We start from the raw sequence: 72,089 nt of genomic DNA, 5'->3' as shown, positions 1-72,089 counted from the left end.
ACCAAATCAGCCCCTTAGAGAGAAAGAACTAAGAGATGGGTAGGGTAAAATAAGACTATACCCCCAACTTGAAGTTTGAGTCTGTTGTGATAAATGTCATGTTTTGTTGTCTTATAACATTGTCTCTGTATACATGTGTTGGGTTGGGTTTTTTGGTTTTTTTTTTTGAAAAATTATTTGTGTCCTTTATGAGAGGAAACAGGGAGTAATAAATGGCTAGAGAGCCAGCCTGTGTGAATCAAGAAGACAGGGCCTTCAGTTCCACCTCTGACACATATAAGCTGTGTGATTCTGGGAAAATCACTGAACCCCAGGGAACTCTGACAGTAAGGTGCAGAGCAGGTGCATAGCTGTGTTAGGAACTATCTTTCAAAGTTTTTTTGCAATTTTTTAAATTTACGAAACAAAATTAGCATTTCCATAACAATTTTTAAAAAATGATTCCCCATGAAACTACAAATCTCTTATGTACAATTTGCTACTCTTTTAAAATATAAGATAAATTTATGTAAACTTTTTTCTCTTTTTTCTTACTCCCTGCCCTAGAGATAGCTGTCATTACACACAAATATGTATTTATATGCAAAATTAATCTGTGCCTATCAGTTCTTTTCTCTGAATGCAGATAGCATTTTCCTCATAAGTCCTTTGTAGTTAACTTGGGCATTTATAATTGTCAAAATAACATTCACCCAAAGCCATTCTTAAAACATTGCTCTTACTCTCAGTTCTGCTCATTTTGCTCTTCATTATTTCATTCAATTCTTTCCATGTTTTTCTAAAATCATTGAGTTCATCATTTCTTATAGCACACAGCAATATTTCTTCATGATCATAAAACAACTTACTCAGCCATTCCCCAATTAATGGATATCCTTATAATTTCCAGTTCTTTGCCACCACAAAGAGAGGTGCTATAAACATTTTATAACATATGGGTCTTTTCCTTTTCCCCTATATGTCTTTGGAAATAAATTGAGTAGTGGTGTTGTTGTCAAAGGGTATAGGTAGTTTAATAATTCTTTAGGCATCATTCCAGATTGCTCCACTGGATCAGTTCATAATTCTACCAACAGTGAATGTGTCCCAATTTGTCCCAACATTTCTTCCAACATCTGTCACTTTCCCCTTCTATCATTTTAGCCAGTTTAGTAGGTGTAAAATGATATCTCATCATTGTTTTAATTTGCATTTCTCTAATCTATAATTATTTAGAGCATTTTTTCATATGACTATAAATTGTTTTGATTTCTTCATTGTAAAACTGCTTGTTCATACCCTTTGACCATTTATCAAATGGAGAATTACTTATTCTTATAGATTTGATGAAGTTCTTTATACTTTTGAGGTATGAAACCTTTATCTGAGAAACCCTCTACAAAATTCTTCCTCCTCTAATTTTCTGCTTTCATTCTGAGCTTGGCTACATTTGTTTGATTTGTACAACCTTTTTTAGATTTAATGTAATTGCCATTATCTATTTCATACCTGACTTTGCTATCTCTTAATTATAAATTCTTCCCCTATCTACAAGTATGATAGATAATATGCTCCATGGTCTAATTTTCTTGTGAAATCTCTCTTTATATTTAGGTGATGCATCTATTTTGACCTTATCTTGGTAAATAGTGTGAGATATTGGTCTATGTCCAGTTTCTGCCATACTACTTTCCAGTTTTCCCAACAATTTTCCCCAAATAATGAGTTCTTGTCCCAAAATCTTAAGTCTTAATGCTTGTCAAATACATGGTTCTTACATTTATTTTTTTGCTGTAAATTTTATGCCTACTCTATTCCATTGATCTACCTTTCTATTTAGCCAATACCAGATTTTTTTTGATAATTACTGCCTTATAATATTGGTACTCCCAAACTTCCTTCCTTTACATTCTTCCTTTGTATTCTTTTCTATTTCCATTCAATTATCTCTAGATAGCTATCATATCTGGAGCATTTAAAATTCTATTCACTTCCTTGATTTTTCAATTATTTATTTTTCGTTTGATTTAGCTAATTCTAAGAGGTGAAGATTAAAGACCCCCCCCATTATTATAGTACTGCTATCTATCTCCCCTTGTAATATATTTAGCTTTTAAAAAAACATTTAGATGCTATAGTATTGGGTGACTATAGATTCAGTATCAATATTGCTTCATTTTCTATGGTACCTTTTGTTGAAATGTAGTCTCTTTTTTTTAAAAATAAATTTTTATTAATAATTTTTGTTTTTATATCACCTATACATTTCTTGTTTTTAATTATAAAAATTATTTTATTATTTTTCAGTTACATGTAGAGATAGATTTCAACATTTGTTTTTATAAGATTTCTAATTTCAAATTTTTTCTCCCTCCTTCCCCCCTTCCCCATATTCCACAGTTCGGTTCTTTTTTTTTTCTGGATTTGGAGAGCCTTTTCCATCATGAGTCCTTTGGTACTTTCTTGTACCATTGTATTGGTGAGAAGAATCAAGTCTATCACAGTTGATCAACACATAGTGTTGATGATATAATGTTCTTCTGGTTCTGCTGATCTCACTCATCATCAGTTCATGCAAGACCTTCCAGGTTTCTCTGAACTCCCCCTGCTCATTGTTTCTTTTTCTTTTTGCTTTGTTTTGTGGGGCAATGAGGGTTAAATGACTTGCCCAGGGTCACACAGCTAGTAAGCATCAAGTATCTGAGGCCAGATTTGAACTCAGGTACTCCTGAATCCAGGGTTGATGCTTTATCCACTGTGCCATAGCATTTCTATGATGTTATAAGACTTGTGAAGCCCTTTACAAACATTATCAAGGTATGATAGCAGAAGGGAGAGACGATAAACACCATGGCACTAACTGAGTCATGAAGAAATCAGTGAGGGTCTTGGAGAGGAAAAAATGGAGAATAATCTTCTAAAGGAAGAGAGATTTGGGACCATGAGGAGAGAAGATTGTTAGATAAGATTTTCATGTTAGAGTTCTTTGCCATGAAAGAAGGTTGAATCTGGAGAATGTTTTGTACATTGTTGTTTGTATATTGTCTCCCACATTAGACTGTGAGCTCTTTGAGGACAGTCTTTGATTCAACAAGCATTTGTTAAACACCTACAATGTACCAGGAACCGTGCTAAGCACTATGGAATACAAAAAGAGTCTTTGCTCTCAAGGAGTTCCCACTCTAATAAGGGAGACAGCATAAAAATAATTACTCACAAGGAACATATGCATATATATGTATGTATATGCATATGTACACATACATATCTAATTGCCTGTATGTGTGTATGTATATACATATTTACATGCCTAAACATATGCATATACAGGAAATCGGCAAGAATCAGCAGAACGAAGGCACTAAGAATGAGAAAGGGAGTATTTTTATACTCCTAGCATTTAGCATGATGTCTGACATTTAGTAGGTACTCTATAACTGTTTGACTTCATTTACTTTCACTTGGAAGATGACTGTTGTAAGGACAAAAAGGCATCAATACAAAAGGTTGGAATGTGTAGGCTAAATTGGACTTCAAGGTCAAGGAGTCCAAAGAGAGATAGATAGGGAAGAAAAAAGTCATGTAGGATACAACCTCCATTTCCTACCATAAGAGGGAGCAAAATAATGGAGTGTGAGGTAGAAGAGCATGAGGGTGGAATGATGAAAAGGCAGTCCTTGGGGCAGGGTGGTTCGCATGTTCTTCTTCTTCTCCTCCTCCTTCTCCTACTCCTCCTTCTCACCACCCCCCTCCTCCTCAACTAATTAGTGTGGGTAAGCAAAAAAAAATGCATAAAGGGCTATATCTGAAAAAGAATTTCTCTTTCCATCCCTTGTGTCCATTGCCTGTCAGGAGATTTTGTTTCCTTCTCCATTATTTCCCCTCAGCAGTTATGTACAATCCTTGAAAGGAGGAAAGGCCTCATTTTTTGTGTGTCTTTGAATTCTCAGGGGAGAGTGCCATGCCTTGGTCTCATTGGGTCTTAAATATGTGTTGAACTGGCTTTAAGCTGTTGGCATGATGTCCAGGGAGAGATGGCAGAATCTAATTGTGAAGGAGACTAGAAACACAAGAGAATATTTGGTGGCAGAAGTATGGATTGTGTGGTAACCTCAATTGTGATGATGGATGCCCAGACATGAACACAAATCCACCCTTATCAAAGGCCAGAGGGCATTAGGTCAACCACAGAGATGAGGCAGGATGGGGCACCATGTCAGAGGAGAAGCCAGACACATAGGGAGGCTGCAGATAGGCAAGTGTGAATCAATTATAAAAATGAACCCAGGGAGCTGAGAAGTAGCTTTCAATGAAACATTCATCATTGAAGTCATTATCTAGAATTGTTGACCCTTTTAGCCTGAGGACTCCCTGAAGGCAACCATTATTTTGCCCTGTCTAGGTTAAAATCTAAATTGTGGGTTCTAATCTGCCCCCCCTCCCTGCCTCCAGTCTTGGGGGAAAGCTGGCTAAAATCACTGATAAATTCAGCAAGAGTATAGACTTTTAAAGATTTATTAAAATATATATTATGAGTTAGTGAAGAGAGAGAGGTTGAGAACCAATTCCTTATAGTATGGAAATCCTAGCTCAGATCTAATATGGTATAGCCAGAGAGAAAGAAAGCAATTCTTTCCTAGAAGCCCATGTGAAATCTCTCACCATGGTGTCCAAACTACTAAGAGGGTGCCCCTCCCCTCCATCTGCTACCACTCTCATTCCTCCTTACCAAAACACAAATTTTTTTCTGAGCAGCAGTTCACTTCCTCCTTACACTCTCCTTCCCCAAAAAGGGAGGTCTTTCAAGACTGTTGGTTGAGAGTGGCCTCTTGCTGATGTCAGTAGTACACGAACAGGTCACTCAGGACCAGCCAGGTATGGCTTCCATCCAATTCAAACAATACTAAATCAGTCAGGTGGGGCGCCTGGGCATTTGTCAAATTCCATTATTTTATCACAGCCCTTCAGATTGGGGGGTCCACTAAGGCAGATTCTTTGCTCTCCTCTTATACCCAAGAACTACTGAGGTTAGTTTCCCCAATAGAACAGGGACTCTCTGAGACTTGAATATCTTTCTCACTTGACTAGGGGACTAACTCCATGAGGGTGGATCTCTGTGATGAGAAATAAAAATAGAGTTGAAATAGCACTTTAAGGTTTTTAAAGAACTTAATGTAGGTTAAGTCACTTGAACAACACAACCATGTGAGACAGCTGCAATTATTCCAATTTTACAGGTGAGGAAACAGACAGATGTTAAGGGACTTGCCAGGGAGTGTCTAAGGCAGGAATTGAACTCTGGTCTTTCAGACTTCAGACCCAGAATTCTTTTTTCTTTTGTTTCTTTCTTTTTTTTTTTTTTTGCAGGGCAATGGGGGTTAAGTGACTTGCCCAGGGTCACACAGCTAGTAAGTGTCAAGTGTCTGAAGCCAGATTTGAATTCAGGTCCTCCTGAATCCAGGGCCAGTGCTTTAATCCACTGTGCCACCTAGCTGCCCCAGCATTCTTTTTTCTATACCACTCAGCATGTCTCAATTCTACTAACAGTTACAGTTGTCAGCTGCATCCATGGTGCTGTGAGAGTCCCCACTCTGCAGATCCCCAATACCTCCTGAGGGTAGTGACAGTCAAGGGTTTGTTTCCTGCTCTCACCACAGGCTCCAGCCAGCCAGGGGCATCTTCTGCTTGGTGACAAGTGTCCCATCTACCAGTGATAGGAGACCAGGGACTTAGCAGAGCCAGTACCAAAGCAAGAAAGGTCTTGGGCATAAAGGGGCTTCTTTTCCTACAAAGCAACTGTTAGGCAGAGGGGGCTTATGAACTTGTAGTCCTCCTAAGTGGTGTGATTTCGAGGACTCTGATAGGCTTGTTCACACAGAGCAGGATGATGAACTGGAGAAGTGGGAGAGGGTCATTCTTATCCTGGATACTTATTTTGGTGCTGTTTGCTCTGAGGGAGATCCAGGGACATGGGTCCGGATAAGTTGGGGGAAGGGGATGTAGAGCTTTGGGTTTGGCATGAAAGATTGGCATGATGTGAGAGATACAAACCATGAACACATGCCCTGGTCTGGTGTGGGGGAGACGCTGTCATCAACCCTTTGGGAACTTCCAGTCTGATAGAGGAGACCTTAATCATGACCTCAAGGAACTCCTAGTCTTATGAGGAGACTGGGTATAGACAGGAAATATACAGGAGCAGAGAAGCAAGGGTTTAAATTGGAACATCTGAGCAGAAGTATTGCCTTGTTTCCTGGGGATAAAGCTCAAGTGATAACAACCAATCTGAGTCAATCAGAGAAAAGGCTTCAGAGAAAGGTGTTAACATGAATGTATGGATCTCCTGGATTGGCTAGAGCTGCCTTATTATCCAAATGGATTTTATGAGACCCTGGAAAATGGCTTGTGACTAAAACTTCAGGCTGAACCCAGAGAGCTAGCAGAGAAGTCCCTAATGAAAATGCCCCTTTTGACTAAAATTCAACTAATGAGTCCCCTTTAAGTATCTTCTTTCCCCCAAAGAGCAAATAACTCTTATCTTTCTCCCTAGAAAATATCTAGGCATCCTTGTCTTTGGTAAATCCTTCCTGTGTCTTTAAGCTGCCTGTGTATATTTACTTTAGGTTAATTTCTATCATGCTAATAAAACTGACATCAACCAGTAACCAGTAAGCAAAGAAACCTTAAATACCCTTAGAAAGAGGGAGTCTTTGAGCTCCCTTGGAAGGAGTATCCAGCATGATCATGTGTAATTCTTGGGACAAAATAAATTGATATTATGGTGTTTTTCTTTTCCTGGCAGTTTCTGATCTGATTTTTAGACATGTTCTCTGATCTGGTTTTTGTTGTGTGTTTTTTGTTTTGTTTTGTTTTGTTTTTTGGTAGGAGGATAGGTCTGGAAACAAATGATAGGAGATATAAGATTAACTTCTCAGATCTGTTTATTTTTTTTTGTAGGAAACAGGCAATTGAAACATATTTAATTTTTGACAAAGGAAAATTTTACCTAAGACAAAGGTTGTCCCTTTCAAGGCAATTTCTTGATTTTTGTCTATTTCTCACCATGAATCAATAGGAATCAATGAAAAACAGGAGCTGCTGCAGTCAAGGCAGCATAAATAATGGAGAAATGGAAGTTCTACATCTTTCTTTAATGTACTGAAATTTCAAAGATCTCCTGAGATGTCCTTGCTTGACACCTAGGGGAGACTGGTAGGATGGGGACTATCATACCTGAAGAGGGGAGGAGGAAGGACCAAATCAGCCCCTTAGAGAGAATGAACAAAGAGATGGGTAGGGTAAAATAAGACTATACTACCAACTTGAAGGTTGGGTCTATAATGATAAATGTCATGTTTTGTTGTCTTCCAGGCTGCAGTATCCCAAGCTTCAGAAGTTGCAGGTGGTATGATTTAAAGAGGTTCAGGTTCTTCACTGGCCTGGCCTGTTCCCTGGTCCATGGATGATCCCAGACCAACTTGCTAATCAACCAGCTTTGTGTGTTGTAGTTGACAGCTCTGATGAGCCTGTGTCCCTCCCCCACCTGGGCTACTGCTAATCAAGCCCACCTCCTGGTCCCCAGCAGGGGTGAAAAGCCCTAGTTCTGCCTTAGCACGAGCATAGACCCCTGTAGTCTCCCCCATGCCAATGGCTCAGCCCTCTCACTGGACTGTGAGCTTAGTTCTAGATGACACTGGTCCTTCAGCTGATGCAGAGGCTCTAGGGGTCTCCTACTCTGGAGGCCTTCCTGGGACTAGATCTGTGTCATGGTGACTGAGGGGTTGGGCTCCACTCCTGCCTCAGCACAGCAGGTCCCTCCTTCAGACCCTCCAAGCCATTCTTAGTTAGAAGGTGATTTCAGCACATTCTTCTCTGGATTTTGCTGCTCCAGGCATCGTCTTGTGGCATTATTTGACGTTTTTGGAGTGATTGTGTCATGAGTTAGAGAGCTCACTGCCTTTCCTCCATCATCTGAAACCATGTTTTTTATAGAAGCACAGGGGGTTTGTGAGAAAATAATGGGTTTTTGGATGCCCAGAGGCCCCCACTTGAGGGGATAATATTAAGGTTGATGGGATCGACTTTGCTGATTAACTCACTTAAAGTAGACTCAATAAAAAGCACACCTACTTGAAACCCTTGCCCTCAGAAGGTATGTTCTCGGAACTCTGACCTCAGCACTTTCTGCTCATGGACCACCCTCAAGTCCAATAAACCAATAGATTTCCAAGAATGCTAGCCTATTGGCTTGGAGCTGGGTGGCAGAGCCATCTCTCCCTGAGAGTGGGAGGTAGGTAGTGAGGCTCTCATACTTGCTCATGGTAGAAGACTTGGAGGAAGAAGGAGGCCAGGCTGAGCTCTCTCTCTCCTCTTTGCTAAGTAGGCCATCTTAACTTTCTGAGCCAAGTGTTCTTTCCTGACTAATATTTGGTATGCTTTAATAAATGCTTAATGCCCCAAACTGGTGCTAAAGCTTCTAATTTATAAGTAGCAATATATTAGAAACCCCACCTAATTATCCCTAAACTTGGGCCAGAAATAAGGTGACCACATATAATTTTAAGTTCCACAGGTCACAGTTGCCTGGGCTACATATCTCACCCCTACTATCAGATGGAGGTAGAGCTCTATGTCTGGGGTCAATGCGCCACTGCCAGGTCTCTTCCCATCTGGGATCCCAAGCCCCTTCTGCCTCTTGGGTGTCTGCAGGAGGATGGGGGAGGGGCATGAGGGCAAAAGGAAGGAATTAGAGAGGATGGCAAGTCCCCTTCCTGTTCAGACCACGTTCACTTCCAAGCCTTACCCACTCTGCTGCCCTTCCATTCTGGTTAGAGTCTGTCCTTGGAGGGCAGGGCCTTTGTAAGTGCTCAGAGACTTCAAGCTCTATAATTTCTGGGTTGGCCTGTATCTATCCTAGGAAGAAAAGGACAAAACAATGTCTCCCTCACTCTGAGATCCTTCTCCCTCCCCAGGTCAGCTTGCAGACAACCAAAGCCTATTCCAAGGAGAGAGCCTGGAGCCAGAGGGAATGGCCCCTGGCACCCAGAGACCCTCATCCCAGGTGAGTGCTGCCTATTCACAGAGCTGACCAGCATCAGCAAAGGTGGAATCCAACAGAGCCAAGGAAGCTCTATCCTGTGAAACACAGATTGTCCTCTGCAGTGCTGTCAGTAGAGCTGACATTGTCTGCCTGGATCTACTCATTTCCTTCTGCCTCAGACCACCCCAGTCTTCTCCTATCTCTTTGAATCATCCCTCTCTTTTCTTATTCTTAGGTCAAGTAAATGAGCATTTAGACAGTGGCTCCTGTGTCAACTACTGGGGATGCAAAGGAAGGTTTAAGCAATATCAGGCAGTGCTTTCAAGGGGCTCACTGTCTAGTTGGGAGATAACATGGCAGCAGCTGGGTGCATCCAGTGTGTCTCTACCATAGAGATGGCCGGCACCCTCAGAGAGAAGGCTCTAGCAGTGTCAGGGACCAAGACAAGCTTGTTTTCAGAAAGTGAGGTTTTTGCTGAGATGGGAAGGAAGCCTGTGTTGGGGGGCTTGTGACTTGGATCTGTGGACTAGCTCAACCAAAGAATTGCAAGCTCATCATGGATGTTGTGTTAAAATAGAAAATCATTAATTTCTTTTCACCTAAGTCCAGTTTTGTCCATCTTTTTTGAGGATACATACAAGGGGAGAGAAGATCAAAGAGAATGCTTTCTCCTTGTTCCTTGTGGATTGGGCTAGACCTCAGGGAGTGATGACTACACCTTTCTCCAATTGGATGCCAACAAAAACCTTAGAGTTTCTAAAGTCAGGCAGTCATCTGACTGTAGAGAAAAGAGAATCCAGAAGAAGCCTGGCTATGCCGACCTCAGATAGTGAGAGCTCCTAACAGGAGAAAAGATGGAGTACACCCCAGCTGGGGAATTGAAAAGCCAAATGGACAGCCCTCCTTTTTATCTATCTGATGATAACTTTTCCTGGGTTTTGGCACCTTTAGTATTGGTACTTGTGACCTAGATTGGGAGAGTGGGCTAGTTCACCCAAATAAATGGACACTCATTGTTTTTCTTTATACTTTTGGGTTCCAATATTTATCCCTCCTTCCTTCCCCTCTGTGAAGTGGTAGGCAATTACATATAGGTTATACATGTATAATTATGTAAAAGATTACCATATTACTCATTGCATAAGAAAATTTAAATAAAATTTTTTAAAATGAAAAAAAGTGAAAAATAGTATGCTTTGTTCTGTGTTTCATTATAATCAGTTCTTTCTCTGGAGGAGGATAGTATGCTTCATCATGAGTCCTTCGGGATTGTCTTGGATAATTGCACTGTTGAGAATAGTTAAGTCATTCACAGTTCTTCATCCCACAATATTTCTGTCTCTGTGCACAATGTTCTCTTGCTTCTGTTCACTTCACTATACATCAGTTCATACAAGTCTTTCCAGGCCTTTCTGAAACCATCGTGCTTATCATTTCTTATAGTACCATAATATTCCATCACCATCATATACAACATCATGTTTAACCATTGCCCAATTGACAGGCACCCCTTTGATTTCCAATTTTTAGGCACCACAAAAAGCTACTATAAATATTTTTGTACAAATAGGTAGTGTACCCAGGCAAGAAATGGGGAGATATATGAGCTGACCCTCTCCTTCTGTGGAGATTTGGAGTACATGATCTCCCCATGGTGGTGCAGTCAGCATGAGGGAAGAGGGAGAATGAAAAAGATGTAGAAGAGCTACTGATAAGAACAATTTAGGGATTTAATAGATTTAAAGAAGGGTTGGATGGATTAATGGTTTTAATAGGTTGTTTATCAGTCATTAAAATGGTGGCCTTAATTGTGTGGGCAAGCTGGAAAAAAAACGTGGTTAAAGACTTCCTTAATTGCTCCAATTTTCAATAATAGAAATAAAGGAAACAATGAGAAACATAGGTTACAAATAGACCATAAATTACATATTTTTGGTGGGCTTTTTTTGTGGGTCAAGGAGGGTTAAATGACTTCCTTAGGGTCATACAATTAGCGTCAATTTTCTAAGGATGGATTTGGACTCGGGTCCTCCTGAATCCAGGGCTGGTGCTTTATGCACTGTGCCACAATCACATATTTTGAGGAAAAAATATAAATGGCAAAAACGTGTAGATATGTTTATCTGTATGGAAAAAGAATTGCTGCACAGTGATCCAGAACAATCCCAAAGGACTAAGGAGAAAGCATACTCTCCACCTCCAAAGAAACTGTTTGAATCCTATTGATTGAACACAGACTGAAGCATGCTATTTTTCACTTCCATTTTTTTAAATCATGTTTTCTTATACAAAATGATTAATAGAGTAGTGGTTTTACATGATTGCTCATGGATATCCTATATCTGATGACTTGCTGCCTCAGGGAGGAAGGGAGGAAAGGAGGGGAAGAATTTGGAACTTAGAACTTTAAATAAAGACGCTAACCATGACATAACAAGTAAATAACTAAACAAATAGAGATTGAAAAATTAGGTTGAATAAATAAATAAATATATTATTTTAGTAAAGATTATTTAACAAGAGAAAAAAAGTATTACTCCAAAATAAGTGAACCTCAAAGAGTAGATCATAACATTCTGATTGAAATGGAAGACCATCAAAAACCAGGTGCATTGGCCAAACTCATGTTTTGCATGTAGCCAATGGGAAAAATAAATGACCCTTCCCAAGCATCAAAAGATTTGCAGATGGAGCTGCTCTCTTTTATATTATCCATTAGTCTGCTTCTCAACTGTTTCTCTTCCTTGACTCTTAGTCCCAAATATTCTAAAGCTTATGGGGCATGTTGAGATAATTTGTTTTTCCTAAATAAATTGTCAGTGTCTTATGGATTAGTTCCATGTCCCAACCTCCTTTCCCCATCATAGTTATTCTTATTTCTATATAAATAAATATTAACATGAAAGAATATATTCCATTACCTATTGAAAGCAATCATAAAGCAGAGATGTAAGATGTCTTTGGCTATGACACATCATCCTCCATGTTACCCCAAACCCTCAATATTACAATATATAACTTTTCCTCACTATTCTGGAAACAGTCCCACAACTCTCTCTTCAGCACAGATTGCAAGATATATGTATGTGATTGTGTGTGTGTGTGTATATATATGTGTATGTGTGTATATGTATACGTGTGTGTATGTATATATGTATATACATGCAACGTATGTATTATATATACACATACACAATATATGTATAATATATATTATAGAGGCAATGAAGGTTAAGTGACTTACTCAGGGTCATACAGCTAACAAGTGTCAAGTTATGAGGCCAGATTTGTAACAAGGTCCTACTGAATCCTGGGCCAGTGCTCTATCCATTGTGCCACCTAGCTGTCTTGTAAACAATATTTCTTAAGAATCCCCTTCATAAGGACCTGATTTTAAATCTGGCCTCAGACACTTGACACTTACTAGCTGTGTCACCTGGGGTAAATCCTCATTGACCTGCATAAAAAGGGGGTAAAACATCCCCCTCATAGTTAGGTATGAATTTATTTTAACCTTTTATGAAATTAACTTGGGTCTTTTTCTTTGTTCTCTTCTCAGTGATTACTAGTAATTTTTTTTCACCCCAGAGTACACAATATTTGAAAATTTCTCACAAACTTTTTATAAAATTTCATATCATTCCCCTTATGACATGTAACATCCCTTCTGGTGAGGAGAAATTTCACACCCTTTGCTTTCTTCTTCATAGACTCTCATACTTCACTCATCTAGTACATACCTTCTCTCTCAGTCTGTGGGAAAAATCATCTCATACTAAGACATTTCTTCAACATTTATTATTCCAAAACAATTCTCACTTCACATAAAGAATGTTTTTTCTCAATATTCCATTGGGTTCTTATAGGATATAGTCACAAGTGCTGTCTCTGACACTCATCAAGATTATAGGAGTTTGGGGCAAATTCCTTCTGTGCTTCAGTTTCTCTCTCTAAGTTGATGAGGGTTGGACTAGATGAATTCTGCAGTCTTTTTCAGCTCTAAATTGTGTGAGTTTTCACGGTTTAGGAGTTGGTGACATTCCAGGATGTGGTTGTGGATTTCACCAGGGAGGAGTGGTGCCTCTTGGACCATTGTCAGAAAGAGCTCTACAAGGAGGTCATGCTGGAGAATGTCCAGAACCTGCTTTCTGTGGGTAAGGACCTTTTCCCTCTGGTTACTCTGTGCTTCTAACATGGTAGCTCATTGCTCCTCATCCTGCCAGGCATAGTGAGTTTATCCTGATTCTAACTTCTTTGTTCCCTCAAATTGCAGTGCAGATGTTGGTAAAGGAAGAGAATGGAATAAGAATTCATAAGGGAATGAGCAGTCTTGCTGCACATCAAAGAATTGACCCTGGAGAGAAACCTTATGGTTGTAATAAATGTGGAAAAGCTTTCACAGTACGATCCAGTCTTGCAGCACATCAGAGAATCCATACTGGAGAGAAACCTTATGGCTGTAATCAATGTGGAAAGACTTTCACATTCAGTTTCAGTCTTGTTGCACATCAGAGAATCCACACTGGAGAGAAACCTTATGAATGTAATCATTGTGGAAAGGGTTTCACACAGAAATCACATCTTGCTGTACATCAGAGAATCCACACTGGAGAGAAACCTTATAAATGTAATCAGTGTGGAAAGGCTTTCATTGAGAGCTCCCGTCTTGCTGCACATCAGAGAATCCACACTGGAGAGAAACCTTATGAATGTAATCAGTGCGGAAAGGCTTTCACACAGAAATCCACTCTTGTTGCACATCAGAAAATCCACACTGGAGAGAAACCTTATGAATGTAACCATTGTGGAAAGGCCTTCACACAGAAATCAAATCTTGCTGAACATCAGAGAATCCACACTGGAGAGAAACCTTATGAATGTAACAAGTGTGGAAAGACTTTCACATTCACTTGCAGTCTTTCTATGCATAGGAGAATCCACACTACAAAGAAACCTTATGAATGTAATCAGTGTGGAAAAGCTTTCACACAGAACTCATATCTTGCAGTACATCAGAGAATCCACACTGGAGAGAAACCTTATGAATGTAACCAGTGTGGAAAGACTTTCACATTCAGTTACAGTCTTGCTATGCATAGGAGAACCCACAATGGAGAGAAACCTTATGAATGTAATCAGTGTGGAAAGGCTTTTACAGAGAGTTACACTCTTGCTAAGCATAGGAGAATCCACACTGGAGAGAAACCTTATGAATGTAATCAGTGTGGAAAGGCCTTCACAGAGAAATCACATCTCGCTGCACATCAGAGAATCCACACAGGAGAGAAACCTTATGAATGTAGTCATTGTGGAAAGTCCTTCACGCAGAAATCAAATCTTGCTGCACATCAGAGAATCCACACAGGAGAGAAACCTTATGAATGTAGTCATTGTGGAAAGTCTTTCACACAGAAATCAGCTCTTGCTGCACATCAGAGAATGCGCACTGGAAAGAAACATCTTTATGAATGTAGCCAGTGTGGAAAGACTTTCACATTCAGTTGCAGTCTTTCTATGCATAGGAGAATCCACACTGCAGAGAAACCCTATAAATGTAATCAGTGTGGAAAAGCTTTTACACAGAAGTCATATCTTGCAGCACATCAGAGAATCCACACTGGAGAGAAACCTTTTGGATGTAATCAATGTGGAAAGACTTTCACTGAGAACTCCAGTCTTGCTAAGCATAGGAGAATCCACACTGGAGAGAAACCTTATGAATGTAATCAGTGTGGAAAGGCTTTTACAGAGAGTTCCAGTCTTGCTAAGCATAGGAGAATCCACACTGGAGAGAAACCTTATGAATGCAATCATTGTGGAAAGGCCTTCACAGAGAAATCACATCTTGCAGCACATCAGAGAATACACACTGGAGAAAAACCTTATGAATGTAATCAGTGTGGAAAAGCTTTCACACATATTTCAAATCTTGCAGCACATCAGAGAATCCACACTGGAGAGAAACCTTATGAATGTAATCAGTGTGGAAAAGCTTTCACACAGAACTCATATCTTGCAGCACATCAGAGAATCCACACTGGAGAGAAACCTTATGAATGCAATCAGTGTGAAAAGACTTTCACAGAGAGTTCCAGTCTTGCTAAGCATAGGAGAATCCACACTGGAGAGAAACCTTATGAATGTAATCAGTGTGGAAAGGCTTTTACACAGAACTCTCAACTTGTTGCACATCAACGAATCCACACTGGAGAGAAACCTTATGATTTTGATCAGTGTGGAAAGATTTTCCTGAAGAGTGCTAGTCTTGCTGCACATCAGAGAATTCACACTGGAGAGAAACCTTATGGATGTAATCAGTGTGGAAAGACTTTCACAGAGAACTCACATCTTGCAGCACATCAGAGAATCCACACTGGAAAGAACCCTTAAGGATATAATCAGTGTGGAAAGGCTTTCATATAGAGTTCCCATCTTGCTAAGCATAGGAGAATCCACAATTGGAGAGAAACATTATGAATGTAATCAGTGTGGAAAGGCTTTTACACGGAACTCACAAGTTGCTGCACATCAGAGAATCCACACTAGAGAGAAACCTTATGAGTGTAATCAGTGTGGAAAGACTTTTACACAGAACTAACAACTTGTTAAACATCATTCAATCCACATTGGGAAGAAACCTTATGGATGTAACCATTCTGAAAGGCTTTCACATTGAGTTTCTGTCTTGCTGCACATCAGAGAATCTACCCTGGATAGAAACCTTATGAATATAATCAGTGTGGAGGTTTTCATACAGAACTCACATCTTTCCGCACATCAGGGAATCCATACTGCAAAGCAACACTGGGAATATAATCAATGTGACAAGACTTTGAGGCCATAATCTCTTATTTCCCATCTGAGAATTCCTATTGAGTAGAAATCTTTTCCCTGTGACAAATAAGGAAGTGCATTCAGTAGTTGTTTAGAGCTTGTTCAAAATTAGATAATTCTTTTTTTTTGGGGGCAGGTCAGTAAGGGTTAAGTCACTTGCCCTGGGTCACACAGCTAGTGTGATGTGTCTGAGGCTGGATTTGAACTCAGGTCCTCCTGAATCCAAGGCCAGTGCTTTATCCACTGTGTCACCTACCTAACCCCCGATAATTCATTTTTATGAGCAGCTGTATATGAACTCAATGTGGGAATGCTTTCAGGCAGACATCATATCCTTATTATCACTGTGGAGAAAAGACTTAACAAATGTGCCCCAAGGCTATTTGTCTGGAGGCTAGTGGTGAGTAGACAAAATTGATACTGGAGTGAAAGGGCTTAAAAGCAGTGTTTGTGGAAAGAGCTTCACCTAGAGCTCATACTTGACTGTACTTTGGAACAGTCATCCTGGAGATAAGGCTTCCCCTGTTAATTAAATCTAAATTTCAACCTTTTTATAAAATCCTATAAATGTAATGAATTTTCTGAAATCCTGCTTTTTGTCATTACTCCTCAATATTTTATGGCATTCAAACACTTATTATTTCTTTGTTTTTGTTTTTTGTGTTTTTTTTTTTGTTTTTGTGGGGCAATGAGGGTTAAGTGACTTGCCCAGGGTCACACAGCTAGTAAGTGTCAAGTGTCTGAGGCTGGATTTGAACTCAGGTCCTCCTGAATCCAGGGCCAGTGCTTTATCCACTGTGCCACCTAGCTGCCCCCTATTTCTTTAGCCATTATCCAATTGATCAGTAATCACTTTGTTTCTTGGTTTTTCCTACTATAAAAAGTCCTGGTAAGAGAGTGGGATGATAGAGGGGCCAATCTGTTGAGGAAGACAGTCTAGAATAGGGTCAGGAAATTGACTTACTGTTGTGAGAATATTATTACCAGCCCTCTTCCCCCCTCTGTTGAGAGAGCATGGGTTGACCTTTCTAAGGGCAAGCCAGCTTCTGGAAGTTACCTCACAAAACCTTGTTCCTGCCAGAGGATCTGAACTCTGACCTCAGCACATTCTGTTCATGGACTGCCTTTAAGTCATGTCAATCAATGGAGTCAAATACTACCAGCCAATTACCTTGGAGCAGTGTGTTGGAATGGCCTCTTCTTCTTGAACCACAGGGAGCTTCCACTTGGAAAGACACAGGATCTTCCTCTTGGTAGCCTGGATCTGCTAGGTGGAGGCAGCTTTTTCTTCTCTCTCTCTCTCCTTTAGACCTTAGCTGGGGTTTCCTATTCTTTCAGAGACACATGTTCTCTCCTTGCTAGCCTCTACTATACTTTAATAAATGCTTAGTGCCTAAAGTGTTGCTGAAGCTTCTAATTTATAAGTAAATCCTAGCTAGCTTTCCCCACACTGGGGGACAGGTAAGGTGACCACACATTTAGTTTTAACTGTCACAGTATGGTTGACCATGAAGGGGTGCTGAACCCTTCAATCTTCTGATATTCACTGCAAAACAAGTTGGGTAAAAAAAATTTACATTTCTCCTATGTCCCTGTCCCTTTTTATTTCAAAGTACCTGCTAAGTACCTGGTTTTTTTTTTCCTTTTAAATTTTCAAATGGATGTCTTTAAGCTCCTAAGTACCCCTTTTCTAACTTTAACCAGGTAAATCAGAGAAGGAATGGAAAAGATCATGCTAACACTTGGTCACTTTTCTTTTTTTGTTTGTTTGTTTGTTTTGTTTTTTAGGCAATTGGGGTTAAGTGACTTGCCCACAGTCACACAGCTAGTAAGTATTAAGTGTCTGAGGCCGGATTTGAACTCAGGTACTCCCGACTCCAGGGCCGGTGCTCTATCCACTGCGCCACCTAGCTGCCCCCACTTGGTCACTTTTCATTTAATGAATATTTTTTTGTCCTTATTCTTATTTTTACCTGGCTTTGTGTTGTGGTAAGGAAAGTTTTGAATGACAAGGAGAGGAATAGAAATAGTACACCCAGTGAAATTCCCTAGGACTCTCCATTAGGAAAGCTACTCATGTTTTGGGATGAGGGAAAACTAACCATGAAATGAAACATGACTAAGGGAAAGCTTATCTAACTGTGTTTTATGTGGTATAGCATATTAGAGAAAGAATGGCCATAACATGGGTCCTTTAATTCTCAAACATTGAGGCATTTGCAATGCATCCTATGCTACTGGCTACATAAATATTTACTTTGTTGGAAAGTCTGGAGCAAAGCGAGCAGGCAACTGATACAAGGGGATTCAAGAGAAGGGGGATCCAACCCTGAGTTTGAATCTGAGTCTGTTTCTCAGGCTGTAATGCCAAATGGCCCAAATTCTATCTCCTCTCCCTCTATTTCCTCTATGCCAACCACAGAAAATTCATGTTTAGAGGAGACAGAAAAGCCCCAAATTCTTCCCCTTCAAGATATCCTCACCCATGGGCTAAGTGGTACTATACTAAAGCTCAGACAATACTTACCCTTTGGGCCCTAAGATTTCAGTTCATGGAAATGAGACATTCATAAATTTGATGAGGATCCCACAACAGTTATCAACAAGTTTGGAGCAATTTTCAGAGGATATCAGCCCACTTGGGCTGATGTTACTGATCTCATGGAAATGATATTATCTCCAGGGGAAAGAGCTGATATATTAGCTGCAGTAAACTCCTTAGAAACCTCAAGAAAAGCTGCTATTCGATGGCCTTTAGAAGACCCTAACTGGGACCACAATATCCCTGAGCATTTTGATAAGTTGTAGGAAGCAAGGGAAACATTGTTGAAGCCAATGGAATCTCTTGCTAGCAAGACTGATAACTGGCAAAAATTTGTACATACCTAAAGAAAGAGCTAATCGATTCTATAATGGATTGTGTAAGAGTGCCACACAATTTACTAGATTGGACCCATTAGATTCTAGAGATGCACAGTTTATTTCTCTCCGTTTTGTGCACCAATCCTTGCCAGAAATACTGAAATATTTTGAAAGGCAGTTTCCAGGCTGGGGTGCCCTGAGGGCTGACAGCATTAAAGAAATAGCAACATATATTTATGAAGTAAATGAGAGGGAAGAAAGGAACAGACAAAGCACTTTAGCTCCACTAGACAGCAGGGTCAGGCAGTTGACAATGTCAATCAACCTCCTAGATTTTGCTATTTCTGCAATATATGGGGACACACAATGCAGTACTGTAGGATTACGTAAAGAGAAAGTTATAGACCCTCTCAGAGAAGTGCAGAGTGGCAGAATCAAAACACTTATAGATTCTCTCAGAGAGATACAGAGGACTGATGGTGTAGGGGATGGGAAATCTTGGTGTGGAATCTGATGATTTTACCTTTTCAGACCCTGAGATCTTTCTTTAGCCCTTTGGTGCCAGTCCATTCACCTCCCCAGAATAATGAACCCTTTGCAACCCTCAAGGCTGGGGACACTTACTATTTAATTGTTTATTAGATACAGGATCCTCAAGATCAGTCCTAGTGAGCAAACCTGACCCTGAATATATTGGATCTCTCAATGTAGTTGGAGTCTCAAGGAAAACTCAAACAGTTGCAAAATTAACCCCTCTCGTGGTATCTATGAGTCCATTAACAGTAGGAAATTCATTTCTCCTTATGCTAGACTCTCCTGCAAATCTATTAGGTCATGACCTCCTTTATAAACTTAGAGTAACCACATCTTGTTCTCCAGATAGTGGCATCTCCCTGGAAGTGCCAGAGGATACTGTCCACTTACTGCCAATTTTGATCTCAGACAGTCAGGAAACAGTGGGCAAGATATTTCCAGTTTGTTAGGGCCAAAATTTGATATACAGAATGTTATTTGAGTGACTCACCTTAATATTGGGGTCCCGGAAATAATGAGGGACCTTTTAGGTTCACTCTCCCCTCTGAACTGCCCTTTTTAGATATTTCTCCCCAGCCAATAAGAAAGGAGCCTTACAGCTTTAATTCACAGAAGGATCAGATTTTATTACTTGGGAATTAATTAAACAATAAAGTTGAAACTAACAAAACTCAAAGATAAGGAAATAGGAAAATAGAAATACAGATAAATACTCTTAACTCTAAACTTAACCTATGCAACCCCTAGACCATTTCCAATTAAGCTAGTTCAAAGGAATTTAGGGTTTTCCCAAAATTAACTCACCAAAACCTGGACAGTCTACAGTTGCTCGCGCCACCAGAACAGCAGTCACCAGAGAGGGAGTGAACTCCTGCTACCACTGGAAGGGCAGAAGTCCAACAGAGAGCTGGGTTCTGGAATTCCTTAGTGTTCTTGAAGACACCTCTGCCTCCCTTCAGGGAGCTTTCAATCTTTCCTCCCCCAAAAGGGGAGGTCCTTCAAAAACTGCCCTTGGAGAGTTCTTCTGACCTCAGTAGCATATGTAACCTCAAGGTGGGCCAGGTGTGGCCCTTCCCAAATGAGTCAGCTAAAAACTGCAATATTAATTTTACCACAAATATTTTTTACCACAGGTTCCATATAATAAGCACATTAACAAATAAGCAAACTTTACCATGATTAAGTAGATTGCTTTCTAACCTTACTAGTTGGAAACTGAAGACAGAATTTGAAGTTAGGCTTAAGACAGTATGGCTCAGTGGCTAGGAGCTTGGTTTTTCTTTTTCCCTTTTTCTAGCTCTTAAGAAGAAGCAAATCACTGTACTTTACTGAACATCTGGTTAGATCTTAAAGCCTTAAATACTGCTGAGGATATTCTTCCAATGCCCGCTACAAAGAAAACCATTATTACACTCAATTAAATTAATAACCCCAAAAGATTTTAAAGAATCCTCATTCTAACAATATCTCTAATACAATGAACTATTAACTGTTCAGCCCTTTGTATTTACATGTTAGAAATATAAATTTCCTGATAGAGTACTATAATAATAAGTTTCACTTAAAATGAGACCAGAATCGATTCAATTACACCTGAATCCATTTTCCAAATTGTGAGGGAAAAACAATCCTCTTCTCAAAAATTCTCAGGAACTCAGCAGCAATGTGACAAAGGCTCTTTTATTTCCTTCTCATGAGAAGGAGGCACCCTAGTGTGCACCTAGTGGGTGGAAAGAAAGGGGGCTCCCAATGCCCTGTTTTATATCCTAGTCTCTAACATGAATGGACCCTCCCTTTTTTCATCATTGGTCTGATTACTCAAGGGTTACAATCTATGCACAAAAACTAGCTAATCAGAATGCAGTATTCCCATCTCTAATCAGTTCTTCCTTATGTGGACACAACTCTGGAGCTGACCTTATTGAGACCATGGCTCCTTGAACCATGTGATTTTGTTAGCCTGATAGGGAGGAGGGGATCCAAGAACTTTGTCCTACAAACAGGTCAGGAGGAGTATGATTGACTGTTATATCCTCATTGAGAGGAGACAACTACTCATTTTCTCACACAAATGATATAATATAGCATCTCAATTCTCAGTATTAATTCACCCAAGAACCATTTATTCCAAGAATTTAATATTCTTACAGATTTTTCATGAGTATAGCTTGTATGAATCCCCAAATTTCTTAACTAGATGGCCCAATCAAATTCACTGACCTTTTTGGATGATATTCTTGTGAACACAAACTCTTCCTTTGTTGGTGAGCCTATCATCTTTAAAAATAAACCACCACAACAAAAAATTAGCAAAACTGCCTTTCAATAGTCACTGAAATGAACCTTTTTTTTCTCTTTCCTTTCTAATTGAAACAGAATTTTAAATCAGTATTGATATGCCATATTCAGTTTTCTAAGTAGTGTTCAAGATAATGCTAGATTGGCAAATTTCTTTTTGCCTCTCCCTACTTCCTTAGCCTAACCACATCATGAGTTTCTAAATTTCAAGCACAAACTTACATTTTCAACAGGAACTTGAGACCATCTCACACAGAGACAAGACAATATAGACATTCATGAAACAATCCCATATAATTTCTTTTTCAACCCAATTTAGACCAGTCAAATGAGCCCCAATAGGCCAATTTGGTTCATGCTTATCTTTAATCAATTCCAATAATTTTAAAACAATTTTTGTGCTGTGAGATTTAAAATTGGATATTAGATCATAAATCTCCCCTACTTAACCCTTCCCTTAATTCATCTCCCAGACTAGTAAATGGAAGAAGCTTCTGGTTTTCTAGATAGAGCCTTTATTGTATATAAGGTGTTGTTGATTAGAAGGATAGGAAAACAGAAATACAGTACAAATCGTCTTAAATCTAGGCTGTCTATATTCCTTATAAAAACTCACCAAACCGATTTAGGCCACCTTTGGAGTGAGTCAGACCGTCTGTGCCGCGCCGCCCGGAGTCCCGCCAAGCCGGCAAAAAAGGCTACTCCCGTTCTCTCCACCCCGGAAGTCAAAAAAACCCGGCAGGCAGTCTGACATGCGCAGCAGGCGCACTGTACCTGGCAGGCAGTCTGACATGCGCAGCAGGCAGACTGTTCATCTCCTCCCCAAAAGGGTGGTCCTTGAAAAACTGGCGTCTTTCACTTATCCTAACCGACTGTTAAAAACTTTCATATTTTACCACATTTCCCCCCTTTGCTTCCTCAAGAAACGGAATGTTTCCTTGATGGAACAGTAAAAAGAATATAATAACTTTTGCTGACTAATAATATGCGAACAACAATACAGAAAAGGAAGAGAGGAAAGTTTTGTCCAGAGGGGCGATTTTTTTTTTTTCCTCATGAACCGACGCTTTGACATTAGTCTTGCAAAGGGAGAGCCTCTGCAGAGAGTACATGTTACAGATAGTATATAACAGAAAGGAGATAGTAAAAGCTAATAAAGCAAAACAGTTCATATAAAGTCTCTGAGTTCTCTTGTCTTCTTGAAGTGGTAAGATGTCATCAGGAGGAAACTGGATCCAATCTGGTGTACTGTCTAGCGGCCTCACAAAGTCTATCATAAAATCTGTTTGGTCTTTCATTAGCCTCCTGAGGTAGGCTTAAAAATTTCTGCCAGTTTTCCGGTTTTCTAGAGCAAGATTCCATTCCCTTCAGAAGTGTTTCTCTAGCATCTTTTAATCTTTGGAAATCCCTATCATCATTATAATTCCACTCTGGATCCTTTAGAGGCCATTCCACATCGGCCTTACCTTTCGCAACAAGGGCATTTCCTGCTGAGATAATATCTGTAATCTCAGTTGGGGACAGTTTCTCTAGTATAACAGTAGCAGATACTTAAAGTGGTGATTAATTCATCAAAAAGAAATAAGACTTCAATAAGCAAGATTCAATATTCAATAGCATATACTTAAAATGCCTTTGAAAAGTCACTTAGTTTACAAAATCGGGTTTTTAAAGAAAAGCAAAAGAAACAAAAGTAAAAAAAAAAAAAAAAAACCAAAGCAAAACCAAAAATAAAAAATAAAAAGCAAAAGATTCGCTAAGCACCCTTTTGTGCTCTTAAAGAACTTAAAGGTGCAGTCAATTCCAGGTCTTTTCAGTGCCTTTCAAAAGTCAAAACAAAAACAAAAAAACCCAAAAATTAATAAAAAAAAAAAATAGTTGAGGTAGGCCAGAAAACTAGGCCATGTACTTCAGTGCTTTTGCCTGTAGAAGGAAATGCTTGTTAAATTATAAGGTATTTAAGCTGCTAGAGTTTGGGGTATGCCACATTGTTTTAACTGGTTCCCCAATTCTCTGCATGCCAAAGTGGCAGGGGTTTCTGAATTGTCATTGATCTTTCTAATGCTGTCATAATGTTCTTTATGGTAGAAAATGTGGAGTTCTGTAGCATCAGTTTTGTCTGTGCCACTGATTTTCAATAAAGGCTGATTTAATTGATGAACCACAACATTCAGCTGATGCTGCTTAGCAAATGCTACAATTGTATCATTTCCTCCCCACTTTCCAAATTTCTTTAATTCATCAACATATTCTTCAAAAGGGGAGTCATTTACTATAAAAGACTCAAACTCTTGTCTATGGTTAATCATATAAGAAGCAGCTTCTTGTCTGTGTCTGAGATGATTTCTACAGTGACCTTCTAGCTGGTCTGCTAAAGCCCTAAAAAGGCAATTTCCGTCTCCTGATACTTTACGAAGACTGAGTCCCAAAGCATTTAACTGATCAGTGGGATTCTTAAATGGGAACTTCCTGTTTCCTCTGAACTTTCTTTGCTCTTTAACAGTTTTCAGGTATTATTGACAACTCCTACCGCCATTAAAATTGGTGAAAAAGACTCATGGATTCATTGCTCTCATATAAAGCCTGCACCATTCATAGGTGAAGAGATTTCAGATAGACCTGAGGTAGACGCTAAAGAGGTAAAAACCCTAACGATAGCACCTGGAGGCAAAGTGGGGGAAGAGGAATCCAGGCCTGAGTTCAAAATCAAGTCTAACCATATAAAGGAGGGAATGTAATGGAATTTATTAATTTGATCATTGACAATGCTATGCTAAGGTTTAGTAAAAAAAAAAAAAATACAGCAATTCAAACAGTTAAAGAAGAAATCCAGCTTTCCAGACCAGAGTCCAGAATCCAGAATCCAGACATTCAGCTGGACCCTGTAGCGGCTGGAGCGCCACCTTGCCTTAGAGCAGTGGCGGCCACAGCGCTTTTGGTAGAAAAAGCCTCTGATTTGGTCCTAGGTAACCCTCTAACTGTGCAATGCCCTCACGAAGTGGAGGCTCTCTTACTACGTCACAGGACACAAACCTTTTCAGATCAAAGGCTGGCTAAGTATGAAATAACCCTGTTAGGTAATGAGAATATCACTTTAAAACGCTGCACAGTTCTTAATCCAGCAACACTACTCCCTAACTTACCATTCTCGGGGGAACCGTTGCATGACTGTGCTTCTTTAGTTGATATGGCTGAAAAACCCCGTGATGATCTTTTTGATACACCTTTAGAAAATCCTGATCTTGTCCTCTATACAGATGGTTCCTCATTTATGAGAGAGGGAACCCGTTTTACTGGAGCTGCTGTAGTTTCTGATTATGATACCCTCTGGGCAGCTTCTCTGCCTTCCCATTTTAGTGCACAGGCTGCTGAACTTGTGGCTCTTACACAGGCCTGTAATATAGCTAAATTCATGTATAAGATGATGTGGTCTAATTGCTAAAAGAAGATTATGTAATAATGTCTAAAAGAAGATTATGTAACAATGTCTAATATAATCAGCTATTTACATTCGTTTATTATTTATATGTCATTATACTCTGGGTATGGTTTGGAATTATTGTATATATCACTAATATATTCTCAGTTATGCAGCATAGCACACATTTTTACCATCATATTGTCTTTGGTGAAATTAATGAGACTTCAGAAATATGGAAACTTATCATTTCAGAGACTAACTTGCTGTGAACTCTGATGCAGGCCCTGGAGAGAATATATGTGCAACAAAAGGAGAGACAGGTATACATAAGTCCATGGTTTGCTTATGATGGTGACTATGTAGAGCACAATTACTAGGCACAGTCCAGTATTCATCCTCTCTCCCTCCTAATTTAACCTAATTTAACTGAACTTATTTATCTTTTTATCTCACTCAGTTGAATTCACCTGTGGCCTAGCACAATCACTGGCTGTCTCAGAACCATGAGATATGGTATGATAACCTTTCCATAACATTTTCAGGTGTCATGAACACATACTAAATTTGGCTTTGATCCAGACACATGGTGGTAAAAAGTGTTACACATTGCATAACTACCTCAACCCTCTATTACAAGTCTAACTCTTGCTAAAGCTTATAATTTATTGGCGACCACTCATTAAATATTTTAGACAGACTAGCTAGAATTTTAACCCTTAACAGTGCACATCAAAAAAAATGTTTAAAAGATCAAAATCTTAGGTACGAGATACCCACCGGATCCCACGTAAAACACAGTCCTATAAACTTTCCCTTGGTCACGTCTGATTTCAATATAAATTGTCCCTTGTCCCAATCTATGAGTACTTTCCTAATGGAGAGTACTGGGGAATATTGTGGGGTATGCTATTTCTAATTCCCTTCCCATAATGCATAAACTTCCTTACAATAATACAAAGAAATGTAAAAATAAAAATATGATTAGAAAATTCACTAAAACAAAGTGTTAACATGATCTTATGAAATTACAGCCTACAATTGTCTCAAAAAAAAAAAACCCTGAAACAAAACAAAACAAACCCACAACAAACATTTTTTAAGTGAGGCAATTGGGGTTAAGTGACTTGCCCAGGGTCACACAGCTAGTAAGTGTTAAGTGTCTGAGACCGGATTTGAACTGAGGTCCTACTGACTCCAGGGCCGGTGCTCCATCCATTGCGCCACCTAGCTGCCCCCCCCCCAACAACAAACCCCCTTTGTCTGATTAACCAGACTAAAGTCAGAGAAAAGCTGGTACTTAGGAGGTACCTAGATACTGTGGTAAAATATGAAAGTTTTTAACAGTCGGTTAGGATAACTGAAAGACGCCAGTTTTTCAAGGACCACCCTTTTGGGGAGGAGATGAACAGTCCGCCTGCTGCGCATGTCAGACTGCCTGCCGGGTTTTTTGACTTCCGGGGTGGAGAGAATGGGAGTAGCTTTTTTTTTGCCGGCTTGGCGGGACTCCGGGCGGCGCGGCACAGACGGTCTGACTCACTACAAAGGTGGCCTAAATCGGTTTGGTGAGTTTTTATAAGGAATATAGACTAAGCCTAGATTTAAGACGATTTGTACTGTATTTCTGTTTTCCTATCCTTCTAATCAACAACACCTTATATACAATAAAGGCTCTATCTAGAAAACCAGAAGCTTCTTCCATTTACTAGTCTGGGAGATGAATTAAGGGAAGGGTTAAGTAGGGGAGATTTATGATCTAATATCCAATTTTAAATCTCACAGTTTGGCGACCCCGAAGGGACCTTAAGGACCCTCCCACCCTCCCTAGTTTGGCCATAAGCCGGCTAATTCGGTGGATTTTCCAAATACCCCCCCCCCCCCCCCCCCCCCCCCCCCGCGGACTTTCCCTTTGTCTAATCTCCCTTAAAGACTTTAAGCCTCTAAAAGTCTTGCTTTAAACAGAAAAGCCAGCCCAGTTTAAAGGGCAAGATGCTCGAATATTCTACCATCCCTTTGATTTTTCTCATCGGAATGTATTGGGACAGCATAACATCCCGACTTAGAGGAATAGTTTACTCAATGGTCCTTCATAACATTATTGGTTTTTTCCTCATTCAGGCAGCAAAAAGTTTTTTGTATAATAGTATACGTGAGAATCTTTGGGAAAATACGTTTAATATAAGTAGAAATTTTATGCCTGCAATTGAAATACCTTTTAATACCACATCCATAGTTCATACGACTAAGGATTTTATTTTTTTTTGTTGTTTTTTTTTTGTTTTTGTTATTATCATTGTTTTTGTTATTATCATTGTTATGATGTGGGGGAAACTCTCACATATGGAGAGAGACCTCAAAATGGCTGTTTCTACTAGAGATGATCCAAGTTCAGAATCAGATCAGCAGAAACTACTCCCTCTGCAGGAAGCTATAGAACATAGTAAGAAGGGAGTGCCAATTCAAGTCAGAAAATATAGCCCCTTTAGACCAAGTGACTTGAGCGCATGGAAATCAATCATCCCTAGTTTTGAGAAAAATCCAAACACTGTAATTTCACAGTTAAGGACTATATTTAATGCATATCAACCCAGTTGGGCTGATGTTACTTGCCTTTTGGAAACTTTACTGTCCCCAACTGAGATTACAGATATTATCTCAGCAGGAAATGCCCTTGTTGCGAAAGGTAAGGCCGATGTGGAATGGCCTCTAAAGGATCCAGAGTGGAATTATAATGATGATAGGGATTTCCAAAGACAAAACTGATGCTAGAGAACTCCACATTTTCTACCATAAAGAACATTATGACAGCATTAGAAAGATCAATGACAATTCAGAAACCCCTGCCACTTTGGCATGCAGAGAATTGGGGAACCAGTTAAAACAATGTGGCATACCCCAAACTCTAGCAGCTTAAATACCTTAAAATTTAACAAGCATTTCCTTCCACAGGCAAAAGCACTGAAGCACATGGCCTAGTTTTCTGGCCCACCTCAATTTCTCCCACCCTTTTCCCTACCCTATACCTATTTTTTTTTTTTAATCCTTTTTGCTTTTTGTTTTGTTTTGACTTTTGAAAGGCACTGAAAAGACCTGGAATTCACCACACCTTTAAATTCTTTAAGAGCACAAAAGGGTGCTTAGCGAATCTTTTGCCTTTTATTTTTGGTTTTTGGTTTTGCTTTGTTTTTTTTTTTTTTTTACTTTTGTTTCTTTTGCTTTTCTTTAAAAACCCGATTTTGTAAACTAAGTGACTTTTCAAAGGCATTTTAAGTATATGCTATTGAATATTGAATCTTGCTTATTGAAGTCTTATTTCTTTTTGATGAATTAATCACCACTTTAAGTATCTGCTACTGTTATACTAGAGAATTCATGTATAAGATGATGTGGTCTAATTGCTAAAAGAAGATTATGTAATAATGTCTAAAAGAAGATTATGTAACAATGTCTAATATAATCAGCTATTTACATTCGTTTATTATTTATATGTCATTATACTCTGGGTATGGTTTGGAATTATTGTATATATCACTAATATATTCTCAGTTATGCAGCATAGCACACATTTTTACCATCATATTGTCTTTGGTGAAATTAATGAGATTTCAGAAATATGGAAACTTATCATTTCAGAGACTAACTTGCTGTGAACTCTGATGCAGGCCCTGGAGAGAATATATGTGCAACAAAAGGAGAGACAGGTATACATAAGTCCATGGTTTGCTTATGATGGTGACTATGTAGAGCACAATTACTAGGCACAGTCCAGTATTCATCCTCTCTCCCTCCTAATTTAACCTAATTTAACTGAACTTACTTATCTTTTTATCTCACTCAGTTGAATTCACCTGTGGCCTAGCACAATCACTGGCTGTCTCAGAACCATGAGATATGGTATGATAACCTTTCCATAACATTTTCAGGTGTCATGAACACATACTAAATTTGACTTTGATCCAGACACATGGTGGTAAAAAGTGTTACTGATTGCAAAATGCTATGCTAAGGTTTAGTAAAAAAAAAAAAAAATACAGCAATTCAAACAGTTAAAGAAGAAATCCAGCTTTCCAGACCAGAGTCCAGAATCCAGAATCCAGTTTTCCAGACCAGAATCCAGTTTCCTCCTGATGATATCTTACCACTTCAAGAAGACAAGAGAACTCAGAGACTTTATATGAACTGTTTTGCTTTATTAGCTTTTACTATCTCCTTTCTGTTATATACTATCTGTAACATGTACTCTCTGCAGAGGCTCTCCCTTTGCAAGACTAATGTCAAAGCGTCGGTTCATGAGGAAAGAAAAAAAATCGCCCCTCTGGACAAAACTTTCCTCTCTTCCTTTTCTGTATTGTTGTTCGCATATTATTAGTCAGCAGAAGTTATTATATTCTTTTTACTGTTCCATCAAGGAAACATTCCATTTCTTGAGGAAGCAAAGGGGGGAAATGTGGTAAAATATGAAAGTTTTTAACAGTCGGTTAGGATAACTGAAAGACGCCAGTTTTTCAAGGACCACCCTTTTGGGGAGGAGATGAACAGTCCGCCTGCTGCGCATGTCAGACTGCCTGCCGGGTTTTTTGACTTCCGGGGTGGAGAGAACGGGAGTAGCTTTTTTTTTGCCGGCTTGGCGGGACTCCGGGCGGCGCGGCACAGACGGTCTGACTCACTACAAAGGTGGCCTAAATCGGTTTGGTGAGTTTTTATAAGGAATATAGACTAAGCCTAGATTTAAGACGATTTGTACTGTATTTCTGTTTTCCTATCCTTCTAATCAACAACACCTTATATACAATAAAGGCTCTATCTAGAAAACCAGAAGCTTCTTCCATTTACTAGTCTGGGAGATGAATTAAGGGAAGGGTTAAGTAGGGGAGATTTATGATCTAATATCCAATTTTAAATCTCACAATACTTAGCAGGTACTTAGGTATTTAGAAGGTATTAGAAACCCATTTGAAAATTTAAAGGGACAGGCACATAAAATCGTTGAAAATAGGAGAAATGTACAAACATAAAATTTCTTACCCAACTTATTTTGCTGGGAAGATCAGAAGACTGAGGGGGTCAGCACCCCCTTTTGTGATCACCAAAACTGTGGATAGTAAAACTATATGTATGGGGCAGCTAGATCGTGCAGTGGATAGAGCACTTGCCCTGGATTCAGGAGGACCTGAGTTCAAATCCAGCCTCAGACACTTAATATTTACTGGCTGTGTGACCCTGGGCAAGTCACTTAACCCCAATTGCCTCACCATTAAAAAAACTATATGTGTGGTCACCTAAATTCTGTCCCAAATTTGGAGAAAATTAGCTGGGGTTACTAATATATTTGTTACTTCTAAATTAGAAGCTTTAGCACCAGTTTGGGGCATTAAGGATTTATTAAAGTTTATTAAATATTGGTACAGATAGCATACATGTCTCTGAAAGTTAAGAAAAGGTCTATCTAGCCTAGAGGTGAGAATAGAGCTCAGCCTGGCCTCCTTCCACGTCCTCTGCCAACAAGAGCGCCTCCAAGAGAGTAACTGAGAGTAACTGCTTGTGAAAGCTGATTGGTTCCTTTCTGCCCACATCCATCCCTGCCTGGTAAAAGGTCCAAGGACAAAGTTCCCATTGGATGTTCTCCCCATTGCATCATGGAGAAATCTCTTTTCCCCAATGCCATTGATTTGCTGGCTCTTTTCCTTGTGCAGTTCCTGAGAAGCCCCCCAAGTGGAATTGGTGGATTGTTGCCCTGAGCATCCTCACAGCAGCAGTCCTGACAATTGGCTGTTTTGTGGTTTTCACCAAATGGAAGAAGAAAAAGTCAGGTGTGTATTCTTAGGTGAGAGGGAAAGAAATGGGAAGAAAACATCAAAAGAAAACAAACTGTTACTCTAGGGTTGGTGTTAATAATAGTGTACTATTTATTTACTTGCAAGGCAATGAGGGTCAAGTGACTTGCCCAGGGTCACACAGCTAGTAAGTGTCAAGTGTCTGATACCAGATTTGAACTCAGGTCCTCCTGATTCCAGGGCTGGTGCTTTATCTACTTTGCCAACTAGCTGCCCCCCAAAATAGACTACTTCTGTTCGGACCCAAAGGGTAGAACTAGGAACAATGGGTGGAAGCTCCAAAGAGATAAATTTAGGCATGATATTAGGCAAAATTATTTGACTAATTAGGATAATTGGAGCTATCATCAGTGATATGGGCAGGCTTGGGAGGTAATGACTTCATTCCCTCCCAGGAGAAGTCATCAAGCATAAGTAGGCTGGCCAATAATTGAGGGGACCATTGTTCATGTATAAATGGGGCCAGGAGGCTGCTGAGGTCCCTTCACACTCTGAAACGCTGTGAATCTGTGACTTCTCATGGTTGTTGAGAACCATGCAGTCTTCCGTGATTGATGCATGAACTGAAACAATGTTACAGAGGGAAGTCCCACTGAAGGGTCATGCACTGAAATGGTGCAGACACAAGGTTTCTGAGCAAAGGAGAATCCTTGGGAAAGGTACCAGAGGGAAGGTGGAATTGGTGTCTTTGTAACTCATTTTTGAACCTTGATTTAATTTCTTTTCTTTACCTCTTCTATTAGGATGGGAAGGAGGAAATGGACATGGAGATCATGGGATGTGCTCAATCTAGGAATCTTTTTCACAGGGACAACTTCACAAGCTCAACTGGAAAGACCTTTTCCTTCCTCGATTGCTCCTTCTGTTATTCATCTCCAGTGAAAGAATTCATCAATCCAAAATCCTGACACCAAGCCAGTTGCCACCTTCCCTGGCAACCCCCACATATTTGTCAGAGGGGTCACCTGCACACCCAACCCTAACCCTAATCCTATCTCTAACTGACCTCTCTATGTTGCAGACAGGTCCGGGATGGGGCATCCAATGGGGCTCCATTAAATGGGAGAGACACATAGTGCACAGTCCACCTCAGTATCCTTTGGCAATGGGAAGAATGAGACCCAGGTTATGAGTTCAAATGTCTGAATGTATGGAGAGTAAGACTTTCAGAAGAGAAAATATTGATATACTCGTATTAAAGAAGAAGGCCAGGGCAGCTAGATGGCACAGTGGATGGAGCACCAGCCCTGGAGTCAGGAGGACCTGAATTCAAAATCGGCCTCAGACACTTAACACTCACTAGCTGTGTGACCCTGGGCAAGTCACTTAACCCCAATTGTCTCACTAAAAAAAAAAAAAAAGAAGAAGAAGAAGAATCCCAGTTCATTGCTGCAGGAAGTAGAATCTTCTACTCCTTCACTGTAAGCAAGTACTTTAGAAGGTATTTCTGAGAAGGCCCCAGATGCAATCAGCCCTTGTCTTCTCTGGATGAGCTTGTCAAAGGCAACCTCATTGGTTACAAGTTCCTGCCCCTTCTGAGTCTTGAGATGGATTCTCCTCTCTTTGGGTTGGGTATAGACTTTCTTTTCAATAAATTGGTATTGAATTTTTTTCCATTGCTTAGATTTCTTTCATCCTCTTCCCACCTTCTCACCTCCAACCATTCCTCATAACAAAAGTGTTGTTTTTCCTTAAGGAAAGAAAAAGGGGAAGAAGAGAAGAAAATTTTCAGCAACACTGATCAATACATCAAATAAAAATATTTTTTTTTCCCGAGGCAACTGGGGTTAAGTGACTTTCCCAGGGTCACACAGCTGGTAAGTGTCAAGTGTCGAAGGCCAGATTTGAACTCAGATACTCCTGACTCCAGGGCCTGTGCTCTATCCCCTGTGCCACCTAGCTCTCCCATTGAATAAAAATTTGACTGTATATGCAGAGACACTCATACTTCTACAAAAGGGCACACATGTTCTGTTTATTTCTGAATATTCTTTCTAAAATTTCATCTATTTATCTTTCCCATTTTGGAATTCCAACCTTTCATTTTTATGCTATATGAGTTTGGTTTTTCAGATTTGTTTCTTGACTGCAATGTATTGTAGAATTTTGTTTATTTAGTCAATTGATCTACACGATTTAAATTGCTTTCTAATATAGTTAGACTAATTTGTAGCCACACCCACTATGCATTCATATGCAGGAATGCATTCTAGAGGCTTCTAATATTGGCTATTTCAATTCTTTGTCCATTTGTTGGGCATGAGGTGACACTTCATGGTTGTTTTGGTTTAAGTTTCACTTCCTGTTAGTGATTTTTAAGCATAATTTCATATCATTGTTAAAGATTTGCTTTTCTTTGAAAACTATCTTTTGACTGGTTATCTGTTTTTAGTGTTTAGTCATTTTCTTTCCTGTCTGACTCTTCTTGGCCCCCTTTTTTTTTCTAGGCAAAATTACTGGAAGGGATTGCCATTTCCTTCTCCATCTCATTTTATAGAAGAAGAAAGGGCAGAAATCAGATTAAATGACTTGCCCAGGGTCACACAGTTAGTAAGTGTCTGAAACTGGATTTGAATTCAGGTTCTCCTGATTCAAGGTTTGGCATTCTATCCACTGTGCCACCTAGCTGCCTCTATTGGGTAATGGTTATTGGTCCTATATATTTTGGTTATTTGTCTGTGCATCTTGTATACCAAACTCCCACCAGAGGTATTCAATGCCATGATATTCCTCTTTTCTTCTTATCCTAGATGCCTTAATTTCATTTTTGCAGAAGCTTTTCAATTTTATTCAACACTCCTACTCTTACTTTCTTATCTATATCCTTTTGAAATTCCCTTAATTGTCCCCTTCTGCATTTATGTCCTAAATCAATTAGAGCATTTGAGTTTGATATGGATTTTGGTTTATTATCTATGGTTTCCTTAAGAACAATGCAATTTCCTTGTCTAGATTTGCTTATGCTGTTTAATTTTATTTTTGCTTTGTCTGACAACATGCTATAATTCCTGCTTTTTTTGTTTCATTACTTGTTTTTTAGATATATTTCTTGAAGGGACTGGATTGTGGCATTTTGTTTCCTATCAAATCTGTCAGTTTGTGTTTTGAAGAGTCCCCTACTTTCAGAACTATGATTGAATGTCAAGAGTACTGATAAAATATGTTAAATTTTGTGGACAAATACTCCCCCCCACCCCCACCTTCATCAGGGTTTCAGAGCTAGAGAGGCAGTCTACGCTTAGACTACAGAGGGGAAAATAGTGAGACAATGTGCCCAGAGAGAGGCCAGTTGTTTAAGAGAGTAGATAATGGAACCTCCTTGGAGGGAGTTAATTGGATAATACTCTTCATTTAATAATGTTTCCTGGATTTCAGGTCTAAAAAATTCAGATGTTATTTAAATAAGTAATAAACTAAATTATTTGCAAAGAGAACAAGAGGATATTTGATTAATATTAAATGTCTTACTAACTCCAAATCCTAAGTAGCAAACTATGAATGGCTGTAGAAGTTCCAACATTTACTGAAGATTTCAGACCTTATTATCATGAATTAATCAATGAACAGCCACCATTAAGCACCTGCTATATGCCTAATACTGGGAAAATAATGGGAGGGAGAAAGAAAGTATGGAAGGAAGGAAAGAAGGAAGGAAGAAAGTAAGGGAGGGAGGGAGAAAGAAGAAGAAAAGGCAGGAGGAAGGAAGGAGGCAAAAAAAGGCAAGAAAGGGGGGGAGGAAAGAAGCAAGAAGGGGATTGAGCAAAAAGAGAAGGAAGGATAAAAAGAAAGAAGATAAAGAAATGAAAGGAAGGAAGGGACAACACACTGAAGAAATGAAGGGAAAGAATGAAGGAAGGAAAGAAAGAAAGAATGAGTCCTATCCTTAATGCAGGTACCTTAGAGGCTACCATACACACTTGGCTCTGTGGGGCTGATCGCCATGGCACAGTGTTTTTGCATGACTGAGCTTTCCCTCTGTAATGATTGGAATGACGCCACCTGCTGGAGACTTACTGTAGAAAAGCTCTGCCATGAGGTGAAGGTCTCTGAGGGCAAGACCATGTGGCTTTTCTTTGGCATCAGGAAGTGGCGTTGGCTTGTGGGAGGAAGAAGGGGGAGGCTGTTACTCTGACTCGGGCTCTTTCCTGTGGACTCTGGCAGGGAGTGGAGCTAGGAATGTTCTCTCCCTTTAATAGATAGGAATCTAGACCTTTTCTCTTTCTCTTTACCAAATTCTTATTCTCCTTAATAAATGCTTAAAAGTCTAACTCTTGCTAAAGCTTATAATTTATTGGCGATCACTTATTAGATATTTTAGAGAGTATAGCTAAAATTTTAGCCCTGTACAGATGGCTGACCACGAAGAGGAAAGCTGAACCTCAGTCTTCTGATTTTCTGGTTGGGTAAGAAATTTCCCCTACCCTGTCCCTTTAAACTGCTAAGTACCTTTAAATTTTCAAATGGACCTTTTAAACTCCCTAATTACCTTATTTTTTATTTTAGTCTGTTTAACCAGACAAATGGGAGATAAGATCATGTTAATTCTTTGTTTTTGTGGATTTTCTATTTTTTTTAGAAGAGCCAGCCAGGTGCTCACACAAGGGTGCTCCCTCTCTCCCAGCCACGCTTTTTCAGAGAAAACTCTGATTTCTGCAGCTTTTCCAAATTCTAACACTAATTGTTGCTCTCATTTTGCATGCCTGGAGGCTTCTCTAGAAGCTTTTAATCCCCTAGAAGCTGGGGAAGGGGAACCCAGGCCTGAGTTTGATTCCTGGGCTGTGCACCATGTGGGAGAGGTGGTCCCCTCCCCTTCTCTAGGGACCCCACCTCCTCTGCCTCCTCTCCTTGATTCTCCTGCCCAGGAGATCATGAGATCTAATCCACCCTCCTCAGATCCTGATCTTGCACATGGGCAGCTTTCTCTACCTGCATTTTCAGCCCTTCCCCAGCTGAACTGTGACTCTGAGACAACCTTAGAAACCCTTTAAATTCCAGATATGCTCGTTTGGTTTCATAATTTTGTTAATCTGCTTTTGTCTCTAATTAGTAACCTTCCAAAGTATTTGTATTATTAAAGGACAAACTGACAATATAGAGGGGTTAAAGAAGAAAAACTTAAGCTGAATAAAAATGACAATGATCATCACAGTTCAAGACTCTGCTTCTTTTGCTATGGAAGTGTGAGATTAAAATTGGATATTAGATCATAAATCTACCCTACTTAACCTTTCCCTTAATTTATCTCCCAGACTAGTAAATGGAAGAAGCTTCTGGTTTTCTAGATAGACCTTTTATTGTATGGTAATCACAAGGTGATGTTGATTAGAAGGATAGGAAAGTAGAAATACAATACAAATCATCTTAAGTCTGGGCTTAGTCTATATTCTGTGTAAAACTCACCAAAACCCAAGGCCATCTTTGGAGAGAGAGACCAAGTCAAGCTCATGCTGTTAACCGAGAGCCGGGCCGAGTCAAACTCCAGTCCGCGTCTGTCTGTGCAGCGCAGCCAGGAGACCAGCGGAGCAGGAAAAAAGGCCCCACTTCCGTTCTCTCCTTGCCTTTTAAGCTCCCACCCCGGAAGTCGAGTGCTCAGCAGGCAATCTGGCGTGTGTTGAAGGCAGACTGGTGTGTGTAGCTCATGCTGTTGGTCTCCTCCCCAAAAGGGTGGTCCTAAAAAAAAACTGGTGTCTCTCCATTATCTAACCGACTGTTAAAACTTTTTACCACAGAAGGGTACATATTTTACAGAAATGTAGCAGTAAGCAGCAAGGTATTGATATGAGTATTGGGGATTTTAGATATCGGAATCAAAAGTGTTCTGAATTCACTCAGAGTAATAGTATTAGTTCAGAGGTTACATAGGATTTCTATGCTATTACATCTACATTTTGAAATTGATGGTATTGGTTTATTTTCAGAGGTTTTCATGCTTTTGAGATTGTGTTTTATACTTAGCTTTAAAAAAAAGAGAATATTTGTAAAAGCTTTTTATAATAATGTGATCAAGTTTATATTTTATAATAGTCTTATTAATATTAAGTTCATATTCATTTAGATTTCCCTAGTTTGAATTTCATTGTCTTTTATTGTTCCATGTTTATTTTCTTCTGTTCATTCATCTATCTAATTTTGAAACATTGCAATATGGTTTTGATTTCATAATACAATCTTTTTTTTTTTTTTAGTGAGGCAATTGGAGTTAAGTGATTTGCCCAGGGTCACACAGCTAGTAAGTGTTAAGTGTCTGAGACCGGATCTGAACTCAGGTCCTCCTGACTCCAGGGCCAGTGCTCGATCCACTGTGCCACCTAGCTGCCCCAGGTTATGGATCTGGCTTGTAAGGGCAATTAGAAACAGGATTCTTTTTATTTTTATTTATTTAATTATTTATTTTTACATAATACAATCTTAATTCTAGGAGTATTGTGCTCCCATATTCTGAGTTGTTTGTTTTTCCTATTTTTTTTCTCTCAACTGATTATTTGATCAAACTCTTTAAAGCATTTCCCTGGCAAATTGGTTGCCATGGCAAGTGTAAATTGATTCTAGAAGTATTATTTTTGATAAGCATATTCCAAAAAAAAAAAAAGAGGGGAACATTTGTAAAAGTTTTCTTTAAAAAAAAAGTTTTCTTTGAGATTGTGTTGTGTTCTAACTTGTACTTAAATATGTTTTGATTTTTCACAAAAGTAATTGTATATTTAGTAAAAAAAATGGGTATTATTTGAAATTGTTGCATAATTATATATTATATTCTGAGTCAAGATGTATTCACATTTTTGTGATTGTTTATTATCCTCAGTTTTTAAATCCATATGAGACTTGGATTATGGGAATTTATCATTTAAGACATTAATTGCCTTTATTCTGAGTTATCAGATGTCAATTGGCCAAGATGCCATCCAGTCACAAGAAGAATACATGCAAGAGCAGGCATTGAACTGTCACATGAGGGGAGACATGCATGAAGCCAAGGTATGGCTGAGGGAACGGCTTTTGACAAATGTTGAGGTTGGATTCTCTTGGTTTAATTTTATTTTTTTCCCCACAATACTGTACAGATGGCTGGAAGTCTTGATCCCACCCATCTCATTCTATACCTGGCTCCTATGCCCCCTCCTATATGCCTGATGCTATGGACATCTAAATCCCATGCATCTGATTAAGTCTGACTCCAATATGTTCGGTGGCATGGACATATATTCCATCCACCTATTTTAAGCCTGGCATACTGCATGGCTTGAGCAATAGTTCAAGTGTGGGAATGCTCATATCCCATCATTTCTCTGTTCTTTTATGGTAACCCCCATAATTATCTCAGGTGTCATGATAAATACAGTGGTGGATTTAGCCTTGACATCTGTTACCAATTATATTAGATTTTTTAAATTTTCATAATGGCATGAGGCAGATGATGCAAAAAGTGATGAAACAAAGATAAAAATTATTTTTAAAAATTAATATCGCAGCAATGGTCTTCTCAATTTACCCTCTACAAGGGGGGACTATAGTAATATTAATTCTAAAGAATGTTTCAATTTTTGTTTTTTTTGTTTGTTTCTTGTTTTTTGCAGGGCAATTAGGGTTAAGTGACTTGCCCAGGGTCACACAGCTAGTAAGTGTGTCAAGTGTCTGTGGCCGGATTTCAACTCAGGTCCTCCTGAATCCAGGGCTGGTGCTTTATCCACTGCACCACCTAGCTGCCCCCCTCAATTTTTGTTTTATTATATGTTTCATGTATAACAACTAAGATTCTGAATTCCCTTAGACATGTTTTTGAGAACTTTCATTGTTTGATTTGATTATTGACAAAGCTATTTTAAAGTTGTGTTAAGCTCAATTTTGTAGGAAAGATTACTGACTTATTACAAGCATCCACACATCAACCCCTGAAAAGACAACTGTGGGGCCCAATTTTTAATTGGGGACTGCTAGCTAAGTGGCTCGCCACAATATTGGGGCAAGGAAGGAAACTGGCAGCCTCCATCAAAACAGAAAAAGATTTATTTTAACAAGAACGAACTTAAAAAAAAAATACAAACAGGATCAGTAGGATCAAGGGAATGGAAATAAAATGGGGAAAGGGAAATTATAATACCTGAAAAAATACCACCGCCCAGGAATCAGCTGAAAATACGCAGCAGAATGCTTGTCCCTTTCCAGCTTCCACCTAGAATGCCCAATTCTCCTCCCTCAAACCTAGAAACACCCCACACAGCCCCAGCCAATGGGATGGCTGCTCTGACAGTCACATGACTGCCCTCACTAGGCTTCCAATCATTATAATTTTGCCAGGCCCATGTAGGCGTTGGCGAGTGATGATGATGTGAAGTGCCAGAGCCCTGGCAACGGCTACAACCAGTGAGTGGAGCGGTTTGCAGAGCCCCAGGCCAGTGCGCGCTGAGGCATAAAAACCTCAAGTAACAATTAATTCTTTACATTTCCATCCCATGACTACACTCAGAGGGCGTCCCAAGAATCATCTGAGAAAAGACTTTCAAAGACTTTATAGCAGCTCTTTTTTTTTCTTTTTGCAGGCAATGGGGGTTAAGTGACTTGCCCAGGGTCACACAGCTAGCAAGTGTCAAGTGTCCGAGGCCGGATTTGAACTCAGGAACTCCTGAATCCAGGGCCAGTGCCTTAACCACTGCGCCATCTAGCTGTCCCTTTCAAAGACTTTAAATGCACAGTTTGGTTTTGTTGTTTTTCTTTTTCCCTTCTGTTATTATATACACCATTTGTAGAATGTACTCTCTGCAGAGGCTCTCCCTTTGCAAGATCAATGTAAAAGCACCAGTTCATGAGGACAAAAAACTGCCCCTCTGGACAAAACTTTTATCTCTCCCTTTTTCTATATTCATATTAACATATTATTAGTTAGCATAGGATATTGTTATATTCTGTTATTTTTGACTGTTTCATCAAAGAAATGCCCTGTTTCTTGAAGAAACAAAGAGGGCACTGTAACGATTGGAATACGCCACCTGCTGGAGACTTACTGTAGAAAAGCTCTGTCATGAGTTGAAGGTCTCTGAGGGCAAGAACATGCGGCTTTTCTTTGGCATCAGGAAGTGACGTTGGCTTGTGGGAGGAAGAAGGGGGAGGCTGTTACTCTGACTCGGGCTCTTTCCTGTGGACTCTGGTGGGGAGCAGAGCTAGGAATGCTCTCTCCCTTTAATAGATAGATGAATTTAGGCCTTTTCTCTCTCTCCTTACCAAATTCTTATTCTCCTTAATAAATGCTTAAAAGTCTAACTCTTGCTAAAGCTTATAATTTATTGGCGACCACTCATTAGATATTTTAGACAGTATAGCTAAAATTTTAGCCCTGTATACCTCCCTTATTGATTTCTATGCCTGTAGGGCTAGGTTGAAGATGAAGAGGTATATATCATGAGTGGAAAGCACACTGGCCCAGGAGTTAGAGGATCTGCATTGTAATCTCACCTTTGACACATATTAATTGTCTGACTTTGGGCAAGTCTACACCTCAGCTTGTTCACTCTTAAAATGAGAATTTTTTTTTAATCATAAAAGTATTTTTTTATTTTGCAGCTACATGCAAAGCTGGTTTTCAACATTTATTTCCTTAAGATATTTACTTCCAATTTTTTCTTCCTCTCTCCCTTTCCTTTTCCCTCCCCCAGACAGAAAGCTATCTGATATAGGTTATACATGTAGAATCACATAAAACATATTTCTGTGTTAGTCCTGTTGTGAAAGAAGAATCAGAACACAAGGGGAAAACATCAACAAAGAAAAAAAAACAATGAAAATAGGAGAAAAATACAAAGATAAAATTTCTTACCCAACTTGTTTTGCAGAAAAGATCAGAAGCCTGAGGGGTTCAGCACCCCCTATCATGATTGCCAAAACTGTGGCCAGTAAAACTATATGTGTGGGGGCAGCTAGATGGCGCAGTGGATAGAGCACTGGCCCTGGAGTCAGGAGTACCTGAGTTGAAATCCGGCCTCAGACACTTAACACTTACTAGCTGTGTGACCCTGGGCAAGTCACTTAACCCCAATTGCCTCACTAAAAAATGTAACGATTGGAATAACGCCACCTGCTGGATACTTACTGTAGAAGAGTTCTGCCCATGAAGGGAAGGTCTTTGAGGGCAAGACCAGGAGTCAGGAAGTGACGCGGACTAGTGGGAGGAGGAAGGAAGAGACTGGCGCTCAGTCTCGCTCTCTTCCCTCTGGACTCTGGCGGAGAAGGGAGCTAGAAATGTGCTCTCCCTTTAATAGATAGGAATCTAGGCCTTTTTCTCTCTCTTTACCAAATTCTTATTCTCCTTAATAAATGCTTAAAAGTCTAACTCTTGCTAAAGCTTATAATTTATTGGCGACCACTCATTAGATATTTTAGACAGACTAGCTAGAATTTTAGCCCTTAACAGATGGCTGACCACGAAGAGGAAAGCTAACCCTCAGTCTTCTTCTGATCTGCTGGTTGGGTAAGAAATTTCCCCTCCCTCTCCCTTTAACTGCTAAGTACTGGCGCACTGGCTGTGTTTTTCCTTTGAATTTTTTCGAATGGACCTTTTAAACTCCCTAATTATCCTATTTTTGATTTTGGTCTGTTTAACCAGACAAATGGGAGATAAGATCATGTTAATGCTTTGTTTTTGTGGATTTTCTATTTTTCTTTTTATTTTTGTTAAAAGAGCCAGCAACTTACTCACACAAGGAAATATCTCTCCCTCTCCCAACCATGCTTTTTCAGAGAAACCTGAAGAGATTCCCGCAGCTTTTCCCAGTTCTAACACTAATTGTTGCTCTAATTTTGCATGCCTGGAGGCAATGACCCACCCTCTAGAAGCTTTTAATCCCCTAGCACCTGGAGGCAAAGTGGGGGAAGAGGAATCCAGGCCTGAGTTCAAAATCAAGTCTGATTCAAATTGCTCTGATCCCTCCCCTCCTCTCCAGACCCCACCCTCTACTCCTCCTATGGCCAAGCCCATTGCTTCCCCTGCCTGGGAAGTCCAGAGATCTGATGCGCATGCTCAACTTTTTCTACCTGCATTTGCAGCTTCAGGCTCAGCCCTTCCCCGGCCTGGCTGTGCTTTTGAGACAATCTTAGAAAACTCTTTAAATTCCAGATATGCTTGTTTTGTTCATAATTTTGCTAACCTGCTTTTGTCTTTAATTAGTAATCTTATAAAGCATTTGTATGGTGAAAAGACTGACAGACAATATAAAGGGGTTAAAGAAGAAAAACTTAAGCTGAATAAGAATGACAACCATCAACATAGTTCAAGACTCTGCTTCTTTTGCCATGGAAGGGTATATATTTTAGAGAAATGTAGAAGTAAGCAGCAAGGTATTGATATGAGTGTTGGGGATTTTAGATATCGGAATCAAAAGTGTTCTGAATTCACTCAGAGTATTAATGTCAGTTCAGAGGTTACATAGGATTTCTATGCTATTACATATACATTTTGGAATTAATGGTATAGGTTTATTTTCATAGAGATTTTAATGCTTTTGAGATTGTGTCTTATACTTAGTTTCTAAAACAAGGAGAATATTTGTAAAAGCTTTTTATAGTCATACGATCAAGTTTATATTTTGTAATACTCTTATTAATATTAAGTTCATATTCATTTAGATTTCCCTAGTTTGAATTTCATTGTCTTTTATTATTCCATGTGTATTTTCTTCTATTCATTCATCTATCTAATTTTGAAACATGGTTTTGATTTCATAATACAATGTTAATTCTAGGAGTATTGTGCTCCCATATTCTGAGTTATTTGTTTTTGCTATTTTTTCTCAACTGATTATTTGATCAAACTCTTTAAAGCATTTACCTGGCAAATTGTTTGCCATGGCAAGTGTAAATTGATTCTAGAAGTATTATTTTTGATAAGCATATTCCCCCCCAAAAAAAAGAGAGGAACATTTGTAAAAGTTGTCTTTGAGATTGTGTTGTGCTTTAACTTGTATTCAAATATGTTCTGATTTTTCACAAAAGTAATTGTATACTAAGTAAAAAAGGGGTATTATTTGAAATTGTTGCATAATTATATATTGTGTTCTGAGTCAAGATGTATTCACATTTTTTGCAATCATTTATTATCCTCAATTTTTAAATCCATATGAGATTTTAAATTATGGGAATTTATCATTTAAGACATTAATTGCCGTTATTCTGAGTTATCAGATGCCAGTTGGCCAAGATGCCATCCAATCACAAGAGGAATACATGCAAGAGCAGACACTGAACTGTTACGTGAGGGGAGACATGCATGAAGTCAAGGTATGGCCGAGGGAACGGCTTTTGACAAATGTTGAGGTTGGATTCTCTTGGTTTAATATTTTATTCTCTTTTTCCCCACAATATTGTACAGATGGCTGGAAGTATTCATCCCACCCATCTTACTTCTACACCTGGCTTCTATGCTCCCTCCTATATGCCTGATGCCATGGACATCTCAATCCCATGCATCTGATTAAGTCTGACTCAGTTTCCTCCAATATGTTCGGTGGCATGGACATATATTCCATCCACCTATTTTAAGCCTGGCATACTGTATGGGCAGTACATATTGCTCAAGTGTGGGAATGCTCATATCCCATCATTTCTCTGTTCTTTTATGGTAACCCCCATAATTATCTCAGGTGTCATGATAAATACAGTGTTGAATTTGGCCTTGACACCTGTTACCAATTATATTAGATTTTTTAATTTCTCATAATGGCATGAGGATAATTAGGCAGATGATGCAAAAAGTGATGAAACAAAGATAAAAATTATTTTAAAAAATTAATATCGCAGCAATTGTCTTCTCAATTACCCTCCATAAGGGGGACTATAGTAATATTATAATTTTAAAGAATGTTTCAATTTTTGTTTTATTATATGTTTCATGTGTAACAACCAAGATTCTGAATTCCCTTAGACATGTTTTTGAGAACTTTCATTGTTTGATTTGATTATTGACAAAGCTATTTTAAAGTTGTGTTAAGCTCAATTTTGTAGGAAATTTTCCTGGCTGATTACCAGCATCCACACATCAACCCCTGAAAAGACTTCCATTCCACGACTACACCTAGAGGACATCTGAGAAAAGACTTTCAGAGACTTTAAATGAACAGTTTTGATTTGTTGTTTTTGTTGTTTTTTTTCTCTTTCTGTTATAATATACACCATCTGTAACATGTATTCTCTGCAGAGGCCCTCCCTTTGCAAGACTAATGTCAAAGCATCGGTTCATGAGGACAAAAAAAAAAATCGCCCCTCTGGACAAAACTTTCCTCTCTTCCTTTTCTATATTGTTGTTCACATATTATTAGTTAGCAATAGTTATTATATTCTTTTTACTGTTCCGTCAAGGAAACATTTTGTTTCTTGAGGAACAACAGGGGGGACTGTAACGATTGGAATAACGCCACCTGCTGGATACTTACTGTAGAAGAGTTCTGCCCATGAAGGGAAGGTCTTTGAGGGCAAGACCAGGAGTCAGGAAGTGACGCGGACTAGTGGGAGGAGGAAGGAAGAGACTGGCGCTCAGTCTCGCTCTCTTCCCTCTGGACTCTGGCGGAGAAGGGAGCTAGAAATGTGCTCTCCCTTTAATAGATAGGAATCTAGGCCTTTTTCTCTCTCTTTACCAAATTCTTATTCTCCTTAATAAATGCTTAAAAGTCTAACTCTTGCTAAAGCTTATAATTTATTGGCGACCATTCATTAGATATTTTAGACAGACTAGCTAGAATTTTAGCCCTTAACAAAAACAAACAAACAAAAAAAACTATATGTGTGGTCACCTTATTTCTGTCCCAAGTTTGGAGAAATTTAGCTGCAGTTTCTAATATATTTGTTACTTCTAAATGAGAAGCTTTAGCACCAGTTTGGGGCATTAAGTTTTTATTAAAGTATATTAAATATTAGTAAAGAGAGCACATTTGTCTCTGAAAGTTAAGAAAAGGCCTACCTAACCTAGAGGAGAGAATAGAGTTCAGCCTGGCCTGCTTCTTCTTACAAGTCCTCTGCCACCAAGAGTGTCTCCAAGAGAGTCTAAATGAGAGTAACTGATTGGGGAAGCTAATGTGCATTTCTCTAATCAATAGTGATTTAGAGCATTTTTTCATATGACAATAGATAGCTTTTATTTCTTCATCTGAATACTTCCTCTTCATATCTTTTGACGTTTTCTCAATCAGGGAATGACTTGTGTAAGAAAATAATAAGGTTTTGAGACAGACCAAAGGGACCCCCTCCCTGCCCCTAGGGGATTGATTGGATTAAGATTGATCAGATTCACTGACTTTGCTGATTAACTCATTTACAGTTAATTCAATTAAAACCACACCTGCCTGGCCCTCCAGAGGATGTGTTTTCAGAGGGTGTGAACTCTGACATCAGCATGGAACCACCCTCAAGTCATGTGAACCAGTGGATTTGGTTCATGGTAGCCAATTAGCTTGAACCAATGTGGAAAGACCGCTTCTCCTCCAGACCCATAAAAAGCTTCCACAGGCAGTTATTCTTGGATAGACTCTCTCAGAGGCACAATCGGTGGCAGAGGATTTGGAGGGAGAAGCAGGCCAGGCTGCAATGTATTAGAAACCCCACCTAATTTTCCCTAAACTTGGGACAGAAATAAGGCAACCACATATACTTTTAAATGTCACAGGTTTGTTGACCAGGAAGGACATGTTGGATCCTGAAATCTTCTGATCTTCTCTGGAAACAAGCTGGGTAAGAAATTCTATGTTTGTACATTTCTCCTATTTTTACTGATTTTATGGGCCTTTCTCCCTAAATTGCCAAAGGCCTGTTCTTCCAACTTTTCCTGCCGGTTTTTTCTTTCCCCAACCACCTTTTCTCAGAAGAAAAGTTTTTTGAGACAATTTTAGGCTGTAATTTCATAAGATCATGTGAATGCTTTGTTTTCTGCATTTTCTATTTCTATATCTATCTTTATTTTTGTTTTAGTAAAGCAAATTTTGAATTACAATATTGGGACTAAAAATATCAAAGTCTGCTATATAATATAAGGGTCTCCCCTAGAAAGAATACTCAGCTTGAGATTTGTATAAGGTATCCATTCAGTAAGGCACGCCAAAAAGAAAGCTTATTGAATTGTGTTTTAGGTGGCAGAGTACAGTGGCCAGAGTCTGGATCTTTTGATCCCCAAACATTGAGAGATTGGCAATTAATCTTGTGCCTTAAGTACCCCAAAGATTTAACTTATTGGGAACTCGAATAGAGTGAGCAAGGAGCTGACACAGGAGGAGACACCAGCTTCTCCCCCTATTTCCTCTACCCCAACCACAGAATGAAATCTGCTTTTAAAGGAAACAGAAAAGCCCCAAAACCCAGATGACATCCCAAGAATCATCTGAAAAAAGACTTCCAAAGACATAAATGGGCATTTTCCTATTTTCCTTTTCCTATGGCATACTATTTGGAATATCCTCCTCCTAAAGGGGCCTGTCCCTTTGAATTGTTTTTTCAATAAGTCACTCAAATTCTCTTTTTTCATTCCTCTTGACATTGTTAGTCATCATAAAAGCCTTTATAAATATTTGTAATATTACTACTTCATTTAAGGAAACCATGTTCCTCACAGAAGCACAGGGGAGTTTATGAGAAAATGATGGATTTTGGGATGTCCAGAGGCCCCCACTTGAGGGGATAATATTAAGATTGATTGGATTGGGGGAAGCTAGGTGGCACAGTGGATAGAGCACTGGCCCTGGGTCCAGATGAACCTGAGTTCAAATCCAGCCTCAGACACTTAACGCTTACTAGCTGTGTGACCCTGGGCAAGTCACTTAACCCTAATTGCCCTGCAAAAAAAAGGATTGGATTGACTTTGCTGATTAACTCACTTAAAATTAACTCAATTAAAACCCCACATACCTGAATGTCTTGCTCTCAGAGGATGTGTTCTCTGAACTCTAACCTTAATAATTTCTGCTCATGGACCACCCTCAAGTCCAGGAAACTAATAGATTTCCAAGGATGCTAGCCTATTAGCTTGGAGTTGGATGGAAGGTAGGCAGTAAGGCTCTCAGATGCGCTCATGGTGGAAGACTTGGAGAAAGAAGGAGGCCAGGCTGAGCTCTATCTCTCCTCTAGACTAGATAGGTCTTCTTAACTTTCTGAGCGAACTGTACTCTCTTGACTAATATTTTGTACGCTTTAATAAATGCTTAATGCCCAAAACTGTTTCTAAAGCTTCTAATTTATAAGTAGTGATATATTAGAAACAAGACCCAAATTTCCCTAAACTTGGGACAGAAATGAGGTGACCACATATACCTTTTAGTTCCACAGGTCACAGTTGCCTGACCTACATATCTCACCCCTAGTATCAGATGGAGGTAGAGCTCTAATTCTGGGGTCAGAGTGCCACTGCAAGATCTCTTCCCATCTGGGATCCCAATTCCCTTCTGCCTCCTGGGTCTCTGCAGGAGGATGGGGAAGGTGCATGAGGGCAAAAGGAGGGTAGCAAGTCCCTTTCCTGTTCAGAAAAAGTTCACTTTCAAGCCTTACCCTCTTGCTGCCCTCCCATTCTGGTTAGAGTCTATCCTCAGAGGGCAGGGCCTTTGTAAGTGTTCAGGGACTTCAAGCTCTGTAATTCTGGGTTGGCATGTGTCCATCCTAGGAAGAAAACGTAAAGACAATGTCTCCCTCACTCTGAGATCCTTCTCCTTCCCCAGGTCAGCTTGCAGATAACCAAAGCCTATTCCAAGGAGAGAGCCTGGAGCCAGAGGGAATGGCTTCTGGCACCCAGAGACCCTCATCCCAGGTGAGTGCAGCCCATCCACAGAGCTGACCAGCATCAGCAATGGTGGAATCCAACAGAGCCAAGGAAGCTCTATCCTGTGAAACACAGATTGTCCTCTGCAGTGCTGTCAGCAGAGCAAACATTGTCCACCTGGATCTGCTCGTTTCCTTCTGCCTGAGATCACCCCAGTCTTCTCCTATCTCTTTGAATCATCCCTCTCTTTTCTTGTTCTTACGTCAAGTCAATGAGCATTTAGATAGTGGTTCCTTTGCCAACTACTGGGGATGCAAAGGAAACTTTAAACAATAATAGGCCCTGCCCTCAAGTGGCTCACTGTCTAGTTGAGAGATAACATGGCAGCAGCTGGGTGCACCTAAGGTGTCTCTACCATATAGATGGCCAGCACCCTTAGAGGGAAGGCTCTAGCAGTGGCAGGGACCAGGAAAAGCTTGTTTTCAAAATAATAACAAAATTCATCTGGAAAAACAAAAAGTCAAGAATATCAAGGGGAATAATGAAAAAAAAAATGCACAGCAAGGTGGGTTAGCTGTGACCCATCTGAAGCTCCTACTATAAAGCAACAGTCATCAAAACTATCTGGTTCTGGCTAAGAAATAGAGTGGAGGATCAATGAAATAGGCTAGGCACAGGAAACACAGTAGTAAATGACACTAGTAATGTAGTGTTTGATAAACCCAAAGACTCCAGCTTCTGGGATAGGAACTCAGTATTTGACAAAAACTGCTGGGAAAACTGGAAGATAGTATGGCAGAAATTAGGCATAGACCAACGTCTTACACCTTATACTAAAATAAGGTCAAAATGGATACATGATTTAGACATAAGAGGTGATACCATAGGTAAATTAGGAGAGAAAGGAATAGTCTACCTTTCAGATCTTTGGAAAGGGAAAACAGTTTATGACCAAACAAGAGATAGAGAATATTATAAAATGCAAAATGGATGATTTTGATCACATTAAATTAAAAATTTTTTGTACAAACAGAAGCAATGCATCCAAAATTAGAAGGGAGGAAGAAAGCTGCGAAACAATTTTTGTGGCCAGTACTTCTCTAAAATATATAGGGAACTAAATCAAATTTATAAGAATCCAAGTCATTCCCCAATTGAGAAATGGTCAAAGGATATGAACAGACAGTTCTCTGATGAAGAAACCAAAGCTATCTATTCCCATATGAAAAAATGCTCTAAATCTCTAATGATTAGAGAGATACAAATTAAAACAACTCTGAGGTACCACCTGACACCTATCAGATTGGCTAAAATGACAAAAAAGGAAAATAATAAATGTTGGAGAAACTGTGGAAAAATTGGAACACTAATGCATTGTTGGTGGAGCTGTGAACTGATCCAACGATTCTGGAGAGCAATTTGGAATTATGCCCAAAGGGCGATAAAGCTGTGCATACCCTTTGACCCAGAAATACCACTTTTGGGTCTTTTTTCCCAAAGAAATTATGGAAAGGGGAAAAGGACCCACATGTCCAAAAATATTTATAGCTGCTCTTTATGTTGTGGCAAGGAATTGGAAGTTGAGGGGATGCCCATCAATTGAGGAATGGCCAGACAAGTTGTGGTATATGAATGTAATGGAATACTATCATGCTGTAAGAAACGATGAGCAGGAGGAGTTCAGAGAAACCTGGAGGGCCTTACGTGGGTTGATGATGAGTGAGATGAGCAGAACCAGAAGAACATTGTACACAGTATCATCAACATTGAGTGTTGACCTACTGTGATGGACTATATTCTTCTCACCAATGCAATGGTACAGAAGGATTCCAGGGAACCCATGATGGAGGATCTCCAAATCCAGGGCAAAAAAACAAAACAAAACAGTGGAGTATAGAATCTGAATTAACCATACTATTTCTTTTGTTTTTGGTGCTGTTGTTTTTCTATTTTGACGTTTTTCCTCATTGCTCTGATATAACATGACTAATGTAGAAATATGTTTAGTGTTTATAGATATAGATATAGATATCAGATTACCTGCTGTCTAGGAGAGGGGGAGGGAGGGGAAGGAGGGAGAAAAATCTGAAATTGGAAAGCTTGTATAAACAAAAGTTGAGAACTATCTTTACATGTAACAGAGAAAATAAATAAATAAAATACTTTATTAAAAACTATAGGAAAAAAAAAGAATGAATGGGTCAAACAACAAATCATAGAAGCAATCAATAACTTTAGCCAAGAGAATGACAATAATGAGACAACATAACAAAATCTATGGGATGAAGCCAAAGCAGTGCTTAGGGGAAAATTTATACCTCTACTTACATGAATAAAAAAGAGAAATAGGAGATCAATGAATTGGGCATGCAACTTAAAAAGCTAGAAAAAGAACAAATGAGAAATCCCCAATTAGACACTAAATTAGAGATCCTGAAAATCAAAGGAGAAATTGATAAGATTGAAAGCAAAAAAACTATAGAATTAATCAATAAAACTAAGAGCTTGTTTTATGAAAAAAACAATAAAATAAATAAACTATTGGTTAATTTGATTTAAAAAAAAGAAAGAAGAAAACCAAATTACCAGTATCAAAAATGAAAGGGGTGATATTACCACCAATGAAGTGGAATTTAAATCAATAATTAGAAATTATTTTGCCCAACTGTATGCCAATAAATTTGACAATCTAAATGAAATGGATAAATATTTACAAAAATACAAACTGCCCAGGTTAACTGAAGAGGAAATAAAATCCTTAAATAAGCTCATATTACAAAAAGAAATTGAATAAGCCATTAATGAACTCCCTAAGAAAAAATCCTCAGGGCCAGATGGGTTTACAGGTGAATTCTACCAAATATTTAAAGAACAATTAATTCCAATATTATACAAATTTTTTGCAAAAGTAGGTGAAGGATTTCTACCAAATTCATTTTATGACACAAATATTGTGGTGATACCAAAACCAGGCAGAGCAGAAACAGAGAAAGAAAATTATAGACCAATTTCCCTAATGAATATTAATGCTAAAATCTTAAATAAGATATCAGCAAGGAGATTACAGCAAGTGATCACCAGGATAATACACTATGACCACGTGGGATTTATACCAGGAATGCAAGGCTGGTTCAACATTAGGAAAACTATTAACATAATCAACCACATCAATAAGAAAACGAACCAAAATCATATGATTATCTCAATAGATGCAGAGAAAGCTTTTGACAAAATACAGCACCCATTCCTAATAAAAAACCCTAGAGAGCTTAGGAATAGGTGGTGCTTTCCTTAAAATAGTAAGCAGTATCTACCTAAAACCATCCGCAAGCATTATATGTAATGGAGATAAGTTAGAGGCCTTCCAAATAAGATCAGGGGTGAAAGAGGGATGTCCATTATCACCTCTATTATTCAATATTGTACTAGAAATGTTAGCATTAGCAATCAGAAAAGAAAAAGGAATTAAAGGAATTAGAATAGGCAAGGAGGAAACAAAACTATCACTCTTTGCAGATGAAATTGGAAGTCTTATATGAACAAATATTGAAAACTATCTCTACCTGTAACTGGAAAATAATAAAATACTTTTATTTAAAAAAAAGAATCCTCTTCATAGGGGGGCAGCTAGGTGGCAAAGAGGATAAAGCACTGGCCCTGGATTCAGGAGGATCTGAATTCAAATCTAGCCTCAGACACTTGATACTAGATATGTCACCCTGGGCAATTAACCCTCATTGGCCTACCAAAAAAAGAAGGGGTAAACATTCCCTTCAAATTAGTAGGAGTATTTCAGGCTTTTATCAAATTAAATAGTTTTTGTCTTTGCTCTATTCTCAGTGATTAGTAGTAATGTTTTTTCACCCCAGAGTACATAGTATTTAATAATTTCTCACAAACATTTTATAAAATTTCTTACCATGACCCTTATGGCATGTAACATCCCTTCTGGTGAGGAGGAATTTCACATCCCCTTGATTACTTCTCCATAGACTCTCATACCTCAATCATCGAGCACATACTTCTCTCTGAGTCTGTAGGAAGAAGCATTTCATAGTAAGACATTTCTCCAACTTTTATTATTCCAAAATGATTCTCACTTCAAATACAAAATGTTTTTTCTCAGTATTCCATTGGGTTCTTATTGGATATGGTCTCAAATGCTGAGTCTGACACACATCAAGATTAGAGGAGTTTGGGGCAAATTCCTTCTGTGCTTCAGTTTCTCTCTCTAAGTTGATGAGGGTTGGACTAGATGAATTCTGCAGTCTTTTCCAGCTCTAAATTATATTAATTTTCCTGGTTTAGGAGTTGGTGACATTCCAGGATGTGGTTGTGGATTTCACCAGGGAGGAGTGGTGCCTCTTGGACCATTGTCAGAAAGAGCTCTACAAGGAGGTCATGCTGGAGAATGTCCAGAACCTGCTTTCTGTAGGTAAGGACCTTTTCCCTCTGGTTACTCTGAGCTGCTAACATGATAGCTCATTGCTCCTAATCCTGCCAGGCATAGTGAGTTGATCCTGATTCTTCCTTCTTTGTTCCATCAAATTGCAGTGCAGATGTTGGGAAAGGAAGAGAATGGAATAAGCATTCATAATGGAATGAGCAGTCTTACTGCACATCAGAGAATACACTCTGCAGAGAAACCTTATGGATGTAATCAATGTGGAAAGACTTTCACATGGAGTTCCAGTCTTGTTGCACATCAGAGAATCCACACTGGAGAGAAACCTTATGAATGTAATCAGTGTGGAAAGACTTTCACACAGCATTCCAGTCTTGCTGCACATCAGAGAATCCACACTGGAGAGAAACCTTATGAATGTAAACAGTGTGGAAAGACTTTCACAAAGAGTTGTAATCTTGCTGCACATCAGAGAATCCACACTGGAGAGAAACCTTATGAATGTAAACAGTGTGGAAAGACTTTCACAAAGAGTTCTAATCTTGCTGCACATCAGAGAATACACTCTGGAGAGAAACCTTTTGAATGTAATCAGTGTGGAAAGACTTTCACAGAGAGTTCCAGTCTTGCTAAGCATAGGAGAATCCACACTGGAGAGAAACCTTATGGATGTAATCAATGTGGACAGACTTTTGCATGGAGTTCCAGTCTTGCTGCACATCAGAGAATACACTCTGGAGAGAAACCTTATGAATGTAAACAGTGTGGAAAGACTTTCACAGTGAATTCCGGGCTTGTTGCACATCAGAGAATCCACACTGGAGAGAAACCTTTTGAATGTAATCGGTGTGGAAAGACTTTCACAAAGAGTTCTAATCTTGCTGCACATCAGAGAATACACTCTGGAGAGAAACCTTATGAATGTAAACAGTGTGGAAAGACTTTCACAGTGAATTCCGGGCTTGTTGCACATCAGAGAATCCACACTGGAGAGAAACCTATTGAATGTAATCAGTGTGGAAAGACTTTCACAGAGAGTTCTAATCTTGCTGCACATCAGAGAATACACTCTGGAGAGAAACCTTATGAATGTAAACAGTGTGGAAAGACTTTCACAGTGAATTCCGGGCTTGTTGCACATCAGAGAATCCACACTGGAGAGAAACCTTTTGAATGTAATCAGTGTGGAAAGACTTTCACAGAGAGTTCCAGTCTTGCTAAGCATAGGAGAATCCACACTGGAGAGAAACCTTATGGATGTAATCAATGTGGAAAGACTTTTGCACAGAGTTCCAGTCTTGCTGCACATCAGAGAATCCACACTGGAGAGAAACCTTATGAATGTAAACAGTGTGGAAAGACTTTCACAAAGAGTTGTAATCTTGCTGCACATCAGAGAATCCACACTGGAGAGAAACCTTATGAATGTAAACAGTGTGGAAAGACTTTCACAAAGAGTTCTAATCTTGCTGCACATCAGAGAATACACTCTGGAGAGAAACCTTTTGAATGTAATCAGTGTGGAAAGACTTTCACAGAGAGTTCCAGTCTTGCTAAGCATAGGAGAATCCACACTGGAGAGAAACCTTTTGAATGTAATCGGTGTGGAAAGACTTTCACAAAGAGTTCTAATCTTGCTGCACATCAGAGAATACACTCTGGAGAGAAACCTTATGAATGTAAACAGTGTGGAAAGACTTTCACAGTGAATTCCGGGCTTGTTGCACATCAGAGAATCCACACTGGAGAGAAACCTATTGAATGTAATCAGTGTGGAAAGACTTTCACAGAGAGTTCTAATCTTGCTGCACATCAGAGAATACACTCTGGAGAGAAACCTTATGAATGTAAACAGTGTGGAAAGACTTTCACAGTGAATTCCGGGCTTGTTGCACATCAGAGAATCCACACTGGAGAGAAACCTTTTGAATGTAATCAGTGTGGAAAGACTTTCACAGAGAGTTCCAGTCTTGCTAAGCATAGGAGAATCCACACTGGAGAGAAACCTTATGGATGTAATCAATGTGGAAAGACTTTTGCACAGAGTTCCAGTCTTGCTGCACATCAGAGAATCCACAGTGGAGAGAAACCTTATGGATGTAATCAATGTGGAAAGACTTTTGCACAGAGTTCCAGTCTTGCTGCACATCAGAGAATACACTCTGGAGATAAACCTTTTGAAAGTAATCAGTGTGGAAAGACTTTCAATGAGTTTCATTCTTGCTAAGCATAGGAGAATCCTCATTGGAGAGAAACCTTATGAATGTAATCAGTGTTTAAAGAAGTTCGGATCCAGCTCCAGACTTGCTGTACAATCACATAAAACATATTTCCTTGTTAGTCACGTTCTGAAATAAGAATCAGAACACAAGGGAAAAACCTCAATAAAAAAAAAAACCTAGCCCATTTAAAGATGTTTTCCACGATTACTTATGTATAACTTCCATTGAATTGCTTGAGTTCTTGGGGTGGGGTTGGGAAGGGAGGGAGGAAGAGAAGTTGGAACACAAAGTTTTTTTTAAATTGATGGGGTAACTAGGTGGTGCAGTGGATAAAGCACCACCCCTGGATTCAGAAGAGCCTGAGTTTGATTCAGACCTCAGACATTTGAAACTTACTAGTTGCTCTCAGGGAAGAGCCCCAGTTGACAAGGGATCGTGCAGTCACCAATGCATCTCAGAGGCAGCCTCGGGAATAGACAGGTGGGACACGTGCCCCTTGAAAGAGGGGTCACTCGCTGGGGAGACTGGGCCAGCAGGATCTTACCCTGGCTGAGGCCAAGGTCGTCCTGTCGGCCGTTCTCCGGGATCGGGACCAGTCCACCACCTGGAACCGTTCAGGGACAACATCCCCTCTGAACTCATGCTCGTGGCATGTCTCTGCAATGCTGGATTCCTGCCTTAAGGATCCATCAGGCAACTCTCCCCGAATTCAAAACTGCAAGCACTGTCATGTGCCGTCCTGGGAGCTTTGACCTCGAATGACACGTTTCAGTAATCCCAGCTGAGGGCTGCAGAGAGTGTCACCAACTAATGCGGAATGGAGAGAGACGGAGAGACAGAGACAGAGACAGAGAGCCTTCAAGACCCTGTCGACAAGAAATTGATAATGAACGGAAAAGAATGGTGGATGGGAGATGTTGAAAAGGGTCGTGGTCAGGGATGGGGCGAGGAATTTGTCAACTTTCCTGCAGGGGCGATCCTGTAGAAGAAGGCTTTGGGTGTGGCGTGGTTAGGGCAATCCTTGGCAAGTAAGTGGAGGATGAGCAAAATCAGGGCCCTGCAGCTGAGGGAGGGAGAGCCTTTGGGAGTGCCGACAGGCGTCGCCTGTGGTGTGTCTGCCTGTCTACCTGTGTGCCTGTGTACGGCGGTAGAAGTGAGTTTGCGTGTGTGTGTGTGTGTGTGAGAGAGAGAGAGAGAGATTGAGAGAAAGAGAGAAAGAGAGAGAGAAAGGGATGGGGAGAGAGAAAAAGAGAGAGGGGGGGGAGAGGGAGAGAGGGAGAGAGAGCGCATGCGCAGGGCCGTGGTGCCAGGAAAAATCCTTTGGGATCTAGGGCGTGGGGATTGCCGAGCGGGGGTGAGCGCGGGGGAGGGGGCCTGGGTTTGGGAAAGGCGCAATGGTGGGTTTGGAAGGCTGCGTCCGCGGTGATGCAGGGCAGTGTGAGGCAGCTGCGTCTCGCCAAAGTTGTGTTGTGTGTGGCGAGCTGGGGCGTGCGGTTCAGTGAAATGGGAGCTGGGCAGAAGGGCGTTTGTCAGGAAGCCCCTGGGCGTGAAGCAGGGCATGAGGGTGGGCGAAGCAAGGCAGAGGTGGTGGCGGGTTTGCGTGTGGGGCTGTGGAGGGAGCCCTGGGGGCCTGCTGGGGCTAGTGGGAGGGGAGCACTTGGCTGTGTACAATGGCCCAGCACTGGGGGTTCTGGAGCGCGTCCAAAATGCCTTGCAGGCAGTACAAAGGCTGGAGGATGTTTGGCTGGGCCAGGAGCTGGAGGAGCTGGGCAAGGGTGGAGAGGTCGGCCAGGCTGTGGTAGGCGAGGCTGTGGCTGGTGGGCGAGGACGGCGGCGCAGCCTCCAGGGCGGCCAGGACGTCGTCTTCGCACGGGGGAGCCTGGAACAGGGTGCCCTGGTGGTCGAGCTCCCGCAGGCGGCGGAAGAGGAGCCCCGGCTGGGCCTGGGCCAGCCAGCTGCGAGCCTGGTCCAGCAGGCAGAGCGCCGAGTCGGCGCTGGCCCCCGGCAGCTCGTGGGCCAGGCTGTCGCCCAGGCTGAGCAGAGAGCTGTGCATCAGCTCCAAGTCCAGCTCGAGGACAGGGGCCCAGAGGTGGAGCAGAAGTTGCTGGGCGCGGGGGCCGTCCCCCACTCGCAGCCAGGCCTCCCAGGCCCAGGCGTCGTGCAGCAGCTGAGTGGCCATGGCGGGCAACTCGTGCTGGAGCTGGGCCAGCCGAGCACAGAGGTCGAGGAAGCCTGCGTCGAAGAGCGACGTCAGCGCCTCCAGCAGCTCCTCGCATAAGGCTTCGAGGATCGGCATGGCTGGTCGGCACTCGCGGCTTGGGGCAGGGCGACGCGCGAGGGCCTCAAGGTGGACCGCCCCCGGCAAGAGCACGAGGGCTCCTGGCCTTGGCCCTGCTCTGCCCTGAGGAGCAGAGAGCCGAGGCCCAGGGGCTGTGCCTGTGCCTGTGCCTGTGCCTGGATGGGTGGAGAGAGCTTAGCTAGGGAAAGGGGCTGGCTGGGAGCCCAGCACAGTCCTCTGGGACGCAGAAGCCCGAGGCCTTGCGATGGGCGACCGTCCACCGTCAAGAGGCTCAGAGAGCCAACGGGCCACGTGGGCAGGGCGACGAGGGGCCGAGCCAGAAAGCCTGGCAGCCAGCCAGAGGCCTCCTGACGGAAGGCAACTCGAGGCGAGGCCAGGAGCAGCGAGGCTGGACGCCGGAAAGGTCCACCAGGCTGAGGGAGGGATGGAGGCAGCGGGGCGCCTTCCCTTCCGACGCTCAGCACAGGGACCCTGTCAGGTCCGGCCACCAGCTCTCTGCGCCCTTATATAGACTGGCTGCCCGGCCTGGGCGGAGTCACAGTCCGCAGTGGCCGGCAGGGGGAGGGCCAGGGGCAAGAGACAGCCAATCGCGCTACTAGTGGGGCGGGACTCCCCCTCCCCCTCTGCACCCTACCAGAGCCCCACTCTAAAGGAAGAAGAAGCGAGTTCAGGAGCTGAGCAGAATCCTGGCAAGATGGCAGACGAGCCACCTCTGGAAAAGACTGAAGCAGCCCACAACGGAAGACGCCTTTTGCTCAGCAGTCCACGGAACGCACGGCAAAACGGCCTGGACACGAGCAGACCCAGGAGAAAGAAGATTGCCCTCCGGCAAAGCAACCGTGTGTGCTGCTGATCCACTAAGTCCCCGAGAAGCAGTTCCTCTCGGCAGTCCAAGGATCCAAGACAATGGCAAGAGACTCGCCAATGGGAAACGTTCTCCACATTCAGAGGAAGAACGACGGGAGTCTGAATGCAGATGCGAGCATCAAGTTGTCCCTTTGGAACGGTTTTCGCCCTTTGCCCTCCGCCGTGATTTTCCCCTTGACTTGGTATTCTCCTCTGACAACGACACTGTGGCTGAGAGAGGTTTCACACCATTGTCCTTGGACATGCTAGATCAGATTGCTCGTGATCCTAAGGAGGAGGAAGGGGAACCGGGGGGCGGGCAGTGGAGGGGAGAGGAAGGAGCTAAGGACAACAGGATGGAAGTCAACCTGGTAGCAGAACGAATGCAGAAAAGTCTCTCTCGATATAACGGCGGCGATAAGTGTGGGGAAGTTGCGAGAGAGACACACACAGAAGATGATAAGGAGAGAGAGAGAGAGAGAGAGAGAGAGAGAGAGAGAGAGAGAGAGAGAGAGAGAGAGAGAGAGAGAGAGATAGAGACAGAGAGAATTAGAAAGAGATAGGGACAGAGAGAGAGAGAGACAGGGAGACAGAGAGACAGAGACAGAGACAGAGAGACTTCAAGACCCTGTCGACAAGAAATTGATGATGAATGGAAAAGAATGGCGGAAGGGAAGCCAGACAGTTATTGAGTACCTACTAAATGTCAGACATCATGCTAAATGCTAAGAGTATAAAAATACTCCCTTTCTCATTCTTAGTGCTTTCTCTCTGCTTATTATTGCAAATTTCCTGTATATGTATATGTTTAGACATGTAAATATGTATATACATACACGCATACAGGCAATTAGATATGTATGTGTACATATACATATACATGCATATATATGCATATGTTCTTTATAAGTATTTCTTTGCATGTTGTCTCCCTCATTAGAGTGGGAACTCCTTGAGAGCAGAGACTCTTTTTGTATTACCCAGTGCTTAGCACAGTTCCTGGTACATTGTAGGTGTTTAACAAATGCTTGTTGAATGAAAGACTGTCCTCAAAGAGCTCACAGTCTAATGTGGGAGGCAATATACAAACAACTATGTACAAAACACTCTTCAGATTCAATCTTCTCTCATGGCAAAGAAATCTAATTTTAAAATAATCTAACATGAAAATCTTATCTAACAATCTTCTCTCCTCATGATCCCAAATCTCTTTTCCTTCAGAAGAGTATTCTCCATTTTTTCCTCTCCAAGACCCTCACTGATTTCTTTCTTTCTTTCTTTCTTTCTTTCTTTCTTTCTTTCTTTCTTTCTTTCTTTCTTTCTTTCTTTCTTTCTTTCTTTCTTTCTTTTTGCAGGGCAATGGGGGTAAAGTGACTTGCCCAGGGTCACACACCTAGTAAGTGTCAAGTGTCTGAGGCCGGATTTGAACTTAGGTACTCCTGAATCCAGGGCCAGCGCTTTATCCACTGTGCCACCTAGCTGTTCCTTCACTGATTTCCTCATGACTCAGTTAGTGCTATGGTGTATATGGTCTCTCCCTTCTGCTATCCTACCTTGATAATGTTTGTAAAGGGCTTCACAAGTCTTATAGCACCATAGAAATGCTAGCAATCACTAAGTCCCATCACGGATGTTAACAAGTGCTATTGCTATTTGAAGAAAACCCCCATCACTTCTCTATAAACTTTCATGTCTTTCATTCCCATGTAAAATATCACACCATTGTTTTATTTGGTGAATGTTAAGTTTAAGCATTGTTGTTTCTTTGAAACATATTCTCAATAAAATATTGTGTACAATATAATGAAGAATTGTTAGCAGCACAATGTGACAAAGAGTTTAAAGTTTTAAAATACAGAACATCAGTCTCGCGGGGACAATAGATATTTTCAATGCTGCATCATTATATATTAAGTTAGAGGTGCAAACCTATTGAAATATCTTGTATTATTTAAATTTACATTACCCTAATAACTACCCTAATGTTTTGCAAAAGTAGGTGAAGGATTTCTACCAAATTCATTTTATGACACAAATATTGTGGTGATACCAAAACCAGGCAGAGCAGAAACAGAGAAAGAAAATTATAGACCAATTTCCCTAATGAATATTAATGCTAAAATCTTAAATAAGATATCAGCAAGGAGATTACAGCAAGTGATCACCAGGATAATACACTATGACCACGTGGGATTTATACCAGGAATGCAAGGCTGGTTCAACATTAGGAAAACTATTAACATAATCAACCACATCAATAAGAAAACGAACCAAAATCATATGATTATCTCAATAGATGCAGAGAAAGCTTTTGACAAAATACAGCACCCATTCCTAATAAAAAACCCTAGAGAGCTTAGGAATAGGTGGTGCTTTCCTTAAAATAGTAAGCAGTATCTACCTAAAACCATCCGCAAGCATTATATGTAATGGAGATAAGTTAGAGGCCTTCCAAATAAGATCAGGGGTGAAAGAGGGATGTCCATTATCACCTCTATTATTCAATATTGTACTAGAAATGTTAGCATTAGCAATCAGAAAAGAAAAAGGAATTAAAGGAATTAGAATAGGCAAGGAGGAAACAAAACTATCACTCTTTGCAGATGAAATTGGAAGTCTTATATGAACAAATATTGAAAACTATCTCTACCTGTAACTGGAAAATAATAAAATACTTTTATTTAAAAAAAAGAATCCTCTTCATAGGGGGGCAGCTAGGTGGCAAAGAGGATAAAGCACTGGCCCTGGATTCAGGAGGATCTGAATTCAAATCTAGCCTCAGACACTTGACACTAGATATGTCACCCTGGGCAATTAACCCTCATTGGCCTACCAAAAAAAGAAGGGGTAAACATTCCCTTCAAATTAGTAGGAGTATTTCAGGCTTTTATCAAATTAAATAGTTTTTGTCTTTGCTCTATTCTCAGTGATTAGTAGTAATGTTTTTTCACCCCAGAGTACATAGTATTTAATAATTTCTCACAAACATTTTATAAAATTTCTTACCATGACCCTTATGGCATGTAACATCCCTTCTGGTGAGGAGGAATTTCACATCCCCTTGATTACTTCTCCATAGACTCTCATACCTCAATCATCGAGCACATACTTCTCTCTGAGACTGTAGGAAGAAGCATTTCATAGTAAGACATTTCTCCAACTTTTATTATTCCAAAATGATTCTCACTTCAAATACAAAATGTTTTTTCTCAGTATTCCATTGGGTTCTTATTGGATATGGTCTCAAATGCTGAGTCTGACACACATCAAGATTAGAGGAGTTTGGGGCAAATTCCTTCTGTGCTTCAGTTTCTCTCTCTAAGTTGATGAGGGTTGGACTAGATGAATTCTGCAGTCTTTTCCAGCTCTAAATTATATTAATTTTCCTGGTTTAGGAGTTGGTGACATTCCAGGATGTGGTTGTGGATTTCACCAGGGAGGAGTGGTGCCTCTTGGACCATTGTCAGAAAGAGCTCTACAAGGAGGTCATGCTGGAGAATGTCCAGAACCTGCTTTCTGTAGGTAAGGACCTTTTCCCTCTGGTTACTCTGAGCTGCTAACATGATAGCTCATTGCTCCTAATCCTGCCAGGCATAGTGAGTTGATCCTGATTCTTCCTTCTTTGTTCCATCAAATTGCAGTGCAGATGTTGGGAAAGGAAGAGAATGGAATAAGCATTCATAATGGAATGAGCAGTCTTACTGCACATCAGAGAATACACTCTGCAGAGAAACCTTATGGATGTAATCAATGTGGAAAGACTTTCACATGGAGTTCCAGTCTTGTTGCACATCAGAGAATCCACACTGGAGAGAAACCTTATGAATGCAATCATTGTGGAAAGGCCTTCACAGAGAAATCACATCTTGCAGCACATCAGAGAATCCACACTGGAGAGAAACCTTATGAATGTAATCAGTGTGGAAAGACTTTCACACAGCATTCCAGTCTTGCTGCACATCAGAGAATCCACACTGGAGAGAAACCTTATGAATGTAAACAGTGTGGAAAGACTTTCACAAAGAGTTCTAATCTTGCTGCACATCAGAGAATCCACTCTGGAGAGAAACCTTTTGAATGTAATCAGTGTGGAAAGACTTTCACAGAGAGTTCCAGCCTTGCTAAGCATAGGAGAATCCACACTGGAGAGAAACCTTATGGATGTAATCAATGTGGACAGACTTTTGCACGGAGTTCCAGTCTTGCTGCACATCAGAGAATACACTCTGGAGAGAAACCTTATGAATGTAAACAGTGTGGAAAGACTTTCACAGTGAATTCCGGGCTTGTTGCACATCAGAGAATCCACACTGGAGAGAAACCTTTTGAATGTAATCGGTGTGGAAAGACTTTCACAAAGAGTTCTAATCTTGCTGCACATCAGAGAATACACTCTGGAGAGAAACCTTATGAATGTAAACAGTGTGGAAAGACTTTCACAGTGAATTCCGGGCTTGTTGCACATCAGAGAATCCACACTGGAGAGAAACCTTTTGAATGTAATCGGTGTGGAAAGACTTTCACAAAGAGTTCTAATCTTGCTGCACATCAGAGAATACACTCTGGAGAGAAACCTTTTGAATGTAATCAGTGTGGAAAGACTTTCACAGAGAGTTCCAGTCTTGCTAAGCATAGGAGAATCCACACTGGAGAGAAACCTTATGGATGTAATCAATGTGGACAGACTTTTGCACGGAGTTCCAGTCTTGCTGCACATCAGAGAATCCACACTGGAGAGAAATCTTTTGAATGTAATCGGTGTGGAAAGACTTTCACAAAGAGTTCTAATCTTGCTGCACATCAGAGAATACACTCTGGAGAGAAACCTTATGAATGTAAACAGTGTGGAAAGACTTTCACAGTGAATTCCGGGCTTGTTGCACATCAGAGAATCCACACTGGAGAGAAACCTTTTGAATGTAATCGGTGTGGAAAGACTTTCACAAGGAGTTCTAATCTTGCTGCACATCAGAGAATACACTCTGGAGAGAAACCTTATGAATGTAAACAGTGTGGAAAGACTTTCACAGTGAATTCCGGGCTTGTTGTATATAGTGTAAGATTTTGTACTAAACTTAATTTTTGCTAGGCTTTCCTCATTTTCCAAGCATCTTTCCCAATTGTTATAGGACCATGCCATATTTTTGGATTTATCCTCTTATTACATTAATTGTTCCTAACTTCTGTGAGTGTATTCTAAAACTCCAAGTCGGTGAATTTTATCACATCAACATTTGTCTATGTACACAACTTTCCCTGTTTCCTTGTCATCAGAAACATTCCTCTTGGTGAGGAATTCAAAAATTCACTCTTGATAATTAAACAAATCATTTTAGTTGACTTCTTTTTGCAGAATTTTCACCTACGTGCTTCAAATTACCCTTCCTCAGAATATTTAAAAATCTGCCCTCCCTAAATCTAGGGTGCTTGTGCTACTGTACCTAGCTCTTCTCTCCTCCATCATAAACTCTCAGATAGTGTCATCACCGATCCACAAATTGTCACAATTTCCATCATGACATCCAACTAAATTATTTTACTAATATTCAGAATAGCATATCCTCATGTTGCTTCATTCATCAAGAAGAAAAAGAGGAAACAGACTACATTAAAAATTTTTTTTTCTGCGGGAATGAGGGTTGTGACTTGCCCAGGGTCACACAGCTAGTAAGTGTCAAGAGTCTGAGGCTGGATTTGAACTTAGGTTCTCCTGAACCTAGGGCCATGCTTTATCCACTGTGCCACCTAGCTGCTCCCCAAAACAGAGTGCTTCTGTTTGGACCCAAAGGGTATAACTAGGAACAATGTGTTGAACCTCTAAAGAGATAAATTTAGGCAAGATATTAGGCAAAATTGTTTGGTTAATTAGGATAATTGGAGCTATCATCAGTGATATGGGCAGGTTTGGGAAGCAATGACTTCATTCTCTCCCTTGAGAAATCATCAAGCTTAAGCTGGCTGGCCAATTATGGAGGGGACCCTTGTTCATGTATGAGTGGGGCCAGGCAGCTGCTGAGGTCCCTTCACACTCTGAAATGGTGTGAATCTCTGACCTCTCATGGTTGTTGAGAACTATGAAGTCTTCTGTGACTTTGCTTCTGTGATTGATGAATGAACTGAAATGATGTTACAGAGGGAAGTCCCACTGAAGGGTCATGCACTGAAATGGTGCAGACACAAGGCTTCTGAGCAAAGGAGAATCCTTGGGAAAGGTACCAGAGGGAAGGTGGAATTGGTGTCTTTGTAACTCATTTTTGAACCTTGATTTAATTTCTTTTCTTTACCTCTTCTATTAGGATGGGAAGGAGGAAATGGACATGGAGATCATGGGATGTGCTCAATCTAGGAATCTTTTTCACAGGGACAACTTCACAAGCTCAACTGGAAAGACCTTTTCCTTCCTCTATTGCTTCTTATGTTATTCATCTCCAGTGAAAGAATTCATCAACCAAAATCCTGACACCAAGCCAGGTGCCACCTTCCCTGGCAACCCCCACATATTTGTCAGAGGGGTCACTGTTGCACACCCAACCATAATCCTAATCCTATCTCTAACTGACCTCTCTATGTTGCAGACAGGTCTGGGATGGGGCATCCAATGAGGCTCCATTAAATGGGAGAGACACGTAGTGCACAGCCCACTTCAGTATCCTTTGGCAATGGGAAGAATGAGACCCAGGTCATGAGTAGTTGAGTCTAAGTGATGGACAATGTAGAGAACAATCAAATGTCTTAATGTATGGAGACCAAGACTTTCAGGAGTGAAAATATTGATATACTTGTATTAAAGAAGAAGCCCAGTTCATTGCTGAAGGAAGGAGAATCTTCTAATCCTTCACTGTAAGCAAGTACTTTGGAAGGTATTTCTGAGAAGCCTCCAACCTCATTGGTTACAAGTTCCTGTACCTTCTGAGTCTTTCCCAGCATGATGGATTCTCCTCTCTTTGGGTTGGGTATAGACTTTCTTTTCAATAAATTGCTAATTGAATTTTTTTCCATTGCCTAGGTTTCTCCTTTTATCTTCCTCCCACCTTCTCACCTGCCACCATCCCTTATAACAAAAGTGTTGTTTTTCCTTAAGGAAGAGAAGGAGGAGGAGGAGGAGGAGGAGGAGGAGGAGGAGGAGAAGGATTTCAGCAAAACTGATCAACACATTGAATAAAAATCTTTTTTTTTCTTTTTCTTTTTCTTTTTTTTTTCTGAGGCAATTGGGGTTAAGTGACTTGCCCAGGGTTACACAGCTGATAAGTGTCAAGTGTCTGAGGCCAGATTTGAACTCAGATACTCCTGAATCCAAGGCCTGTGCTCTATCCACTGTGCCATCTAGCTCCCCCATTGAATAAAAATCTGAGTGTATATGTAGAGACACTCATATTTCTACAAAAGTGTGGGGGAGCTATATCCTCATATATATTTTTTGAAGGCACACATGTTCTGTTTATTTCTAAATATTCTTTCTAAAACTTCACCTATCTATCTCTTTATTTATTTTTCCCATTTTGGAATTCCAACCTTTCATTTTTATGCTATATGGGTCTTGTTTTTCAGATTTGTTTCTTGACTGCAAGAGATTGTAGAATTTTGTTTCTTTAGTCAACTGATCGGTACAATTTAAATTGCTTTCTAAGATAGTTGTACTAATTTGTAGCACAACCTATTATGCATTCATATGCAGGAATGCATTCTAGTGCCCTTCTAATATTGGCTATTTCAATTCTTTGTCCATTTATTGGGCATGAGATGACACCTCATGGTTGTTTTGGTTTAAGTTTTACTTCCTGTTAGTGATTTGAAGCATAATTTCATATCATCATTGAAGATTTGCTATTCTTTGAAAACTGTTCATGTCTTTTGACTGATTATCTATTTTTGGTGTTTAGTCATTTCAAGTCATGTCTGACATTTCTTGACCCTTTTTGGGGTTATCTAGGCAAAATTACTGGATTGGATTGCCATTTACTTCTCCAGCTCACTTTATAGATGGAAGAAATCAGATTAAATGACTTGCCCAAGGTCACACAGTTAGTAACTGTATGAAACTGGATTTGAATTCAGGTTCTCCTGATTCAAGGTCTGGCACTCTATCCACTGTGCCACCTAGCTGCCTCTATTGGGTAATGGTTATTGGTCCTATATATTTTGGTTACTTGTCTGTGCATCTTGTATACCAAACTCCCACCAGAGATATTCAATGCCATGATATTCATCTTTTCTTCTTATCCTAGATGCCTTAATTTCATTTGTGCAGAAGCTTTTCAATTTTATTCAACACTCCTTACTTTCTTATCTATATCCTTTTGAAATTCAATAAATTGTCCCCTTCTGAATTTATGTCCTAAGTCAATTGGAGCATTTGAGTTTGATATGGATTTTGGTTTCCTTAAGAACAATGCAATTTCCTTGTCTAGATTTGATTATCCTGTTAAATTTTATTTTTGCTTTGTCTGACAGCATGATAATTCCTGCTTTTTTTCATTACTTGGGTTTTTTTTGCTTGTTTGTTTTTTGTTTTGTTTTGTTTTTTGTGGGGCAGTGGGGGTTAAGTGACTTGCCCAGGGTCACACAGTTAGTAAGTGTCAAATTTCTGAGGCCGTATTTGAACTCAGGTACTCCTGACTTCAGGGCCGGTGCTTTATCCACTACACCACCTAGCCGCCCCCCGCATTACTTGTTTTTTAGATATGTTTCTTGAAGGGACTGGATTGTGGCATTTTGTTTTCCTATCAAATCTGTCAGTCTGTGTTTTGAAGAGACCCCTACTTCCAGAATGATGATTGAATGTCAAGAGCGCTGATAATATATGTTAAATCTTGTAGACAAATACTACCCCCCTTTCATCAGGGTTTCAAAGCTAGAGCGGCAGTCTATGCTTAGGCTACAGATGGGAAAATAGTGAGACCATGTGCCCAGAGAGAGGCCAATTATTTAAGAGAGAATGGAACCTCCTTGGAGGGAATTAATTGGATAATACTCTTTGTTTAATAATGTTTCATGGATTTCAGGTCTAAAAAATTCAGATGTCATTTAAGTAAATAATAAACTAAATTATTTGCGAAGAGAATAAGAGGATATTTGATTAAATTTAATTTTAAATGTCTTACTAACTCCAAATCCTAAGTAGAGGACTGTGAATTGCTGGAGAAGTTGCAACATTTACTGAAGATTTAGGACCTTATTATCATGGATTAATCAATTATCAGCCACCATTAAGCAGGTGCTATATGCCAAATACTGGGCAAATATTGGGAGGTAGAGAGAGGGAGAGCAGGGAGGGAGGAAGAAAGGATGAAAGGAAGGAAAGAAGGAAGGAAGGAAGTAAAGGTGGGAGGGAGGAAGAAGAAAAGGCAGGAGGAAGGAAGGAGGCAAAAAGGAGGCAAGAAAGGGAGGGAGGAAAGAAGGAAGAAAGGTATTGAGCAAGAAGAAAAGGAAGGATAAAAGGAAAGAAGGTAAAGAAATGAAAGAAAGGAAGGGACAGTGCACTGAATAAATGAAGGGAAAGAAAGAAGGAGGAAGCAAAGAAGAAAGGAAAGAAAGAAGGAACAAGTCCTGTCCTCAATGTAGCTACCTGGTGGTTATCATATACACTGGCTCTATGGGGCTGACCAGACTGGCACAGTGTTTTTGGATGATTGAGCTTTCCCTCCCTTATTGATTTCTATGCCTGTAGGGCTAGGTTGAAGATGAAGAGGTATATATCATGAGTGGAAAGCACACTGGCTCAGGAGTTAGAGGATCTGCATTGAAATCTCACCTTTGACACAAATTAATTGTGTGACTTTGGGCAAGTCTACACCTCAGTTTGCTCACCCTTAAAATAAGAAATTTTTTTAATCATAAAAGTATTTTATCATTTTCCAGTTACATGGGAGGCTGCTTTCCAATATTTGTTTCCATGAGATATTTAGTTCCATTTTTTTCTCCCTCCCTCCCTTTCCTTCCCCCTCCCCCAGACAGGAAGCAATCTGATATAGGTTATACATGTACAATCAAATAAAACATATTTCCGTGTTAGTCATGTTGTGAAAGAAGAATCAGAACACAAGGGGAAAACCTCAATAAGGAAAAAAAAAACAAGAAATAGAAACAGTATGGTTCAATCTACATTCAGAATCCACAGATCTTTTACCTGGATGTAGAGAACATTTTCCATCATGAGTTCTTTGGAATTGTCTTGGATCATTGCACTGCTGTGAGGAGACAAGTTTATCACCGTTGATCATCACACAGTGCTACTGTTACTGTGTACAGTGTTCTGGTTCTGCTCATTTCACTCAGCATCAGTCCACCTAAATCTTTCCAGGTTTATCTGGAATCTCTCTGCTCATTATTTCTTACAACACAGTAGTATTCCATGACATTAATATACCACGACTTGTTCAGCCATTCCCCAATTGAGGGGTATTCTCTAGATTTCCAATTCTTTGCCATCACAAAGAGAGCTGCTATAAATATTTTTGTGCATCTGGTTCCTTTTCCCTTTACTATGATCTCTTGGGGATATAGACCTAGTAGTGGTGTTATAGGGTCACAGGGTATGTACCTTTAAAGTTTTTAAATATAGAACATCAGTCTAGTGGGGCCCTTTGGGCATAGTTCCAAAATGTTGTCCAGAATGGTTGGATCAGCTCATAGCTCCACCAACAATACATTAGTATTCCAATTTTTCCACAGCTTCTCCAACATTTATTATTTTCCTTTTTTGTCATATTAGCCAATCTGATAGGTGTGAGGTGGGACCTCAGAGTTGTTTTAATGTGCATTTCTCTAATCAATAGTGACTTAGAACATAAAATGAGTAAAGGGACCTTTGAGGTCCCTTTGATCCCTCAATCTAGGATTCTCTCCTTGTCCTCTCTGGAGGCTATGTAGGGAACCTGGCAAAAGGTCCTGCCCCTGTTCAGCAAGTCCCATAGAGTACAGAAAGCCCCTCCCCTCTCTGGACCTTCAAGCATTCTCCTTTTGTTCCCTCTGGGAGAGGATTTCCCATCCCCAATGACTTTAATAATGCTTACACATGGCAGTTCTCATGTGTGTTGACCTACATGAGTCTGAAGCAAGACCTCAAGTTCCTGGCTGCCTCTTTGTGTTGTGTAGCTGTCCCTGAGCACAGGCTTCCCAACAATGATCCTCAAAGATGGACACTGGCAGCTTTGGCATCTCCCTTGTCAGTCTCAGATTTTCCAGGTTGTTGCTACTTGCCTCGCAGAAGGTGATGTTGCCAGTAGCTTCTCAGAGCACAAAGGTTGGTAGCACCTCCCAGAGAATTCCAGAGCTGGACAGACTAAAAAGACCTCCTAACTGACCAGGGGATCTGGACTCTGTGAACGGTTTGCATTGTAGAGAGCTGAGGTGAATGTGACCTTTACTGTGCCCTGTCCTCATTTGGCCCTTGCCTCTTTTCCTATCATGGATCTTGTCATGCTAAGATTCTGTCTTGGATCACTCCCACTACCCATTGCCTTCACTCTCCTACTTGCATGATGCTGAGCAAAGCTGGAGATAATCATGAAATTGCTGACTGGGTCCATGAGAAATATCAGTTCCATCATCTCAACTCATCCCTTACTATAGCAAGGAAATCCTTTGAAAATTCACTACTTGGAATTTGGATTGTAAAGTAGTTATTAGGGTAATGTAAATTTAAATAATACAAGATATTTCAATAGGTTTGCACCTCTAACTTAATATCTAATGATGCAGCATTGAAAATATCTATTGTCCCCGCTAGACTGATGTTCTGTATTTTAAAACTTTAAATTTTTTGTCACATTGTGCTGCTAACAATTCTTCATTTATATCATACACAATATTTTATTCATAATATGATTCAAAGAAACAACAATGCTTAAACTTAACATTCACCAAATAAAACAATGGTGTGATATTTTACATGGGAATGAAAGACATGAAAGTTTATAGAGAAGTGATGGGGGTTTTCTTAGAAGAGCAATGGTACTCGTTAAGATCAGTTATGGGACTTAGTGATTGCTAGCATTTCTATGATGCTATAAGACTTGTGATGCCCTTTAGAAACATTATCAAGAAATGATAGCAGAACAGAGAGACCATATACAGCATGGCAATAACTGAGTCATGAAGAAATCAGTGGGGGTCTTGGAGAGGAAAAAATGGAGAATACTCTTCTGAAGGAAAAGAGATTTGGGATCATGAGGAGAGAAGATTGTTAGATAAGATTTTCATGTTAGATTATTTTAAAATTAGATTTCTTTGCCATGAGAGAAGATTGAATCTGAAGAGTGTTTTGTACATAGTTGTTTGTATATTGCCTCCCACATTAGACTGTGAGCTCTTTGAGGACAGTCTTTCATTCAACAAGCATTTGTTAAACACCTACAATGTACCAGAAACTGTGCTAAGCACTGGGTAATACAAAAAGAGTCTCTGCTCTCAAGGAGTTCCCACTCTAATGAGGGAGACAACATGCAAATAAATACTTAAAAAGAACATATGCATATATATGCATGTATATGTATATGTACACATACATATCTAATTGCCCGTATGCGTGTATGTATATACGTATTTAGATGTCTAAACATATACATATACAGGAAATTTGCAATAATAAGCAGAGAGAAAGCACTAAGAATGAGAAAGGGAGTATTTTTATACTCTTAGCATTTAGCATGATGTCTGACATTTAGTAGGTACTCAATAACTGTCTGGCTTCCCTTCCGCCATTCTTTTCCGTTCATCATCAATTTCTTGTCGACAGGGTCTTGAAGTCTCTCTGTCTCTGTCTCCCTGTCTCTCTCTCTCTCTGTTCCTATCTCTTTCTATTTCTCTCTCTCTCTCTCTCTCTCTCTCTCTCTCTCTCTCTCTCTCTCTCTCTCTCTCTCTCTCTCTCTCTCTCTCTCTCTCCTTATCATCTTCTGTGTGTGTCTCTCTCGCAACTTCCCCACACTTATCGCCGCCGTTATATCGAGAGAGACTTTTCTGCATTCGTTCTGCTACCAGGTTGACTTCCATCCTGTTGTCCTTAGCTCCTTCCTCTCCCCTCCACTGCCCGCCCCCCGGTTCCCCTTCCTCCTCCTTAGGATCACGAGCAATCTGATCTAGCATGTCCAAGGACAATGGTGTGAAACCTCTCTCAGCCACAGTGTCGTTGTCAGAGGAGAATCCCAACTCAAGGGGAAAATCACGGGGGAGGGCAATGGGTGAAGACCGTCCCAAAGGGACCACCTCCTGCTTGCATCTGCATTCAGACTCCCGTCGTTCTTCCTCGGAGTGTGGAGTACGTTTCCCATTGGCGAGTCTCTTGCCATTGTCTTGGATCCTTGGACTGCCGAGAGGAACTGCTTCTCGGGGACTTAGTGGATCAGCAGCACACACGGTTGCTTTGCCGGAGGGCAATCTTCTTTCTCCTGGGTCTGCTCGTGTCCAGGCCGTTTTGCCGTGCGTTCCGTGGACTGCTGAGCAAAAGGCGTCTTCCGTTGTGGGCTGCTTCAGTCTTTTCCAGAGGTGGCTCGTCTGCCATCTTGCCAGGATTCTGCTCAGCTCCTGAACTCGCTTCTTCTTCCTTTAGAGTGGGGCTCTGGTAGGGTGCAGAGGGGGAGGGGGAGTCCCGCCCCACTAGTAGCGCGATTGGCTGTCTCTTGCCCCTGGCCCTCCCCCTGCCGGCCACTGCGGACTGTGACTCCGCCCAGGCCGGGCAGCCAGTCTATATAAGGGCGCAGAGAGCTGGTGGCCGGACCTGACAGGGTCCCTGTGCTGAGCGTCGGAAGGGAAGGCGCCCCGCTGCCTCCATCCCTCCCTCAGCCTGGTGGACCTTTCCGGCGTCCAGCCTCGCTGCTCCTGGCCTCGCCTCGAGTTGCCTTCCGTCAGGAGGCCTCTGGCTGGCTGCCAGGCTTTCTGGCTCGGCCCCTCGTCGCCCTGCCCACGTGGCCCGTTGGCTCTCTGAGCCTCTTGACGGTGGACGGTCGCCCATCGCAAGGCCTCGGGCTTCTGCGTCCCAGAGGACTGTGCTGGGCTCCCAGCCAGCCCCTTTCCCTAGCTAAGCTCTCTCCACCCATCCAGGCACAGGCACAGGCACAGGCACAGCCCCTGGGCCTCGGCTCTCTGCTCCTCAGGGCAGAGCAGGGCCAAGGCCAGGAGCCCTCGTGCTCTTGCCGGGGGCAGTCCACCTTGAGGCCCTCGCGCGTCGCCCTGCCCCAAGCCGCGAGTGCCGACCAGCCATGCCGATCCTCGAAGCCTTATGCGAGGAGCTGCTGGAGGCGCTGACGTCGCTCTTCGACGCAGGCTTCCTCGACCTCTGTGCTCGGCTGGCCCAGCTCCAGCACGAGTTGCCCGCCATGGCCACTCAGCTGCTGCACGACGCCTGGGCCTGGGAGGCCTGGCTGCGAGTGGGGGACGGCCCCCGCGCCCAGCAACTTCTGCTCCACCTCTGGGCCCCTGTCCTCGAGCTGGACTTGGAGCTGATGCACAGCTCTCTGCTCAGCCTGGGCGACAGCCTGGCCCACGAGCTGCCGGGGGCCAGCGCCGACTCGGCGCTCTGCCTGCTGGACCAGGCTCGCAGCTGGCTGGCCCAGGCCCAGCCGGGGCTCCTCTTCCGCCGCCTGCGGGAGCTCGACCACCAGGGCACCCTGTTCCAGGCTCCCCCGTGCGAAGACGACGTCCTGGCCGCCCTGGAGGCTGCGCCGCCGTCCTCGCCCACCAGCCACAGCCTCGCCTACCACAGCCTGGCCGACCTCTCCACCCTTGCCCAGCTCCTCCAGCTCCTGGCCCAGCCAAACATCCTCCAGCCTTTGTACTGCCTGCAAGGCATTTTGGACGCGCTCCAG

General features: G+C 40.8%; 3 protein-coding genes across 5 annotated transcripts in view; all 3 read left to right on the top strand.

Moving 5' to 3' along the window:
* The window catches only part of LOC122743573 (zinc finger protein 420-like), an 18,436-nt gene extending 1,957 nt beyond the window's left edge, over positions 1–16,479 (top strand). The window contains exons 2-5 of one of the 3 annotated variants that reach the window (XM_043988630.1): positions 7,351–7,381; positions 8,952–9,040; positions 13,047–13,173; positions 13,293–16,479. In XM_043988630.1, the coding sequence (XP_043844565.1) occupies positions 9,008–9,040; positions 13,047–13,173; positions 13,293–15,409 (2,277 nt within the window). In that variant the 5' untranslated portion in view covers positions 7,351–7,381; positions 8,952–9,007 and the 3' untranslated portion in view covers positions 15,410–16,479. Of the gene's footprint in view, positions 1–7,350; positions 7,385–8,951; positions 9,041–13,046; positions 13,174–13,292 lie in introns of all 3 variants that reach the window. The other 2 variants (XM_043988629.1, XM_043988631.1) reach the window with 2 other exon arrangements.
* A 13,170-nt stretch (positions 16,480–29,649) lies between these two features.
* On the top strand, positions 29,650–54,212 carry LOC122739605 (zinc finger protein 850-like). Its single transcript, XM_043981275.1, has 4 exons — positions 29,650–29,657; positions 47,476–47,564; positions 51,825–51,951; positions 52,071–54,212. Exons 2-4 carry the CDS (start codon positions 47,532–47,534, stop codon positions 54,146–54,148), a joined length of 2,238 nt encoding a protein of 745 aa, XP_043837210.1. The 5' UTR covers positions 29,650–29,657; positions 47,476–47,531; the 3' UTR covers positions 54,149–54,212.
* A 6,464-nt stretch (positions 54,213–60,676) lies between these two features.
* On the top strand, positions 60,677–62,377 carry LOC122739604 (zinc finger protein 665-like). Its single transcript, XM_043981274.1, has 2 exons — positions 60,677–60,810; positions 60,930–62,377. Exons 1-2 carry the CDS (start codon positions 60,777–60,779, stop codon positions 62,375–62,377), a joined length of 1,482 nt encoding a protein of 493 aa, XP_043837209.1. The 5' UTR covers positions 60,677–60,776.
* Positions 62,378–72,089: the final 9,712 nt, after the last annotated feature.

This window comes from Dromiciops gliroides, chromosome 2, assembly GCF_019393635.1.
Source record: "Dromiciops gliroides isolate mDroGli1 chromosome 2, mDroGli1.pri, whole genome shotgun sequence".
NCBI classification, from domain to species: Eukaryota; Metazoa; Chordata; class Mammalia; order Microbiotheria; family Microbiotheriidae; genus Dromiciops; species Dromiciops gliroides.
The sequence above is the reverse complement of the archived record's forward strand: the minus strand, read 5'-3'. Positions and strand labels throughout refer to the sequence as shown.

Bases quoted from the DNA above. Each gene is read 5' to 3' on its own strand.
- LOC122739605 (XM_043981275.1), top strand. From the start codon at position 47,532: ATGGCTTCTGGCACCCAGAGACCCTCATCCCAG. The intron at 47,565-51,824 runs GTGAGTGCAGCC...TTCCTGGTTTAG, and splicing joins CCCAGAGACCCTCATCCCAG to GAGTTGGTGACATTCCAGGA. The intron at 51,952-52,070 runs GTAAGGACCTTT...ATCAAATTGCAG, and splicing joins CCAGAACCTGCTTTCTGTAG to TGCAGATGTTGGGAAAGGAA.
- LOC122739604 (XM_043981274.1), top strand. From the start codon at position 60,777: ATGCTGGAGAATGTCCAGAACCTGCTTTCTGTAG. The intron at 60,811-60,929 runs GTAAGGACCTTT...ATCAAATTGCAG, and splicing joins CCAGAACCTGCTTTCTGTAG to TGCAGATGTTGGGAAAGGAA.